This window comes from Erpetoichthys calabaricus, chromosome 18 (genome assembly GCF_900747795.2).
Source record: "Erpetoichthys calabaricus chromosome 18, fErpCal1.3, whole genome shotgun sequence".
Taxonomy (NCBI): domain Eukaryota; kingdom Metazoa; phylum Chordata; class Cladistia; order Polypteriformes; family Polypteridae; genus Erpetoichthys; species Erpetoichthys calabaricus.
This window is the reverse complement of record NC_041411.2, coordinates 36,472,868-36,544,956: the sequence shown is the minus strand read 5'-3', so window position 1 is coordinate 36,544,956 and position 72,089 is coordinate 36,472,868. Positions and strand designations below refer to the sequence as shown.

Genomic DNA, 72,089 nt, shown 5'->3' with positions numbered 1-72,089 from the left:
TCCTTACTTGCTGATTTTTGTTGGTAAGTGACATACCACCAACAGGTGAAGAAAGGGACAGGGCAAACAACAGTATAAAATTCACTTTTACCCAAATATGTTAGTGCTTGCAAAAAAAAAAAATCTTTCATGGCTTAAATTGGAATCTATGCAGGCTTTAAATGCTTGACCTCTGGGTTTGATGCTGGTGAGGATCTTTGCACGCTTCTTATTCTTGTCCTGGCGATATGGCAATGGCTCCTGAATGGTTTCCCTCATGGTTCGTAGTTAAATCATATGGATAGATGTATTGGTACGTCTCCTGTGAATATGGCGAATTTCACAGCAATTAATGCAATGTTTTCATTTTGCTTCATGAGACAGTTTACTGTGAGGGTACATTTGCCGCATTTGGTTGTACTTGCATCATCTCAGCTTCAGGTCCATCCTGATAGGGCAAATATGTTTTAATGGGGCTTAGTTACAAGAGAGGATGGCCTTCAAATTCAATTTGACAGTAGAACAGAGGGATTATGTGATAGAGGGTTCAAACCTGGAAAGGCAGTTGAGCCTGTGTTGGGACAGACAAGATGGTACTGGTGAGCGGCAAGATGAATGAGTTTGTGTAAGCTGCATATTGAAATATTTAATAAGATATCAAAGCAAAGTTGCGTTTAGTTTTCCACGTGTATCACCATTTCTTGTTTTGTATTATTTCATCATCAGTTCAGAAGGTGTGATTGCTTTTCCATTCAATACTCATTTTTACTTTGGTCAGCTCACAAAAAATGAAAAAGCAAAAGAAGGTTTACAGTTGTTCATATGGAAAAAGACATGCAGATCATGATTATTAAAATAACTTTATAAACTCAAAAGAGTGGCACGGCACATTTACGTACCATCTCATAAATACTTAAATTGGTGGCCTTCATTTTTTATACATTCTTATAGTCTACTTGCTACACTCAAACACACTTTGGCACAGAGTTCTTTATTGTGATCATTTTTTTGACGTGCTTCTCTTACTATGTGTAGCGAATCATATCATCCACAGTACGTGGTTTTCGAGAAAAGACTTCATTTTTGTGAAAAACCACTAAAGAAGTAGTCCTTTGGGATGAGGTCTGGTGATCATGGTGGCCATTCCAGTGGCCCTCATCGACCTTTCCACCTATTGGGTAATTGTACATGAAGAAAGTCATGCACTGTTCTGGAACAATGTGGAGGAGTTCCATCTTGTTGAAAGAAGAAGACTTCATTATCATGCTGTCTCTGTAATTGTGGTAAAAGTGTCCCTCAGTATGTTAACATACAGGTTTTGCATAAAAGTTGTATAAAAAAATAGGTCCAAGTACCCCTTTACACAGAAGACCCACCCAAACTGTAATCCCCAGCTGATTCAACTGTTCTTCTATCGTTACATGGGAATTTTCTGTTGACGAGCACAGACAGAGTTGTGCCGACTTAGCAGCACCTGAAATTTTGAATTGAGCTTTGTTGGTCCTCATTTTATCAGTGAGGCCATTGCCTTGTCAGTCTTCATTCATAATCACTTTGCCGAATTGTAATCGGTGATCCAGACCATCCTCTAACAACCCATGAAGCAATCTTGACCAATGCAGTGTTTAGGTTTGAAAATGTATTAGACTAATCAAAGATCTATGCGAAACGCGTAACTCAATAGAAGCTCTTTGTTTTGATTTTTTGGAGCTCTTAGTAAATGCCTGACTCACTAACATTTCATTTTCAAATTTACCGCGTGTTCCGTAAATTGTTTATCTTCTTGGTGGAGGTGTATCATATTCTTCAGTCCATTTCTGTGTAACCTTTTCGGCATTCTCTGTCTTCCAGTATTGCTTAAGTATCCACTTTCGTTTGTTAAATTACCAGCCATCATTATCTTAAGGATAAATTACAAATAAAGATATGAAATAATAAGAAGAAGAAGACATCATTACCTTAAGGATGAATTATAAATAAGAATACAAAATAATAAGAAGACGACACATAATACATTAACTAATAAGTAAATAATAATACAAGAATAACCTTTGTGTTTTTGCATATTCACGACTGTAAACCTACATTTGCCAACCCCTGTATTTATACATTTTCTTTGGTATCATCACTGTGACTGATGTTTAGATTAAGAAACAAAGCGCTGTTCACAAATTGAGTGTATCCAGGGGAAAAAAATATAAAATTATAAAGAGCATTTTGATGTCTTATATTTTACATTTTCATATTTAGTTTTTTAAGGTCATTTTTGGAAACAAAATACGGCAAATGCATCTCCCTGCATGCATAGTGACATCTAATAAACTTTAATTGCAGTGTGTTGTCTTGTGCTGCACTGTGCCATCCTCTGGTCCCACGTTTACATTTTGTTTTTGTCTCCCACCTGTGCTCCTCTGTGCAGTTGTGCTTAGCTCTCTTGTGGTCACTCTTCAAACCTGCTTCTTGAGAGTTGTTCCCGGACGCAAGGATGGATCTTACACAAAGTAGGATGTTGGTCCATTATAGAGAACAGTTTTACTTTATTCTGCACTCCTTGTGTGCAAAGACTGGCACCGGCAGGATGGCAGTAGTCACTTGTTATTTGGATGTATCATTCTGGCCCTTACTGTCACTTCACAACATTCTGGTGACTAAGAAACCATTGTGAATGTCATCTGTTCATGCTGCGTCATGTCTCTGTGTTTGGTTTTTTGTTGGGGTCATCTCTGCGTGGCACACTTAATTTGTCGTGACACGTTGTCTTAAAAGTGAGAAGCAAAAGGTAGAAGCTTCTCAAAACTTGCAAATGATGTGATTGTGTACTGCAAAGGTTTTAGGTTCAATTCCGGATCAGGAGAGCTGTCATGGCTGCCATTTTATACCCTTTTCCACTCTTGTAGAACTCCAAGATAAGTTAACTTGTTGTCTGTGCACTTCTAGGTTAGCAGAGAATAGTTTGTATCCGGGTGAGCCAAAGTGGCTGTAGGTTTTCAATCTTTGAAATGGTGACTGGAGCTAAGTTGCTGCTGTCTTGGATTTGCGCATGTGTAAGTGCAGAATTAATCACATTTAACTTTTTTTTTGTCACTTTAACAGGGACTAAAATTTAAATTTTTTTTAAAGCAGTGTGATAAGTAGCCCGGACACAGACAGACGGACTCCATGTTTAAATCCACCACACGTTTATTGTGCATAAACACAGTCCAATAAAGTGCACAACCCAGTGCCTCAAGCACCAAACTCCCCCAAAGTCCAGGCCTCTCTCAGTCTCTCATCAGGCCGCCTCCACTCTCCTGCACACAAACCTTGTCCACTCCTCACCCAACTCCAGTCCTTCTTTGCAGGGAGGAGGCCCCTTTTATAAGTGCCCGGATGGGCTCCAGGTGCTCCCCGGCACTCCCTAGACACTCCCCTGTGTGGCGGAAGTGCCGGCTGTGTTCCCGGAAGCCCTCCGGGTGTTCCCAGTCTTCGTCCCCCCAGCACTTCCTGGTGTGGCAGAAGTGTTGGGTTTCCGGGTTCTTCAGGCATGGGGGCGTCCCCTGGCGGAGACCACGGGCCCCTACAGGGTGGGGCTTCCAAGCCCTGCACCCGTGGCCCCTAATGGAACCAGGGCGGTCGCCCTCTCGTGTTCTGGAGGAGGCATGAACCCTCCTCCTGTCTTCCTGGGCGTCCCGGCTGGGGGTGGCACTCAGCCGTCTGCCACAGCAGGTAAGTCAAACATACATGTGATCTGTAACTCATGTCGCTCCTCCATATTATTAGAAGACACTTATTTCACAGAACCAGTATTAGTCTTTATTAGCCCACTTTTTATAAAATCTTTAAATGGAATGAGAAGCCTCAAAGTTTTGTTAGAATCTTGGCCTGAAGTCATTTTGTACTCTGGGAAAGCCAGATACCTGCAGTGGGGGCATTTAAATCAGTGAAGAGGTATATAAACTATGTAAAATAATAATGAAATCCAGAGTTCAGTTAAATAGACAAACTAACACCAGAATCAGAGACTGATTGAAGTGTAAATCAGTGGTGAGGATTAGCACTTTAGGACAGTTGTATTGTCCTGTGGTTAAGGATGTGGACTGTAAGCTGCAAGTTTCAGCCCAAAGTGAGTGGTGCACCAGTGTATGACCAGTCCAGCTGCACTTTACCTGTAACATGCTTTGGCAGAGGGATGATGTTCACTGTATCAAATTATTTTAGAGATGAGACAACAATTTACTGGATTGTTTGTGAGCTGGACACGAGGGCATGTTGTAAAACATCCTGAGACCCCAAATCATAGAACGGAAACTCTCGGGCCAGCCATCCTTGAACTCCACTGCTTTCTCTCACTGCTTCTCAGTGACTTCACAATTTCGCTGACATTGTGGTCTTTGCAATGTTTGTATTGCTTGGCTAATCATGGTTTACTTCATTGAGTAGCCTCTCCTCTATGAGAACTTTTCTTTAGGCATAACTAAAATCAGTCGCTGAGCTTTTTTCTTTATCTAATGTCATATTTAGGGATTTCAGCACTTAGCGAGGTAATGTGCAGAAACATGGACAGGGTTTTTGCTTTCCTCAATGTTCTTTAATAATAATAAAAAAGAATTATTATTTAAATTCTTCTGCCTAAATAGTCTTTGAAATAATTGGAAGCTTTTCTTCAAATAGTGTGTTTGTCCAAAAGCTTTTTGCACGGTATTGTATGGAAAATTGCAGATTAAGAATTTTAAAAAGGTGAATATTTTGTTCTTTATAAATAAAAATTGTACAGAGGTTTATGTAATATGAGTACTATTTTTAAAAAAAGGTGCAAAGAAATAAAACATCCTAATAAAATAACAGGCATTTGTTTCTTTTAAGCAAAATGCAGCATTTTTCCAATGACAACTCCTGGCCCATGAAAATCAGCAGCTTCTAATGTGTCTGACGCGCAGCACATTCTGGATCTGGCAAGAATACACAATGGCATGTCGCACGTAAGTAGACACGTGTTTAAGATGGCACAAAACTAAGGGCAGGTCTTGTGTAACCCACACTTGTTAACGGAAGTTTTAAAGAGCCATTATGTTAGCAGGCTTTGGAGGTCTGATGGTCCCAGATGACCTACAGGTAAAGCAACAGGAGATGTACGGTTCCAAATTGAATGTCCACAAGTCCTTTCAAAATGTTAAACTGATTGCTGACTCTGCTGAGAAGACCACACATCTGTCTGATGAGTAAAGACATCCTCAAGGTACAAATAGAAACTGCAGTTTCCTTTGGGAGCAATAAAGAATCTAACTGTCTAAAAAGGCTAATTATACAAATGCACATTTAATGTCAGCATATCAGAATTAAACACCCTACAAGGCCTTTAAAATGACTTGTGCATGTGTTTTTTTTTTGATTTGACAGAAAATCTGTCATTATGTCAGGATTAACCAGACTTGCTGATGTAAAAAGTGTTCCTAAAAATCGTAAATAAGGCCTTCCTCTCCGATCCTTTCCAGAGCGCCGGACACAGATACTCCCACCATGCTTGTCAGTAAACAGACAAACAGAATTTTGTTTTTAGCACCCAACCAGAGTGGCCATTTGTATTAAATGATGGCGAGTTGCATGAAGCACTGTCTAATGGCTACTGCCATCTGTTCACTTCTTCTAGCCTGTTTTTCACATATTTAACATAAAGACTGATACAATACAATACAATACAGTTTATTTTTGTATAGCCCAAAATCACACAGGACGTGCCACAATGGGCTTTAACAAGCCCTGCCTCTTGACAGCCCCCCAGCCTTGACTCTCTATGAAGACAAGGAAAAACTCCCAAAAAAAACCTTGTAGGGAAAAAATGAAAGAAACCTTGGGAAAGGCAGTTCAAAGAGAGACCCCTTTCCAGGTAGGTTGGGCGTGCAGTGGGTGTCAAAAGAAGGGGGTCAATACAATACAATGCAGTTCACAGAACAGCAATTCCTCAATATAGTAAGAAATAAAAAATATAAATTTTAGAAGTACAGAGCAGAATTTAACAGTAGATGATATATCCCATGATAAGATTTGGATATATTTAGAGTCCTGGAGACCTCATCCTTCAAGCTGCCTCCCCCATTTGGCCATTCCACGGCTGAAACAGTGCTGGGCCAGCCAATCCGATGAAAGGACCCCTCTTTCCCACGATTCCTGCGATCCTCCATCTGGGATGACTTTTCCTTAGGCAGGCAAAACAACTTGGCAGGTGGGCCATGGCACCAAGTGCCACATTTGAGTACCGAGAAGAAAAACAGAATAAGTGAGGGTTAGTATACAATTATAACTGTCATGTTACTTATGTTTAAGTGCTAATGACTAACAACAGAGATGCAGTCTGTACAGTTAATCAGCAGCTCTAGTCAGGATATGCTAAACTGAAGTAGTGAGTCTTCAGCCGGGAGCTGAGACCGAAGGGGCATCTCTTATAGTAGCAGGCAGACCATTCCACAGTTTAGGGGCCCTGTAACTAAAAGCTCGACCTCCCACTGTTATTTTATTAATCCTTGGGATCATAAGCAGACCAGCATCTTGAGATCTTAATGTGTTAATGTACAACTCGGCCCAATATATCTCTGTGAAAATATGAAGAAAAAAAAATGTATGCCAGAGGACCTGTGTTGACAAAGCGATTTTTATTTAATTTCTCAGGGTGATGAAGAAGTGTGAAAAGCTGCCCACAGTTTCCAACTCTTCACCACCGGCAAAGTTTGAAGCAGCCCTGGAGTGGACATCTATGTAATATTAGAGCTTCACTAGCTGACTTTCAGAAGCATCATGTTGAATGATGACGTTGGAAAAAAGCACACTTGAGGTTGAGAACTCAAACCCCATGATCATTCAGAAACAGCATTAGATGCTAAATGGCAGATGAAGCAAAAAAAGTTATAGTGTGTATAAAAATTTCTCACCCCCTTGGAAGTTTATTTTTTTTTTATTTTATTTGGCTTTTTGACACTGATCAACAGAAAAGGGATATTTTTAATGTCAAACAGAAAATAGATCTCTGCAAACTGGTCTGAATTAATTAGAAATATAAAACTCAAAATTTTAAGTATTCGCCCCTTTCAAGTCTATATTTAGGAGATGCGCCTTTGTTAGCCAGACAGTAGGACTTTGGGGTCCTTCAAAACTAGACTTGATGTTATTTTGGAAGAGTTAAGTGGATCATACTGGCGAGCTTTGGTGGGCTGAATGGCCTGTTCTCGTCTTGAGTGTTGAGTCTGCGTGGACAGGTCTCTCTGTCTTAGTTTTGCACATCTGGACACTGACATTTTTTTCTTTATTCTCCTTTATAAACTGCTTGGGCTTTGGCAGGTTGCTTGGAGTTCATGAATGAACAGGCTTTGTCAAGACACTCTCAAATTCTCAATCTGAACTCTGACTCTGCCACTCCAGAACGTTAGTGTTGTTGTTTGGAAGCCATACCTGCGTAGCTCTGATTTCATGTTTGGGGTTGATTTCTTGTTAGAAACCAGAACTCCTCCTAAGGTTCAGGTTCTCACAGATTGCATCAGGCATTCCTCCCTGTACTTTGCTGCATTAATTTTACCCTCACAAGACATCTGGACCCTTCTGCAGAGAAACATCCCCACAGAATGCAGCTGTCACCACCACCATGTTTTTGATAATGTGCAGTGTTCAAACAAGCAGAGCCAATGAATCCATTAGGCAACACAGGCAACTCCCAAGGGTGCCACCACCTGCGAGTTTGCCATTCATGATGGTTGAGTTGTGCACGTTCCAGACACCGAGGGAGACACGGTCCTTGAAGTCTTATTATAGTGATTGTGCACTAGGGACGCTGAGCAGCACCTTAAGTGACGTGCACTCCAGACCTACAAGAAACCCCCATTTTGCACTCTGGGCACTGAGAATCTCCGTTTTATGAAGTCAAATCGGTGTGAGATTTGTATACCGAAGGGACCATCCCCGGATTTAGAGCTCCATTTGGGCTTTGACCAGCACTACAAACCAGGCATTTAGTTTATTTGCCTAAAAGCTTAGTTTTGGTCTAATTGGATCATAGAACCTTCTTCTAGCTGACTTCAGAGTTTCCCCATGTGCCCTCTACAAAGAACCCACTTGTGTTTGTTCTCTTTGCCAGTCCCCCCAAAAAGCTGCAACTGGTGAAGCACCTGGGCAACAGTTGTCTGCACAGTCTCTCCAGTCTCATCTGTAGATTGAACTCCTTCATAGATGTCTTAGTGGCCTCCCTCTCTAGTCTTTGTCTTGCATGACCACTCAGTTGTTGTGGACGGCCTGCTTTCAGTCGATTTCCAGCAGTGCCATACTCTTTCTGTTTCTTAATGACTAATTTAACTGGACTCCAGGGGATGTTCTTGTCTACGTCCCCTAACTTGTGCTTTTCAGTCCTCTTTTCACAGAGTTCCTTGGAGTTTTCTTGTGTTTTCATTGTGTAGGTTAGGCCACCAAGGTGACTTGCCACAAGCTGGCCCTTCCAGATCAGGTGCATTTAGATGACAAACTGAACGCCTGCACTGGTGCTCTCCATTGAACTAATATGTGAGTTCTAAAACCAGCGGGCTGCACCAGTGAGGATTTACTTGTGTCATTAACACCACTTTGCAGAGATTTGTTTCACTTTGACATTAAAGAATCTTTTTCTCTTGATTAGTGTCAAAATGAAAAAAATAAATATACTGAAAACCTCATAGGGGGTGAATACTTTTTATAGGCACTGTAATTGTAATTCAGTTCATTTTGCAAAGCATGCTTCCACTTAAAAAGTCCAGTTCACCATACACTATAGAGAATGTCAGGTTGCTATGTTTCTGTCATTCCAACAGATGGCACGTCACAATCATTAGCACTGCTTTTACAAATCCCATACTAAATGGCATGTAAAAGAGATTTATGCATTGCATTTGTCATTACAACAGATGGTGCATCACAAACATTAGCACAGCTTTTACATATACCATACTAAATGGCATATTCCAGTAGCAAATGCAATGCAGATGACAGATCAAAAACATTTGAAGTAAAAAATGCATTGCATTTGTCATTCCAGCACAAGGCACATCACAAACATTAATACTGCTTTTACAAATCCAATACCAAATGGTGTACAACAGGGGTATATGCATTGCATGGTACACAGCAAACATGGATGTTGAAGTTTTGAAAGAAGCCTGGATCACAGACAGACACCAAGGACACACAATGTCCAAAAGCACACGTGTGTTTATTCTACACTTCTTTCTTGCACACAACACAGTGCCCAAAATAGTCACAACAACTCAGTCCTTAACTATACTTTACTTTGTTTCTTTGTTCCGCCGCCTCTACTCCCCTCCTTGCAAGATTCGTCTTCCTCCTCCCGACTCTGGCTCCCTGAATGGAGTGAGGCGGCCCCTTTTATAATGTACCCGGTTGTGCTCCAGGTGCTCCCTGATGACCTTCCTGCAGCACTTCCTGGTTTGGTGGAAGTACTGCATACCATGGCTTCTGATCCATCCAGGCACCCCCTGGCGGAGGCCATAGGTGTACATCAGGTCTGAAGACAACCATTTGGCCTGCTTAAGCTGAGCTAGTAAGTCTCTTTTCTAGAAGCAGCTGTACACATGAAGGTAAGGCTGTAGACATTGGGTGCTATCAAGCAGGTAAACCTAAAACTCGTACAAATGACATAGTTAACAAGAACTATAACACAGGTAAACCAAAATAATGAAGACAGGAACTTCCATGATAATATACTCAAGATATAATGCTAAGAGTACCTAGTTGGGGTGGTTGCCATATTCCCATAAGAGTTAGCAGTTGAGGTGAGTTACCATCAACAGGCAGCAGCACGGCAAGTGGGCACCTGCTTTTTTGATGGGCACAGGTGTAGCTCAGGTCTGAAGACAAGTGTTTGGCCTAATAAGTCTCTTTGCTTAAAGTGGATGTCCATATGCAGGTAAAGCTGTACACGTGGGGCACTATAAATCAGCTATTTTAAAGAACAGGTAAGTTTTCACGATAGAACGATGACCGAGCTAAAATACAAGCCCAGGATGTTGGAGTTTACAACTGCACCAACTTACCAAGAAAATCCTGTAGATTTCTTTGATATATACAGTACACTTTAGGGTGTGAATTCAATATGGAGTTGGAATTAAATTAATTGGAGGCAAAATCTCTTGTACTTCCATTAGTTTTGTGAATCACTTTGTTGTCAGAGGCAGAAGTAAAAAAAAAATCGGCTCCTTACCACTAGCCTGGCATCAAGAAGAATGGAAATAAGGAAGCCTGGTTACCCAAAATCTACAGACGCCTTAGCGAGGCATGGACTGAGAGAATTGGGGAGTGTATCAGATGGGCTGTTGTGCCATTCTGTCGGTCACCCGTATTTACAGTTCATGCTCTCAATGTAATTGTACTTGTCTTTCATTTTGCATCATGAGATGAGGGTTCAACTCAACACTAATGGACTGTGCAAGAGACATATTTTAGAGTCCAAAAACATACGGGCAAATACACAAGTTGCATCTGCCCATCGCGGCCAAATAGTGAGACGGTTTACCATACAGTAAAGTTGCATGTTCTGCTTCTGGTAATTCTTTGTGCCAACTATGTGGAGAAGGACTGCTGAAAAGTTGTTAAACTAATTTAATTTTATATTGCGTGGATTAGGTATAATGTGCAGTGAGAAATAACTGTTACAACCACTCAATACATTTTATTGTATTTGAGGTTGGTGTGTGGATCCCAATGCCCCAGTGCAGTGATGGGGATGCTGTGCTGTAAAAGTTGTATTGTCCTTCAGATGAGATTTAAAACTGAGGTCCTGGTCATAAAATATCCCTGCACATCTTTCATAAAGAGTAGGGTGTACAGGCTAAATTAGCCACCTTTGCCTGGTCATTCCGGTCCCCAAGTACCCCCTACCATCCCTAACTGGTTAACTTCCTCTCTCATCACTTCACCACCTAATAGATGATGTGTGATGAGCAGGGCCAGTGCTTGGTTATTTTGCACCCTAGGCCAAGCTTATTAGTGCACCAACCGACTGTTTGGTAGCTAACCCATGCTGCTGGGTTTTTCCTCCCTTATGATCTACACCCTAGGCGAATGCCTAATTCACCTTAATGGTGGCACCGGCCCTGGTGGTGAGCATACAGGTGCAAAAATGGCTGTTGTTGCATAATTCAGGTGGATGCTACAGATTTATAGTGGTTGACGTGGCTATGTAAAGTGCTTGAAAAGCACTATATAAATGCAACAACTTCATTTTTAATTCTCCAATTCTCAAATTCCACACATAGTTACACTTTAAACGGGGTGGCCAGATTTGACAGGAACTATACGGCCCAATCACAGTAAAAATCCCATCCAATTCTATACAATCTAGCCCAGTATTGGAGCCATTTCAAGTAAGTAAATTGACACCCAATTACACCTTTCTACCCCCAACCTGCAAACATCAGTGAATGTCAGTCCTCTGATTGACCAATTGGCCCCTAATCTACATGTGTAGGGGGGGCCAGATAGTTCAAATATGAGAGAATTTTTCCCAAATGACGGAGGTCCGGTGATCCATCTCACAGAGTGAAACCTTCAAATGGATTTCTTTAAATAAATATGATGAACCGTAGAAAAGATTTGACAAGAACTCATTTGTCTGTGTGTGTTGCATTTTTTTTTTCTTTCTGGTGAAACAACATAACAGACACTAAAGGAAAAAAAAACTTTAAAGATTGTTTCCACATTGAAGAGGAAAAGATGTTAAGAGACTGAATATTTTGGTGGTATGGCGGTAAGTGTTGTGATTTTAAAGGTTTGCTGTGCCTGTTGGAAGGACGTCACCTCTGTTTGTGGGATCCCATCTGGGGTAAGCAAAGGGGACATCGGTTTTTAGAAGGAAGTGATGTGGCTCATTGGTTTTTAGAAGATTTCTGCCTTTTCGGACATTTGTTTTACAGGATTATTTATTGTTTAATGGATTTTATACTCCATGAGCACCTGTTTTTATTGGGATTTATTATTTAATAATTTACTGATTTTGTCTTTCCACTACATCTTGTCTGTATGTGTCCTCATTGCCCATCACGTTATCGAGAGCTTCAGGTTCAATCTGACAGGGACTGTGGAGCTAACCCGGAACTGTCACACACTTAAATACTATGATTTTGAACAATGGCTAGGAACAAAGTGTTTTTGGGTTGATGGCTATGACACATCAGAAATATGAACTTTTGACAGGGCATTCTTTTCATTTCTCTTAATTTATCATACCATATGATTAAACTAGTGTTTGCTTGTTTGTTATCAGCACACTGGTTGGACATAACCACTGTTCATCAGTCCAATAGGAATGTGCCATTTTGTTCCCACTGAATCTAATTGAAGGTTGAATAGCTTTGTTATTAGAGATTTAATGAGTGATAAAAATGATCTTTCAATGGATTTATAACAATCTGACTCAGCTCAGAGGGATTAAATGTGTATATCCTATATACATATATAATATACACTGTGTGTATATGTATGTATGTATGTGTATATATATATATATATATATATAATATAAAAAATATGTGTGTATATATAAACTGGGATATCCTGCAGGGATCTTATAGTGAGAACATTGAGGAGGTTGTTGACTGCACTACTGACTGCATCAACTTCTGTATGGTCATTGTAGTTCCAGTAAGAACTGTACGCTGCTATGCTAACAACAAGCCATGGATTACAAGTGACATCAAGGGCCTTTTGAACCAGAAGGAAAGGGCTTTTAAAGACGGTGATCAGCATGAGCTCAAGCGCGTGCAGAAGGAACTCCGAGTCCAGCACAGGGTGGCGAAGGAGCAGTACAGGAGAAAGCTGGAGCAGAAATTGCAGAATAACAGCATGAAGGAAGTGTGGGATGGGATGAAGGTCATCACTGGCTGCAGCTCGAAGCGGGGTGCCACCATCGAGAGAGATGTGGAGAGAGCAAACCAGATGAACAACTTTTTTAATAGGTTTGACCACCCTAACCCACTCTCACCTTGGAGTACTGCACCCTCCACCCATCCTTATGCTGATACCAGCATAGGAGTTTACCCCAACCCACAATTACAGCAGCCCAGGTAAGCAGAGAGCTGAGGAGACTTTGTGCTAGCAAAGCAGCGGGTCAAGATGGAGTATCGCCACGACTGCTGAATGCCTGTGCATTGGAGCTGGGGAGTCCTCTCCCCTGTTCCAGGCTCAGGTTGAACATGTACTGTAGAGTCCCGAGGCTTTGGAAAACATCTTGCATCACCCCAGTCCCAAAGGTATCACATCCTAGTGAGCTGAATGACTTCCAGCCTGTCGCTCTGACGTTGCATGTGATGAAGACCATGGAGCGGCTGCTGCTTCACCACATGAGGCCACAGGTCCGTCACGCCCTCGACCCTCTGCAGTTCGCATACCAGGAGAAGTTGGGAGCGGAGGATGTCATCATCTACATGCTACACCAATCCCTCTCCCACTTGGACAGAGGCAGTGGTGCTGTAAGAATTATGTTTCTAGACTTCTCTAGTGCCTTCAACACCATCCAACCTCTGCTCCTTAGGGACAAGCTGACAGAGATGGGAGTAGATTCATACCTAGTGGCATGGATCGTGGACTATCTTAAAGACAGACCTCAGTATGTGCGTCTCGGGAACTGCAGGTCTGACATTGTGGTCAGCAACACAGGAGTGCCGCAGGGGACTGTACTTTCTCCGGTCCTGTTCAGACTATATACATCAGACTTCCAATACAACTCGGAGTCCTGCCACGTGCAAAAGTTCGCTGACGACACTGCTATCGTGGGCTGCATCAGGAGTGGGCAGAGGAGGAATATAGGGACCTAATCAAGGACTTTGTTAAATGGTGCGACTCAAACCACCTACACCTGAACACCAGCAAAACCAAGGAGCTGGTGGTGGATTTTAGGAGGCCCAGGCCCCTCCTGGACCCTGTGATCATCAGAGGTGACTGTGTGCAGAGAGTGCAGACCTATAAATACCTGGGAGTGCAGTTGGATGATAAATTGGACTGGACTGCCAATACTGATGCTCTGTGTAAGAAAGGACAGAGCCGGCTATACTTTCTTAGAAGGCTGGCGTCCTTCAACATCTGCAATAAGATGCTGCAGATGTTCTATCAGACGGTTGTGGCGAACGCCCTCTTCTATGCGGAGGTGTGCTGGGGAGGCAGCATTAAGAAGAAAGACGCCTCACGCCTGGACAAACTGGTGAGGAAGGCAGGCTCTATTGTAGGCACGGAGCTGGACAGTTTGACATCTGTGGCAGAGCGACGGGCACTGAGCAGGCTCCTATCAATTATGGAGAATCCACTGCATCCACTAAACAGTGTCATCTCCAGACAGAAGAGCAGCTTCAGCGACAGACTGCTGTCACTGTCCTGCTCCACTGACAGTGAGGAGATCGTTCCTCCTCCACACTATGCGATTCTTCAATTCCACCCTTTGGGGGGAGTTTGGCGGTAAACGTTAACATTATTCAAAGTTATTGACTGTCTGTATACCTGCATTGTTATCAATCTTTAATTTAATATTTTCTTTATTAATCCCAAGGGGAAATTCACATACTCCAGCAGCAGCATACCGATAAAGTATCTATCTATCTATGTATGTAAATGATGTTAATCTCTGACTAAAACAGAAATATTTTATAGTTACCTGTATATAATAAGCATACTGTCCCTTGATAATAATAAATCCATATTTAAACCCTTTTTTTAAAATTTGTAATACATCATTCTTGCATTTGTTATAAAAATCCATATATACAGTATTTCCATATATATATATATATATATATATACTGTATATATATATATATATATATATATATATATATATATATACTGTATATAAATCCATATTTTAAACTTTTATTTTTTTAATTTGGAATACACTGTCATTCTTGCATTTATTATCATTTTCAAATATTTGTTAAAACATTTAATCATCAAATAAAACGTAAACATGATTATTGCAATCACAGAATAGGCAATGCATCATTAAAAAGATAATACAACCTAACAGTTAATTACTCTACATTTTCAAAAATATGCCAACAAAACTTTAATAGCAGATGCTTAGGAAATGCCCTCACCTCTGGGCTGTCTGAACCTGACTTTCAAATGTTTCATGTGTTCATTTGAGTGCTTTGATTTCGCACGGAAGACCTGATGTAAACATCATTTCCCATAATTCTCTCCAAGAGGAAAACTTAATTTCCCACAATCCATCCACAGCGAGGGCCTCGGAGCTCTCTTGTGGACTACATTTTCCAGCGTACAGCAAAGAATGTTTTCAGGCCGAAAGAAGGAAGTATTTTGAACTTCTTTTCCCAGAAGCCAATGTGTACCTTGCTGACGACATTTATTTGCATAAACAACTGTGGAAAGGGTTGACGTTCTGAGAGCTTTTGGATTTACATTTGTGTCCTCTTATGAAAAATAGTGATGGAAACTTGAAAACAAAGAGAAGTGTTTTTGAGCTGCGAAATAAGGCGGCCTGCCTGAGGACTGAATCACTATGCGGTAGCGCTTTGTGCGCTCTTCCCGGTGATGGGAGGGGAGTTTGGCCGGGTTGGGCATCGGATTCTGCGAGCCTACACCAGCCCCGCCATGCTCCGAGGCAACCTGACCACCGGCTTCGGCCCGACGAGCCGGCCGCCCTCCCGGGGATGCGAAAATGGTGCACTTATGGACGACTTTGGCATCTTCCTACAGGGGCTGCTGGGGGTGGTGGCCTTCAGCACACTAATGTGTGAGTATGGGGTTTATTCCGTTGGGGAACCAAGACAGCCCAGATTTGGCTAAGGAGGACTAGGGTACCTCTATAAGATTCAGTTCTAAAGTTTTATAGCCAGAGTAACGCCCCGCATTTTGGGCACGGATGTGCCGGCACAGCATAGTGCTGCTAGTTGTCTTTTTCGTTGGGGCACCCAGTCGATAAATTCGAATTATGAGGTACATGAAGCTAATTTTTAGGGACTTCCAATTCTGCCAGTGTCCATGAAGAATAAAAGAATTTAGATATCAGATATATTTGTAAGTTAAAAAGCATTATGTTTTTTATTAAACTGCACAACTTGACATGTATGTCTGTTGGTGGTTGACGTGGCTTTGGTGTATGCTGTGTTAAGATGTCATCATTTCAATTACAGGTCTTGCTGTATTTATGCTCATTTAGCATATGGTTAACAGTGTAACAAGCAGCCTGAACCAAGACTACCTTTGTAGAAGTGGATTTAATGATGTTGTGTTCCTGCAGATTCTTCTTTTTAGTTATCGGTTGCCTTTATCAGCTGGAACACCACATTATTCAAAATTTTACTCAGTTTTAATTTTCTTATATTTTTTTTTGCCCAATTGAACTCTTTTGACAGGTGTTTTTATTGTGTGTGTCATTCCCAAATTTTCTGAATTTTTCCAGTTCATGGTTAGGGGTACAAGGCCAGAACAATCTATGGATGGGACAATTTACTATTTTTAGTAAACCTAATAAATCGAAATCAAATCAAATTATTATTAACATATAATTATAGACACAGTAATATGCAATGAAATGTTTAGTTGCTGTACACCATGACTGCATTAAAGTAAAATGTAAAAGAACAATAAATTTATGATTTACTTTATAGATATCGATTAAAGTCTGCATATTGAATGACAGTATGGGAGTTGGTCCCAAGCCTGTGGAGGGTTGGAGTAAGGGAAGGCATCCGGCCATAAAAATCGTGCTGAAACCTATAAAACATTAACCCCACATAGAAGTGGGAAAGAGGAAGAAGGATTATATTAAATTAATGTTTATGTTTGATCACTCAGTAAATAATGAATATATTAGAAACTTAAGACACTTAATTTAAGAGAATTAACAGAAAGGCATTGTGTACCTCTAAGCTGCATAGTTTCAAGATTCAGGCAGAGACTCGTGTACAGCGTTGTCCTGTTTCGCATTATTTGATTACTTTGTCATCTGTGCTTGCAGCAAGGGAAAGTCACCTCTGCTTAGACTTTACATTGCTAAAAAAAGGACCTCTGTGACTATGCCTTTGTGCCAGGATGTTAGGGCTTTTCCACCCCTGTTTTCAATATCTCCCTCCACCTGACTGTTTGAAGCCTGATTTATTTTGTCATTTGTGGTCTATATTGTGAATATACTGCCTTATAGTCAAAGGTAAGCTCTCACAATCTTTCATTGAAACCTGCAGTTTGCTTCCATCATGATGTCCTTCTTTTCACATCTGTTAAACCAGACTAGTTTGCTGCTTCATTTCTCATTTAGTGAAGTATGCACCTTGTTATGACGTTCTACGAATATCTCAGAATTCTGGTTTAATAAGGTCATGGGTTTGATTCAAGTGTTCAGTAGCCAAATTTATCTCTAAGTTTGTGATCTTGATGAAGGTGGCCAAAATCCTGCCCCCAAATTTTTTTTCTTCCTCCTTTAAGGTCCATCAAAAACTATTGCAGCTTGTTTTGTCCCTGCCAAGATTTAGTGATCTTTCCAGGGTTCAAGGCTCCTTGAGGGCCCTTCTGCCTGGTCTGTATGTCTTGGCATATTGCTGCAGGAATTGTTCCGAGGTGGTTTGTGATCATTTTTATGTTACTTCTTTTCTCCCCTTTCAGTTATAACCTTTTTGAACAAGATTTGATCTCCGAGACGGATGAGGTATGATTATAATACTGAATTCTGGACCTCTCTCTTGGAGTCTGGGTTCTAGTTTCCTTAATCATCTGGACATTATTGCACAGGCCTAGTTTTAGTTCACAAGCATCCTTACATTTAAAACACACATGAGGTAAAGTGACTGCTCATTATGCAGAAGTTTACTTACCATTTTGAAACATTGCAAAAATGTAGAGCCTGGGTTTTCATTCAATCACATCTTATTTAAAAACTTGGGTTAAAATCAGTTGAGACAAAAAAAAAAAGATTTACATTTAACTTGCTGTTACAGAGGAGAAAAACATAATAGTCAGATAGGTACTGCGGTGGTTGGTGTCAGATGCAGCAGCACAAGTTGCTTGGAAATCAACTTCAGGCCAGCAAAGGGCTGAGCTTTTCATTGTGAATGGTGTAGCACATTTTTTCTGCTAATGTCATCTCTTAAAAGTTTAATGACTGGTGGCCTTGGGGAGTCACTTGCTGAGCAGTTAACAGCCGTTTAGCTCCATTACGGACCACTCAGAAGTCTGTCTCATGGAGCTTAGGGGATTGTGTTCTTTGAACAGGGATATTTTCTGCAGAAATTATTAGGTGGAAAAGTGAAAAAATTTGTAGCGGACATAAGTCCAGATGCAAAAATACATTTTTGATCTTGATTCTTTCTGTTCAGGCTCACTAGCTTTTCCTGATGCTCTGTGTAAGAAACCAATTATTTAGTCCTATTTTGTATATTTTGATAAAAGCAGCCCCAAGGGTCTTTACATTTAATGATCCAACAGAACTGTTGTTCCTACAATGTCTGCCTACCTGAAGGTTTAACTGTCTTGACTTTTGCCAAGGCATACGTAGTTTTGCACTGCCTTCCCATGAAGAGACTGCTATCTGTAAACTTCAAGCTTTAATTTGACTGGTCTCCTGCTGTATCCATATAATCGCATTGCCTGTCCTTTATTCTGAGGATGTAGTGCAGTTCATGATGGCACATTCTGCTTTCAGTTTTCATACATTACAGTGTAAACATTCACTTCATCCTATGAAACATTAGAAAACTGGATACTATGGAGTGAAGATTTCTGTTGTAATTTTGTCTCTTTTTTCCACATATCTTACCTGTCCAGCCCATCTTTCTCAAGTGACCTTTGCTGCCATTATTTAATATCCATAGCATCACGTTGCACTCCAGCCTCACAAGCCCTTGATTTGCCTTTTATTGTGGTTGGTATGGTTGATCCACCCCACAGTGGGGGAAGTAAGATCATTTGGGAAAGTAAGCCCCAGATTTCTGTAAAGCAATTAAGTGGTGGTCTCAGTCTCTTGCCCTGGGCAGTGTCTTGCCTGTTCGTTGTTTTTTTTTTAAGCCACAGAGTTTGATTTGGCTTCCTGACCCAAAGTGTCATCAGTGGCCAAGAGGTGAATTTTTTGCATTACATGGAACAAGCTGAGACAGCACATAATGCTGCATCGAGTGAGTGGATAATGCAAACCGCAAGATGGTTCTGCTGTCCCCAGTATTTGTAGTCAAATAATCCTCTTTGTTGTGCTGGTGAAGCAGGGGAGTGATGTGGGTTGGCCCACCTGTTTTGAGTCCTATTTTGTTACCATGCAATTTGTGCATTCCTCTTTCCATTGCTGACTGCAGCCTTGCACCTGGCCTCCTGGATAGTCTTTTGTTTTCTGTAGTTGACCTCTTCAGTTAGATCTGCAGTATTCTCACCATGTTTTAGATTTTTTTTATATTTTAGACATGAATGGAAATATTCTCACTTGGCATTCTGTTTTATTGTTGCATCTCCAGAACCTCTGTCTTTCCAACCCCTTCAAATGCTGTTATCATTTCTTTAACAGATCTCTGTTAATTTGCTAGTTCACTCTTTATTTCTGCTGTACTTCATTCCTTTGTCTTCTTCACCTCCTCTTTTCTGCATATTCACAATACAAACAACCTGTAGATTTTGTGACAGATAGTAATTTTGCAATTGTGTTTGGATTAGATCAGATAAGGATAACTAAGCATATGAAATCAGTAGGCTATCAACTTATTTTAAAGCCATGTCCTCACAGGTGGCGCAGTGGTATTGCTGACGAGACTGTAGAAGATTGTGGGTTCGCTTCCCGGTTCCTCCCTGTGTGGATAGCGCTTTGAGTACTGAGAAAAGCGCTATATAAATGTAATGAATTATTATTATGTTAATGGAGGGTACTGACTACAGCAAATTATTATACAGAGTGTGAAAAGCAGGACACTTGTTAGATGGAAAATATTCTGCATGCATGTTTTGTGTAGATGCAGTATGCGTTGATATAAATTTGGCTGATGTATACGTAAATAATACACTCTGTATGGTATTTGTGTCCTCCATTTTTATACAGTTTGTATGTTTTCCTCCTGTTTTCATTGGCTTTCTTTAAGCACTCTAAAGAAGTGCTGTTAAGCTATTTTTGTGACCTTAGGTTTGCCCTTGTTTGCATGTGTTCGTGGGTGGGAATGTACTTTATGACTGTTGTCCCATCAAGGAAAACCTCCCGTCTTGGACTTGTGTCCCCAGGATAGACCTTCTGCACTTTCTCAAAACAAATGTGCGATTCAGTAAGATTGTATTGACACAGAGTATCTAAAGTTAAGAACTAGAAAATCCCTAATTGGAGATGTGATTACTTGGCTGACTGATGAGCATAACCCTTAAAGATTCCATGACAACTACACACAAGGCTGTTTTCTGCAAAGCCATTTCCACATTTCACTGTGCAGTGTATTTTAAATACAGCAACTGAAAATTAAGTTAGAAACCACACAGCATAGCAGCAGGGAAAACAGACATTTGAGAAATTGTCAGAGTTGGAGTGGGAATGGAGTCCTGTGAATATGATGAATTGTACCCATAATTTTTTTTATTTTAGATTTACAGGATCTGAGAGAAGGTGTTGTTTTCCATGGGGATCTCGCTGACTATTCATCTGTATTTATTTTCCTTTTGAATTTTGTTCATCAAACGCTCTACATCATTAATAAGGTTTTCTAACGCTAATCATTGCTCTGTTGACATTGCCACTGAGTATCTGTCCAGGCAATTGACCCCACTGTCTCTATCAAGTGTTTATTTCTGTTTTGGCAGATGTTTTGTCGGTGTCCTCTTTCAAGTAGAAAAAAAGTAATTGTATGTGTCAGCTTATAAGCCTGAGTGCTTCTGATGAATAGTGACTTTTTTTTTTTTCTCGTTCTTGTGTTGCCTTATTAAATTGTTTCTTCATCTGTGAAGCAAATATCGTTGGTGATTTATTAAGAGGATCCTTTCATTAAAGCGAGTATAGTATCCACCCAAGCATTCTTCAGATTCCTTGTTTTGAGGTGGGACACTGGTCGTCTGAAGCATAACTGAAAATGAAATAATCCGAATGATAGATGTGTTAGAGTAACTGATGACACCCGTCTACTTGGTCTGGGATTGCTTCCTACCTTGTGCCTAGTGCTATCAGAATAGGCTGTAGCTTCCCATGAGCCTCAGTTAGATTAAGCTTTTTAAAGAAAAATGGATAAATGTCAAAGTGAAAACAAAATTACTTTGCAGAAGTTATAATCATGAGTGTTTTATCCTATGCGTCATGTTAATAAAAAGTGAAGTTTTTGTCCATAAACTTGATAACTGCAGACCGAGCAATCAGTTTTTAGAGGAAATACTCCTGGATCACAACCTATCACCTCTTGTGCATACAAGATGAACATAATATTCTCAAACCCTGGTAATCAAATTCAGGTTTGTGTGGGGCGCAATAGCCTATTCTAGCAGGACTTGGTGTAAGGCAGAAAACAGCCCTGAACAAGGTGCCACTCCATTGCATGGCATACACATGCATACTCACACATGGTTAATGTGGAATTGCCACTTCCACAAAAATGTTCCAATTAGTCTAACTATGTGGAAAACCCATGCACACACTGGGCGAATATGCAAACTCCATATATAAAGTGACACAAGATTCAAACCAGGATACTTAATATGTTAGTCCTACCCACACCTTCCTGTCCCATGCCAAAATTGTACATTGATAATCATCTGTGAGACCCAGAGCTGTAATTGCTATAAGAATTAGGCTTTTACACTTAAATGCAGCTTTTGACTGGAAAGTTCAGTTTTATCATGAGGTACTTTTCTTGCACAATTTGCACTGTTTAGAGAAGTCTAAAGACGGCGCTCTGTCATTTCTGTCTGCATTTAGATATGGTATTTGTTTTGCTCATTTCAAGAAACAATCTTTTGTTTTTCTTTATATATTGATGTTTGACTTTAGGTTATGCGAATAGCGCACACAAGCAAATGACACAGCTTTATTTTTTAAATTCTGTTACTTCAATCAAATCATTGATTTTTCTGTTTTAGTGAGGAGAAATGGAGGATGAGCGAAAGTTATTTCTTTATCCGTTTGTAAGTTTTCTGTAAATGTATCATAATTCTACAGAGACCATGACAATTTTAACAACCCTCAATTCGGTGGTTTAAATTTATATGTGCTTCAGTATATGTTCAATCTAGTTGTTATCTATGATACAGGTTTACTAGCCTGTAATTTTCAGATCTACATACTATCCAAAAGTACACTTCGGTTATTTCTATTTACCCGAATTGAATACTGTAGTACTTTATTCTTAAAGTATTCCATCACTATTCTAAAACCAATTCAGAATACAGCTGCAAGGATTCTAAATCAAATTAGGAGAAAAAATATGACTACACACGAATATACTCAACCTTGGCTGCCAGTGCACTTTAGGACTTATTTTAAGATCCTACTTTTGACATATGAAGTCATAAATGGTATAATTTTCTTTACCTTACACTCTGCAGAGAAGGTATACTCCTGTATGTTGGGATTATTTGGATGACTAAAGCTACTGCATAAGGTCAAGTGTTCAGTTATATGGTCCTGAATACCTTAATAATCTATGTAACAATGTAAGAAGCATTTCTTTGGCATTTATATTTAAATTAAAACTGAGAACACATTTTTCCATAGTGTGCGATAGGGCTGTTGTTAGAACTATCTGTCTTTCTTTATTTTTGTAATTATTTCAATCGTAACTTGGACTGTTACTGTGTCTTTCCTATACTTTATTTTCCCTTCTTCTTGGCCTGTGGTTCACATGGTGTTACAGCCGTTATGATCAAGTTCTCCCATCTGGCACTGGACTGTGGTTTTGTATACTTCTAGTGTTGTCAGTGTCTTCCTGAGATATGATGCCTTATGGAGTACCTTGGTAGATACTGGACAACTGGTTAGAAAATTTAGGCTCACAGAGAACCAGAGGTGTCCAATAGAATGCAGGAAGCAACTCAGTCCATCTCCGGGCACAATCACACACACTCCCACGCAGTAATTCTAGCTTTGTCCATGTTTGAGATGAGAGAAAAAAGCCGGATGATAACAGTGTGTAAATGCTATATAAGCTACCTGTATATTAAAATCAGTTTTCCTTTAGCTGTTCGGCAGTAGCACAAACCAGTGTACCACAGTATACTTGCACTATTTAACAACCTAATTTATCGATTTCCATGTCTTTATGATAGTTTGGTCATATTGTTCCTTTTATGGCCAGTATGTTTTAGCTGTTTTCCACTTGCCCTGGCTAAAGGTATAATTGGTAGTTTTCTATTACAGGTGAAGTGACTGAAAACTTAATAAAATGAACCTTAGTGTCAGCAGTGGTTAGTAACAATTACCACTCTGTAAATATCAATAACTCTGTAAATAAACTGCCTGTAATAGTTCATCATTTATAATAAATGACACATTTTGCTTTGATATCTTTAATTACATATAATTTACACATCATCTATACTCTTTCTGTAGTTTTACAAGCTTTCTGTCGCTCTGTTTCTAAAATAGGTTTCATGTATAGCATAAGCTGATAATCTGACATTATTTTTTCCCGTCTGTTTGTGTAGATTTTCTTTTGATTATTACTTAATTTTTTTTTGTGTGTTGCCTCCCCATACAGAGTCTCAATTCAGATTTATCAGCAAAAAATGATTGTGTTGACCATAATGGATCCTTTAAAACCACCTTTTTTTTTTTCCTTTTCCAGTAAAACGCTTCAGGGAGCCTAAGCACGAAAGACGTCCTTGGAGAATTTGGTAAGTATATTCTTTGTTTCTTCACAGTGCAAACCTGCATTGTAATATAGCAGCTATTGAGCTTTTAATATTGACTAAAAACAGACTTTCTAAATTTATATAAATCTTTCTATACAGTTATGCCGATAAATATTTGGACAAAGACAACTTTTTTCTAATTTTGGTTCTGTACATTACCACAATGAATTTTAAATGAAACAACTCAGATGCAGCTGAAGTGCAGACTTTCAGCTTTAATTCAGTGGGGTGAACAAAACGATTGCATAAAAATGTGAGGCAACTAAAGCAGTTTTTTAACACAATCCCTTCATTTTAGGGGCTCAAAAGTAATTGGACAAATTAAATGACTGGAAATAAAATGTTCATTTCTAATACTTGGTTGAAAACCCTTTGCTGGCAATGACAGCCTGAAGTCTTGAACTCATGGACATCACCAGATGTTGGGTTTCCTCCTTTTTAATGCTCTGCCAGGCCTTTACTGCAGCGGCTTTCAGTTGCTGTTTGTTTGTGGGCCTTTCTGTCTGAAGTTTAGTCTTCAACAAGTGAAATGCATGCTCAAATGGGTTAAGATCAGGTGACTGACTTGGCCATTCAAGAATTTTCCACTTCTTTGCTTTAATAAACTCCTGGGTTGTTTTGGCTGGTTTTTTTGGGTCATTGTCCATCTGTATCATGAAACGCCGCCCAATCAATTTGACTGCATTTAGCTGGATTTGAGCAGACAGTATGTCTCTGAACACCACAGAATTCATTCGGCTGCTTCTGTCCTGTGTCACATCATCAATAAACACTAGTGTCCCAGTGCCACTGGCAGCCATGCACGCCCAAGCCATCACACTGCCTCCACCGTGTTTTACAGATGATGTGGTAGGCTTTGGATAATGAGCTGTTCCACGCCTTCTCCATACTTTTTTCTTGCCATCATTCTGGTAGAGGTTGATCTTGGTTTCATCTGTCCAAAGAATGTTTTTCCAGAACTGTGCTGTCTTTTTTAGATGTTCTTTAGCAAAGTCCAATCTAGCCTTTCTATTCTTGAGGCTTATGAGTGGCTTGCACCTTGCAGTGCACACTCTGTATTTACTTTCATGTAGTCTTCTCTTTATGGTAGACTTGGATATCGATACACCTACCCCCTGGAGAGTGTTGTTCACTTGGTTGGCTGTTGTGAAGGTGTTTCTCTTCACCATGGAAATGATTCTGCGATCATCCACCACTGTTGTCTTCCGTGGACGTCCAGGTCTTTTTGCGTTTCTGAGTTCACCAGTGCTTGCTTTCTTTCTCAGGATGTACCAAACTGTAGATTTTGCCACTCATAAAATTTTAGCAATTTCTCGGATGAGTTCTTTCTGCTTTCGCAGATTAAGGATGGCTTCTTTCACCTGCATGGAGAGCTCCTTTGACTGCATGTTGTCTGTTCACAGCAAAATCTTCCACATGTAAGCACCACACCTCAAATCAACTCCAGGCCTTTTATTTGCTTAATTGATAATGACATAACGACGGACTTGCCCACACCTGCCCATGAAATAGCCTTTGAATCAATTGTCCAATTACTTTTGAGCCCCTGAAATGAAGGGATTGTGTTAAAAAAAACTGCTTTAGTTGCCTCACGTTTTTATGCAATCGTTTTGTTCACCCCACTGAATTAAAGCTGAAAGTCTGCACTTCAACTGCATCTGAGTTGTTTCATTTAAAATTCATTGTGGTAATGTACAGAACCAAAATTAGAAAAAAGTTGTCTCCAACTCCACATATTTACGGACCTAACTGTATTTATGCCTGTTCCCTAGAGATTACTCTTAAACACAGTACAATTACACCTGTGTAAAATATACTGCACAGGCTATATAAACTTGCCATTGTCCATTGAACTGAGTTTTATATTACTGATGGCCTGCATGTTTCAGAAATAAAGAACTGGCTAGACTATTTTTCTCATGTTTTTCCTAATTTTTTTTATATAGTTAATACACACAAAATCAATATGGGTGTTCTCCAGAATTTCCCTTCTACTTTTATGTTCTTCTTAATACATGGTGATAGCAGCTTCACAGTACAAAGTCAGTGGAATAGGTGTTGAATACTGCAGCCCAGTGTGTATTAGAGTACTACCTGGTGTGAATCTAGACACAAAGTAAATAGGACTGTGACAATAAATGTCGTAGGCTTTTAACTTCTTATATAGTCTTTTGGTTATTGTGGCCTTGTTTACCATGTTGTGCAGCAGAGTTGTGGACAAAATTAATATTGTATGGTAGTGTAGTTTTTTCATTGCTTAATATCATCAGTGCACTGATGACAAATACGGTCGGATCATCTGCTGGCTTGCTGCTGCTCCTGGCGAGCTGCGTGTTCTGCTTCTCGCTTGTCATTGTTTTAAGAGCAGGGAGCACATGAAGTGTGTCTGCCAAAAGCATTCCAACAACTGCTAGGTTAGATGTCCATGAACTTGTTTTAAATGTTGTCTCACTGCCTTGTCTCGCGGGACATCAAATTGTCTTCCGAGAAGATCACGTCTTGTCTCCCTCCTAAGATTTGTTTTTTTTTTTTAATATAGGGATAATCGCTTAAATCATAATTGTTATTTCACTTGCATCATTGTAAAGTAAAATGTATATTTTCATCCATTGATCCACTCCCTTGACCTGCTTAACCCAACTTCAAGCTGTGAGGAGTCAAAGGCAGAAACTATAATTGGACAGGTCACCAGTTTATTGTAGTGTAAGATGCAGGTTAACCTAAATGGAATGTGTTTGGAATGTGAAAGGAAAACTTGGGGGCCTGGTAAAAGGCCCATGAAAACATGTAAACTTCTGACAGTTGGTTTGGAGTTCACATCTAGTCTTTTGTCTCTGTAAAGCAGCAGCACTAAATATATTCCCTGTAGGGATGGTCCAGTCAAGTTTTTTTTCTAGGGTAGATACCAGCCATCGATTTCTTATTACTGAATTGGGTGATTCAGATACTGATGGGTTTTTTTTTTTCCTTCATCACTTTAAAAAACTTTGCACTAAGCTCCTGCACAACCAGACACATAGAAGCTTTAATAAAATATGTACAGAAAGCATTTAACAATAACACATATGGCATGAATGAAAATAAAATGCTTCTCATAATTATAAGCTTAATTGCTTCTGTAATTAAACAAAGCTTAATTAAAAAAATACGAGAGTTGCTGGCAAACATGCACCCCGGCAGATGGATCCCTGACATGTGTCCTGGCTGCTACAGTGTACTCTACGTGCTGTGTCTGCAAAACAGTGATTGCGGAGCTGCTTTTATGTTGGTTTCTCCGGGTAGTCCTGTCCTCTTCATACAGGTCTGAGGAGTGTGCTCTCTTGGGCGAGGACCCAGGGGCACTACACTATTATTTCTACAGCACACCAGTTGAAAAACACTTATGTAGAATATAATTATCAAATCAAGTCAAATCGATTTACTTTGATATGTCTGTGTTTTATATACTATGCCAATTTAAGAATTAACACAAGTTTTTTTTTTTGTTTTTTTTTTGTTATTTTTGTAGGTGCTTATAATACATTAGCCTCGTTGTCTTATTGCCTTCTTTGGATCTTGCCTTTTAGGAAGTAATTCAAGTTCAGGTTGTACTTGCTCAGTATTTTGTTAAAAGTTCAGGTTTAGTTCATTGTTTAAGTTTAAGCTATGCCATTAGATTTTTAAGTACTTTATTTTTGTGATTACATGTTTTAATGTTAGATACAGTTAATCCTGGTTAATTTCGTACAATTATGCAATTGATTAGTTCATTCTTTTAATCGATTCCCAGCCATAGTGGGTGGGCGTATATATATGTCTGTCTGTGTGTGTGTGTGTGTGTGTGTGTATGTATATATATATATATATATATGTATATATATATATATATGTATATATATATATATGCTGGACACGCTGATCACCAATCGAGTCTTTTGTAGTGGAAATCAACCCAATTTAGATTAGCAACTGATCGAACACAGAATCACTAATCTCCTTGCCTACTAAGATTTGCACAGTAGATTTATCAATGTAATTATGTGATACAGACTTTTTTGTATTTGTGTTTTTGAATGCTCTTTTCTGTGAAATTTATTCTCTTTAGGTTGTGTGTAAAGCTGCGTGATAATAGGGAAAGATTGTAATAAAAGATCAATCTTATGATGATGCGATAAATCAGAGATTAAGATTATGCAGTATCACTGATGGTGCATGCTGCCACTACAGACGATAAATAACTTGGCTTGTAATGTTTTAACACCTCTTAATTCCTTGTGACCTTTTCTTAAATTACATGTGTGTCGGAGGGAGTGACATAACAGTATTAAATCTAAAACAAATCACAGATTTTTGTTCATGAACACCATCCTGTTCACGTTGCATGGCTTTAAAGATGAATACTGGCATGTCACAACATTCCCTGATGCACCTATATTTGATACATTTACCTTGATGACTACATAGGCTTGCATAATGCCATAAATGTAAATGGGCAAACCTTTTTAATACCAAATTACGCTGTGTTACTAGCCAGTTAAATCTCAGAAATAAAATAAAAACTAACCGATGGCAAGGTGCATTCTGTGTCCAGAACAGTGAATCCTGTTCCAATCATATTACTTCAGTAGCTTTGATCATGTTCTTCACATTGTCAATGGTGAAATATTCCAGCTCATCTTTGCATAAACTCCAGCAATTCAAAGCCTCCCGTAATTCCAGAGCAATATTTTACCCACTGTGTTCTTTTCGAAAGTAGTATGTCTGTAAACACTGTGCCTTTAATTCAAAGCCACTGTGATGAAGTGAATTGTCAGGCTTATTTAGGGCTCCATTATCCTTCTTGACCAAAGATTGTTCATGTGAAAATTTCATATCTTTCAGCTCTTCTAGCACCTATTTGCTGCACTGCTCATACATTTCTGGGACGGGAACTTGGGGTAAAATATGTATGGGATAGAATCTGATATCATTTATCAAGCTTGTTGTTAAGGTACACAAAACCTTTTTTGGACAGTATTTATTGGCACTGTGTCTTTATACAGATAGTGGGTAAATGCCAGTGTTATTTATGTTTGATGCCGGGACACAGACTCCTATGGTGACACGCTAACTCCTGCAAATTAATGCCTACTTTAGATTTGTGTCAGATTTTGTCAACAGTCTAATAGTGCTATTTGCACATTTTTGTGAACAACACCCTTGTATTGTTATTTATGATGTGTTTTGAACAGTGGAAACAGGTTTGTAGTTCTAGTCCTGAAGCGCGATTGCAGCGTCTGTGTAAGATTGTTTGTCCGTTGCTGGGGCAGGGCAATAGGAGGCTCACATTGCTGCAGTGAAGCACCACAGAAGCAAATCATAAAAGGTCACACTACAAGTCCCTGTCTTGCACCCCAAAACACAAGGCTTAGTCTCCGTACTTTAGCAAAACCAGCTTTATTCAGCTTGAAACAGGAACGGCACAGTTATTTATTGTAGCGTGATCTACCATTCTGCTATACACAGACATAGCAGTCAGGCATGATCGTGGCCAGGTCAGTGATCAAGTAATCCTGTTACAGTATCTGCATGTACAATTTATGTGCTCCTAATCTTGCATCACCCATCGAGATCTTTTCTGTTTACATTGGCGGAGAGACGCGACATATCTGTGAGCCTACTATTGCCCCGTACAGACGCGGAGATCACACTTCGGGACGCTCTTCGGCTTGCTGTCCCGTTGATGGAGGTCCCAAGAGAGTTTACAAACCTCACATTTTCTTGAATGAGTGCCGCTTTAATAGGAATGTTTCTTGAACGAGCATCACTGAACCACATAAAAATGGCTTTTTTGACTTCTTCAAATGCAGCAGTTCACATACGTTTGCAACCCGAGATTTTTCTACTTTTTTTGCTCTGTCTTTCAAGAAAGTTGATAGTGTTGATGGCAAAATTCTGAATTCACTGGCAACATCTTGTTTCTTTTTGCAGCAATCGAGAGCTGCAAAAAATTCAAGTTTTTTTTTTCTATTATGAACTGTTATTGTTTTTCCGTGTCTGCCGTTTCTACAGGAGGGTGACAATGAGTTAAATTCCAGTGGATGTTTTTCAAATGTTGACAAGCAATAAGTAAAAGGTATCACTGAAAACCACAGGAAACAAAAAAGGCAAAAAAAAAAAACCAGTATGAGTAAAGTTCGAAGAAAGAAAAAAAAATTACAGTGTTTCTGTTTGGGGATCGTTGTGCACAACTGAGCTGCGGCCACAGAACTAACTGCTCTGTGGATGATTCATTCAGGCATTTCCAGGTCTTTTGTGCACTTCGTTGTAATGAAAGTATCTGCTGAATGTACTTCGTAGTAGCGAGATTTCTATAGACTCGTGTCATATGGGGAAGCAGTCGGGACCATAAAATTACTTCGTTGTAATGAAAATTTTGTTGTAAAGATATTTGTTATAATGGAATTTTACCTGTGTACTGTACTTGTATGAAGTTACTCACCAGACTTCACTTTGCTGTTTGTTTATGATGTTGTCAGATACAATAGAGTTTCGAAATTTGCTTCATTATGAGTTTTTGTCTACCATATAGTTAACTGACATAACTTTTTATTAAAAAAGTGTTTATAACTAATTGTACCAGACAGAAAATTGCTGCCTCGAATTCTTAAAACTGCAGTAATCTTGATTCAGTGGGTATCATAAGTGTAGATGTATATTGTATTATTAGTATTGTCATATATACAAAACACATTGAAGTTCTTTTTCGTATGTCCAACCAACATGCAACATGTTGCCACTGTCTGATGCAGTGATTAGCAAAAATGCAATAAAATACATAGCTTAATTTTATCGAATAGAGAAAACAAATCACCATAGCTGGTTATTGTACTCCTTTACCCCACGTATTTATGCTCTCATTTATGCTCCTGAAACCTCATGGGAAAGAAAAACATGAGGAAAAACTATAGTGAAGTTGCAAAGAATGTATCCATGTAGTTACAGTTTAGAAACTTATTATTTGTGCAAAACACAGTGTCTCCTTATTCAATAATAAACATTTGTAATAGTCTTTGGTCTAATGTAGTTAAATACAGTCATATGAAAAAGTTTGGGAACCCCTCTTAATTCTTTGGATTTTTGTTTGTCATTGGCTGAGCTTTCTAAGTAGCAACTTTCTTTTAATACATGACATGCCTTATGGAAACAGTAGTATTTCAGTAGTGACATTAAGTTTATTGGATTAACAGAAAATATGCATCACAACAAAATTAGACAGGTGCATAAATTTAGGCACCCCAACAGAGATATTACATCAATACTTAATTGAGCCTCAATTTGCAAATATAACAGCCTCTAGACGCCTCCTACAGCCTTTGATGAGTTTCTGGATGGAGGTATTTTTGACCATTCTTCCATATAAAATCTCTCCAGTTCAGTTAAATTTGATGGCTGCCGAGTATGGACAGCCTGCGTCAAGTCATCCCATAGATTTTCAATGATATTCAAGTCCGGGGACTGTGACGGCCATTCCAGAACATTGTACTTCTCACTCTGCATGAATGCCTTTGTAGATTTCAATCTGTGTTTTGGGTCATTGTCTTGTTAGAATATCCGACCCCTGCGTAACTTCAACTTTGTGACTATTGCTTGAACATTATCCTGAAGAGTTTGTTGATATTGGGTTGAATTCATCCGTCCCTCGACTTTAACATGGGCCCCGGTCTCTGAACTAGCCACACAGCCTCACAGCATGATGGAACCTCCACCAAATTTGACAGTAGGTAGCAGGTGTTTTTCTTGGAATGCGCTATTCTTCTTCCGCCATGCAAAGCGCTTTTTGTTATGACCAAATAACTTTTTTTTTTGTCTCATCAGTCCAAAGCACTTTGTTCCAAAATGAATCTGGCTTGTCTAAATGAGCATTTGCATACAACAAGCGACTCTGTCTGTTGCATGAGTGCAGAAAGGGCTTCTTTCTCTTCACCCTGCCATACAGATATTCTTTGTGCAAATTGCACTGAATTGTAGAACGATGTACAGATACACCATCTGCAGCAAGATGTTCTTGCAGGTCTTTGGAGGTGATCTGTGGGTTGCCTGTAACCATTCTCACAATCTTGCTCATATGCCGCTCCTGTATTTTTCTTGGCCTGCCAGACCTGCTGGGTTTAACAGCAACTGTGCCTGTGGCCTTCCATTTCCTGATTATATTCCTTACAGTTGAAACTGACAGTTTAAACCTCTGAGATAGCTTTTTGTAGCCTTCCCCTAAACCATGATACTGAACAATCTTTGTTCTCAGATCTTTTGAGAGTTGCTTTGACGATTCCATGCTGTCACTCTTCAGAGGAGAGTCAAACGGAAGCACAACTTGCAATTGACCACCTTAAATACCTTTTCTCATGATTGGACACACCTGTCTATGAAGTTCAAGGCTTAACGAGCTAATCCAACCAGTTTGGTGTCGCAAGTAATCAGCATTGAACAGTGACATGCATTCAAATCAGCAAAATGACAAGGGGAACCAAATTTTTTCACATTTGATTTAATTTCATACAACTGAATACTGCTTCACAAAAAATCTTTGTTCGGAAAACATCCCAGTACTCGGATGTTCCTAGGAAATGAAAGACATACCACTGTTATCCTTTTTGTTGAGAGTAAATTATTATGCAAGCTGAGAGGGGTTCCCAAACTTTTTCATGTGACTGTAAGTGTGAGTAACATTTGTGATGATAATGGAATATCACATTAAGCAAAAATAGTAAAGATTACATGACTTTAAAATGTATTCCTCTTATTTAGTAAAAAGATTAATCTAGTAAACGTGGTGGTGGGATGATTTTTCTGTTGAATTCTGAAGTCTTTAGTAGAACACAACTGCAGTGAGCAAAGATTGTTAAAAATGCATGCCTCTCTTTTGCTTTACAGGTTTTTGGACACGTCGAAACAAGCAATTGGAATGCTTTTCATACATTTTGCCAATGTTTACTTGTCGGAGCTGACAGAGGTGGATCCCTGTTCACTGTAAGTGAGCCAGCAGAGTGAGGTCATAGTGTTCATACCTTCAAGTCGCGTATAGAGTTGATTTTATAAACTGACTCCATGCTGATATTTGTAGCGTGTTAAGATGAAAATGAACTTCATAATAAACTCTTGAGTTTGAATGTTTGAGCATATGTGTGCTACATCCTTAAGGGATCTCTCAGTTTGCAGGAAAGTTCCCAATTCATGTTTTACCCACAGGTACCTGATTAACTTCCTGCTAGATGCCACGCTGGGGATGCTGCTCATCTATATAGGTGTGCGCCTGGTCAGCAGTGTAGTCGAGTGGCAGCGATGGGAATCACTTCGGTTTGGAGAGTATGGTAAGGTGAAGTTTTAACCTCTCTGGATAGTTTGAAAGTATTATGTTAGCTGATGAATAAAACAGTAACACAGCAGGAGTTTTTCTTCAGTTTTGTTTTTGGTTTCGTCAGTTATATTAATAAAATTTAGTTGTGTGAAATCCTAAAGGGGAGTTATGCAAAGAATATTCATTTCATCTTTTCGCACCCTGTATAATTGCAGTAATGTCTGTATTCTTGGAAAGACATCAGCACCATTCTCAGTGGATATGGGACCGACATCAGAACTAATCTCAGTGAATATGGGTCTCCACCAGGGTGGTACTTTGTCTCCTATCCTGTTGGTGATTTTCATGGACATGTCAAGGCACAGCTAGGGTGTGCAAGGTGTGTAGTTCGGTGGCCTTAGAATTGTATGACTGCCTTTTTTAGACATTGTGGTTCTGTTGGGTTTAGTAGGCTATGAACTCCTGCATGCACTGGGACAGTTTACTACCAAGTATGAAGCGGGAGAGATGAGGATCAGCACCTCCAAATCTGAGGTTGTGGTCCTCAGTATGAAAATGGTGGGCTGTCCTCTTTGAGGTAGAGGTGAGTTACTGCCTCAAATAATGGAGTTTAAAATATTTTGGGGTCTTGTTCACATTTAAGCGGAAAAGGGATGGTGAAATCGACAGATTGGGGCAGCGAGCACAATGGTTAGTATGCATGTGAGTAGTGGTGAAAAAAGAGCAGAGCCAGAAGGCAAAGCTCTTGATTTACCAATCAATCTACATCCCTACCCTCACTTATGGTCATGAGCTTTGGGTAATGACTGAAAGGATGGCATTGTGGGTAAAAGCAGCCAAAATTAACTTTCTCTGCAGGGTGGCTGGGCTCCCACATAGAGATGGGGTGAGAAGCACAGACATCCAGGAGGAGCTATGATTATTACCACTGACCCTCTACATCAAGCAGAACCAATTGAGGTGGTTCAGGCATCTAATACAGATGTCTCTGGGACACCTCCCTGTGAAGGTTTTACGGGTTTGACCAGCTGGGAGGAGACTGAAGAAGACCCTGGGCTCGCTAGCAGGGTTATATCTCCCAGGTTGCCTGTGAAAGCCTTGGGATCACAAGGTGTTGAGTTGGCAAGTGTGGGTGGGTAATGGGACATATGGGCCTCACTGCTATGACTGCTACCTCCACAACCCCATCCCAGATAAGCAGTAAATGAATGAATGAATGTCCATTTCATTGTAAATATATAAGATAATGGTTTATGAGTAATACATATCAGCAGGTTTAACTTAGGTAAGCAGTCATACGTAAAAATATTACAAAACACTGTCTGTAATCCTGTTTTATACCCTGTTTGCAAGGAGAAATATAGTGAGGGGGAATTTTTCAAAGGTTTTCCTGTTTTTAATACCATTGCAGAGCCTTTCATATTTTTTTTATTTACTACCATCTGTTTTGGGTAGGGTAAATAATTAGAAGTTTAAAGTCTCCATTCAGAAGGGCATAGTATTTACTTCAGTTTGTGTTTATTCATGATTTTTCCACTAGATGTCATCAGAGACACTTATACTTAGCAGAAACTAAACCATAGTCCGCCAAGTCAGCTTGACCTGAGTGGTTTATGTATAATATGTGTGTATATATATATATATATATATATATATATATGTACGCGTGTATAATATGTGCTTTTATGAAAAAGAAAAAATGTGTATCATTATGAACACTATCTTAAAGCACATAAGTTAAACAATTCAGTACAACTTGCAGAGCTTTCTGCCCAAGGGTCTAAAAAGAGGTGGACTCCGACCCTGCTGTCATTAATCCAGCTAGGTAACCACAACTTCAGATTGCCTACAAGACAAGCTAAAGTAAGAACATGACAGAAAATATTGATGTGTCTTATAAACTAACGACATATATTAATAATGAATAAAAAATAACAATGTAGAAACTTCTAAAAACAAGTACCATTTTAAGTAAAATTTTTCTATCATATTCTATGCCATGTGGCAAGCGGCTGGGGGCGGTACCCAGCCAGGACACCCGGAAAGACCGAAGGAGGGATTACACCTCCTCTGGACCACGAGGGGGCAACCACCCTGGTGGCTATGGGGACCACGGGGGAAAAAAAGCATGAAAGCTCAACCCTATAGGGGCCCGTGGTCACCCCCAGGGGGCACCCAAATGCCTGGAGAGCCCTGGCCCTAAGCACTTCCGCCACACCTGGAAGTGCTGGGGGGACAAAGACCAAGGACACCCGGAGTGCTTCCAGGTGCACAGCAGGCACTTCCACCACACCAGGGAGTGCTGGCAGAAGCTCATTGGGAGGTACCTGGAACACGTCCGGGTGAATATAAAAGGGGCCGCCTCCCTCCATTCGATGGCTGGAGTCGGGTGGAAGAGGACGGAGCTTGGAGGAGAGGAGTGGAGGCGGTCACAAAGACGAGTAAAGGCATTTTGAGAGGCCAGGACTTGACGGGTGAATGGTGCAGGGGCACTGGGTTGCGTGCACTGTAAATATGAAATTGTATAATAAACGTGTGTTGGTTGTTGAACCTTCAGTGTCCGCCTGTCTGTGTCTGGACCAGTCACCACAGCCACAATTCACCAACTGTTGTAGACATTTTTGTCAGTTTAATTCTACCAACAGTTATCAAAAGCAATAATTAGCTTTATAAAGGTTTATGAATAGAAATACATGATGAATGACGGATACAGAAGAAAAAAAAATACAGACTTTCACTTTAACATAACATAAAAATTATTGATAGTACAATGCAGTATTTATTGTTTCTCCATGTGACTAAAAGGAAAAAGTTAAGCTCAATGAATACATATTTATTTACGACTAAAGACAAAATCAAACCTGTTTAAATTTTGTCAGGATGAGTAATGGAGTAATTTCAGTTGTGGTTCCTCTCCAAATTTCGAAGTGGTTATGACAGTGTTGCATGGGTGTTATAGCACCTAACTGATATCGCTGCTGAGCAAGCGTATTGTTGCATGTATTTAAATAACAGTTGCCTGCTTTTTTGTTTCTGGTGTTTGTTCTTACTGTGTGGCTGTTACAGTAATAATGTATAAAAAAAAATGTTCAATCCTGGATGTATATGGCCAAAACTGTTAACCTAAGTTTGTATACATTCAAATATTTACTTAGTTTTAATTGAAATATTCAAACCTTATTTTGGGCTAATTTTGCAGCCCTAGTGTACAGGAATCGAGCAGTGGCATACAACAGTTTACTTACTCATAAGTCTTAAAAATATAAATGTCCTTAATTCCTAAAATGTGCAAAAGCTCTAGAAAAGTTATTACATGTACAGTAAATGTGGCATTTATTCCAGTTAAAACCTGGATGGATAACCGTGCTTCTCATCAAAGGCTGGACACCCAATGTGCCTAGTGCTCAGGTTGAAGGTAATTTGCATTATTCAGCTTGTTAGTCCTTCTGACTGGACCTCTGGCTGCAATGACTGGACTGGAACAAAGACAGTCTATTTGCCCTGATATTTATCTCTTTTTTCACACGTCCCTGTGCCATTTCTGAGCCAATGGAGTATCAAACAGTAGGGGCTAATACCCTTCCTATGGTGGCCTCTTGGCCTTCAATCAAATCCACACATATCTCACCTGTCTTCTGTTAGTCAATATTTTACCCATGACAACAGTCTCATAGGATGAACTTCATACTTCTACACATTCTTCCCACACTGACCTCAAAAACTGCCTCTTGGTTCAAGCCAGTAATGTGGCAAGTCAAACAGCTCAGCACATCTTAAATTTGAGAAATTGCTAGACAAAGAACAATAAACCCTAAACTTTCCTATGGTTTTCTAGCACATGCTTTTATAACTGTTGTATTTATTATGTGTCTAAGTATCGTCTAATCAATATATGCACAAGATACAGGAACCAAAGAGCACATAATTGATAACAGCAAATTGTGCATCTTCTCACCTGGACAAACGTGTTTTACTAGTATTTAACTTATAGTGTGAGTAATTGTTAGCTTTAAAGTTCATGTTTGCAAAAAATGTTGCCTGTCTATTTAAGAAAAATTGTTTGTGGAGTAATGGCAAAATACAAGATGTTGTACTTTAAAGAAATACTTCCCCCCAAAATATTTTTTATATGTTAAAAGTTTTAATCTCATATTTTCATGGAGAACAGAGAAAACGAACTTTCTGATTGAATGGGCTTTAGAATTGTAGACAGGAGTCTCAACCAGTGAATAAGGGTTAAGAGGTTTGTCTTCAATTCAAAAACTTGATCATGTGAATGCATTTCCTGTGCGTGCACGGCTCAGGTTTTCCAGGAGTATTGATTTAACATCATTTTAGCAAGAAAATGCATTTACTTTGCACATTATGACCGTAAGACTAGATGACTTGACAGCACCAAAAAAATCCACCATTACATGAAAAGTTTAATTCCTATTGACAGCAAATCAAACTACATTCAAATTTCAATATTTAAATAAAAAGAAAGGAATAGTATATTGGTGAGCAGTAGTTGTATGCTGAGTTTTGTAATTTTTAATTTTGTACCGCATACTTGAATCTACTACTAATCATTATTTAGTATCAGTATGCTACTGCTGGAGTATGTGAATTTCCCCTTGGGGATTAATAAAGTATCTATCTGTCTATTGAACAAGTATCGTGGAATATGAAGCAGTAAATATACAAAGGTGTGTGTGGCTGGTTTTTTTTTTTTATGTCATAGATGTCTGTACTAAACTGAATTTGTAAGGGCCACATACCATGTTTTTCATTTGCAAAGAACAGACTATTAACTATTTGACAAAGTTAAAAAAAAAAAAGTTTAGATGGCAGAATAGAAGGAAATTTAAGGCTTTACTGAACATATATATTTGTCCTGTTTCTTTCATACCTGACCCTAAAATATGACCAAAATTGTTGGCACAATAAGTCAGTTCCTGTGTTCTGTCTTTCTTGGTTCACTTGTAATAAATAAGCTGAAATATTACACTAGACCTCTCACGTGAATGTAGTCCCCTTTTTCAGAAAGATTGTTATAAACATTGTTTCAGCATCCTGCTCTCTATACTTGACATCAGGAATGTCATATTTCCAGAAACTGTATGCTAACTGTTGCATAAGCGGAAGAGGAGGAAGCAAATTTACTTTGGGCCCTTTTTAAAAGAACTAAAAATAAACTGGAACCTTATTAATAGGTTTACATCATCCCTTCTGGCATTTTGCTTTTGACTTGAGTCTCCCTTTTATGAGAGAGATTCTGTTCTGTGTAGTAATCATACACTTCTGGAACATGAGAGTAGAATCTGTTTATGGTCAAAGACCATCATAATAGTAATACAAGTTCTATTAATGAATTTTCTAAATAGTCATTTATGCCTCCGGGAAGACATAGTCTGAACATAAATCAGTGACATAATTGAAAGCTGCACTCATACAAATTTGGCTGCCCAAAGGACGCATCCAACCATGATAAATGTCAGTTATTTGCAGAAAACTCTCCTTTAGTTAGGACTTAAGTTGTTCAAATGTGTTCTATGAAATAATTTATCTGCACGAAGGAGCAGGTCTTCATCATATCCTACTATATTGACTGTAGCCTATCTTAGCTGCAACAGGGACACATCAGATACCATCCAGGTTAGAAAGTCAGTACTACCTACTGATGCCACATTCACATGAGACCAATTAAGAGTTGCCAGTGTACATAAGCTGAACCTACTCGGATTGTATCTCAACCAGTCAGAAAAGCTAGATAAATAAATCTTACTAATTCAACAACAGCATTGTCTAGTATTGAGATTTTATTTTGAATTCTGCATTTGACACTGAGAACATGGCACAAAATTCACCAAGAATTAGCTTCCCCTTGAATCAATTGTTTTTCTTTTCTTCCCATTGTCCTTTTTATCGGTGCCATTTAATACCGACAACACTGCACAGCAATTTTTTTGAAAAGTCTTGCTTCCTGAAAAGTTTTTGCTGATTGTGACAGGTACCTACTAGGTATACACAAATATAGTTTTGGTTTTACTGCATCACGTAGGAACTCTGAGAAATAGATATTTATATGTTTACTAACAATAACATATTTAGTCACGTTTATGTTTAGCATAAGCTATTAAAGTCAACAGAATTAAAAGTGTTTTGCTCCTGATTTTCTTTTATATTCAATGTCTGGTGCATCATGTTTCAGTGTCCAACAGTAGTCCGCAAGCATTGACGGATTCCAGTTGCCCTGGTATCGTTTCTCCATCGTAGCAATGTCCTGGTGAAACCTTTCACCGTGTTCGTCACTGACAGCACCGAGATTTGCGGAGAAGAAGTCCAAATGTGAGTGGAGGAAATGAATCTTGAGTGACATGTTGCACTTCATTGTCTTGTATGCTTTGAGAAGTTTGTCTACCAGCTGAATGTAGTTTGGGGCTCTGTAATTCCCCAGGAAATTGTCAACAACGTCTTTGAAGGCTTTCCAGGCAATTTTTTCCGGCACAACTAACAGATCTTCAAACCTCTTGTCACTCATAACATGTCTGATCTGGGGGCCAACAAAAATGCCCTCTTTGATCTTGGCGTCAGTTATTCTTGAGAACGTCTGTCTTAAATAACGAAAACCTTCGCCTTCCTTGTTCAGTGCTTTCACGAAATTCTTCATGAGTCCCAGTTTTATGTGAAGAGGAGGCAAAAAAATCTTAGCCAGGTCGACAAGCGATTCATGTGCCACATGTTTCCGTCCTGGAACTAAACTTTTTACGGAGTGACCAGTTCTGTCAAGAATAGTGCGACTCTTTGGCAAGGCTGACCCATTCACAGATGAAACAACAGTACTTTGCATAGCCAAGCTGCAGTCCTAGTAACAGAGCAATGTCTTTAAGATCTCCACAGATATTCCAGTTGTACCTGCAATACTGGACGTGCTTCAGCATATTCTCATACATGTCTTTCATGTGTGCTGCATAGCCAACAGGTACTGAAGGATAAACGTTTGCCATTGTGTAGCAGAACAGATTTCAGGCTTAACATTGATGAATCAATGAATGGGCGCCACTATTCCGGGTTGTGATCACAACCCAAGGCTGAGAACAATCCTTCAGTGTCACAACAGAAACAGAGACTGTCGACTTGTGCAAAAAATTTGGTTATATCATGATGTCAGCCTCGAAGCACAGAAATTTTCGTACCTGGTGACATCTAAACACCATTCCTGCAGTCTCAAACCCAGCAGCTCAACTTTTGCTTTTGACAGACCCAAATCTCTGACCAAATCGTTCAATTCGGACTGTGTTATCAGATGTGGATCGCCTGATGAACACAGTTCAAAATCCGGGTCAATGTCACTGTCCGTACCCTGCATTGCAGTTTCTTCATCTGGTTCGTCTAAGGTCCAATCATCTGGTGGTTTCGGGATTGGAAGACTGTCGTCATGTGGCACGGGTCTCATTGCTGAAGGCAGATTAAGATATTCAGTTGACTTCTTGTTTTTGGCAGAGAAACCAGACATATTAATCAAACAGAAGTAACAGTCCATCACATGGTCTTTGTGTTCTCGCCATATCATCGGAACAGCAAACGGCATCGTCTTTCGAGTGCCTCTGAGCCAGGCTCTCAAGACTGACAGCACATGTCACACATCAAATGTGAGGTGCCCATTCCTTGTCTTGATCATCAATTTTGCAGCCGAAATACAGATGATATGCTTTCTTCACAAGAGCAGTCATCCAACTTCTCTGAAGCGCAAGTGTATATTCACCACAGATATATTGCAGATTGTATCGTGGCTGTTACGACATTGACGAGACATATCGCCCGACACCAAAACGTCTATAGCATTAAGCTTACTTACTGTTATATTCCTACAGATACAATACTTTACTATACTGATACTCTACATACACACTGACTATCTATATGAACCAAATGAGCAGGATCGGTGTATGTAAGCCACCTTTATAGCATGCTGAGACAGCGTCAAGCTCGTTCAGACCTGCCCAGGCATGCTCAGGATGTCAGCTTCCACAGATCAGCTTCCAACCTGGCCTGATTCCATGCCTGGACATGCCCAGGCCCAGGCTGTTGATAAGTCACTTACGGGAGTGAAAATGTTTGGGTACAAATATAAGAAAAAATCATGACAAAACTGAAGATTTCTCTGAAACGGTAAATTATATGTAAATTTTGATGTGATATTTGTGATCAGCACTTAAAAATCTGTAAGAAATACCCAGCAGTGTTCAAGAAGCAATAACTTTGCTGTGCAGTGTGACTGGTCTTTCTTCTATCTGAAAACCAGTAAAGTACAAAGAATGAACTGAATTAGTATTGAGGTTTGCGGAAGGTGGCAAATACCTATCCCAAAATCTTTTCCAGCAGCCCTAGCACCAGCAATTTAGAACTGGTAATCCACGTGAACCTTAAGCATGTTTGGTCCTTGCCAGTAATTGTATGGGAGACCATCTAGGAAAGGTTTAGGTTGCTGCTAGAAGATGTGTTTGGAAAGCCAGCAGGAAGCCTTATCCTGTGAACTGTGTGTGGCTCCCAATGCCTCAGTACAGTGACAAGGACACTGTGCTGTAAAATTAAAAAAAAAAAATACAAAAAAATTATTAGTGCTGTCCTTCAGATGAGATGTAAAATTGACATCCTGACTCTCTGCGATTGTAAAAGATACCCAGGCAAGAGTAGGATATATACTTCTAAATTGTGCCCTTTCCCTAATTGGCTATCTATCTCTCTCACCCCTTCACCACCTAATAGCTAGTGCATGGTGAACATACTGTTGCAAAAATGATTGTCGTCACATCATCCAGGTGGATGCTGCACATTGGTGGGGGTTGAAGTGGCTCCCCTGCTGTCTATGTAAAGTTCTTTGAGTGTCTACAAAAGTGTTTTCTAAATGTAAATATCTTTCATTGAGCACAAGGCCATATGCAACCTAGATTGGGCTTGAGACCATCATAGTTCACACTTTAGCATATGCCTGATATCATTTATACTGGGTCAGTTTAGAGTCTTCAGTTAATCTAACACATGTTCATTGAAGTGGGAACTTTACAATTTTTAAAAGGTGTCTAGATGAGATATTAGGGATGTGTAGTATTTGAATAACCAATTTACTGTTTGGATTATAAAAAGAGTGAATAAACTTTAATTGAGCAAGTTAGCATTATATTATAAATATAATCCAAGCATGTTTACATTGATTTTTGTTAATATATTTCCATTTTCTTTGTTGTTTTTTATTTTTACTTCTTTTCCCTTATGTAGTATCTGAAACACTGTTAAAACCGTTTGCCACAATGATTAGAGTTTACTGTGGAAATGCAGTACATGTGTCATTTTGCTAGAAATACATAGATGAATAAAGATTCGCTTTGTTCATAACACTCATAAAAAGCAGTAATTAAACAATGCCATTTTAACAGGTTTCTGCTTAGAATATTTTTTAATAAGGGAAAACACCTGTAAATGGTGGTAGCACCCTACTTTTTGCTACAGTTTAAATGATTTGTAGAGTTTAATAAACTGAAGCTCTCAGCTATAGCAATTTCTCTACTCTGTAAATGAGCAACATGAAATTTTTTAGAATTTATAAGAAAAAATCCTGTAATGGAATATAAATATTAGCTGTTAAAAGAAATCATACAGTAGAAAAGAGAAGCTTGGGGAGCAAGGGGATACAGCACAGCTGACTAGAAGAACTCTCTATCCCTTTTGCTGACACACTATTCCCAATGCCCTTAGATACCTTTCAGTTGTGGTTGTGATTTCTGTTTTCTTTAGGTGACCCATTGCAGTGCAGTGCCTGGGTGGGACAGTGTTCTCTTTATATCCTGATTATGATGTTTGAGAAAGTGATGATCATCCTTGTTCTCCTCATTCCTCAGTGGAAGAAGGTGAGTGTTTGGATTGCACAAAGCTACTCCCAATAGTGCTTCACTTACCAGTACATTTGTAGTTCATGCTGTTTGCCTTGAGAAAGTAAGGAGATGGCCACCTTTAATTTGCTAATTGTTTTTCATTGTTATGTCACTCCAGCCCACATGCTTTTCTGTTTCACAGTGCAGAGCTCATTTGTCTTTTCAACCCTAGCAATTGGGAAGAGTATTTGCTTCTTGGGGGTGAGCAGTTGTAGGTGGGCGCTGGACCTGGACTTGAACTTCCTACTGCTTAGTAATTTCTGTTTGTATCTGCAGCTGGCACTCCTTAATCCCATTGAAAACCCACAGTTGGAGCTCGCCATTGTCATGCTCATTGTCCCCTTCTTTGTCAATGTAAGTTCACAGGATTTCAAAAGCTTTCCTTAGCCCTGCACTGAAAGCTTGGATGTTTGCTTGCCATTTACCCAGCAGCTTTGTGTATTCTCATCGCAGGCCTTGATGTTCTGGGTGGTAGACAACTTTCTAATGAAGAAGGGCAAAACAAAAGCTAAACTTGAAGAAAAGGTGGGTGCAGATGACTCTCGAAATGGAAGTAAAGTCCGCTACCGCCGGGCACATTCCCATGAGGAGTCAGAGTCTGAGGTAAGTCTGCAGCTAGCTTATTATATATCAATACCTAAACACCCATTTTTAGGTGCGTAAACAAATAATGCACAAAGCACCCATTGCGCTAGCAATGTCTGTCCGCATGATACAATTAGGTCCTATGAACCAATTTTGTTGAAATGTGGCTCCCTTATTCTTCAATGAAATTTGTCAAGACACTTCAATTTTCATTGAGATTTCTTGAGCAGATTAAACTGTAAAGTTTTAAAATGTCAAAATCTTCCACTGAAAACTATTGGCAAATATTGTGTACTCTCTTAAGGCCGAGAAATGTTCTATGTGACTTCAACTATGAATTTGTTTACTGTTTCAGTTTTACTTTTTCAAGGGTTCACAAAATTTACAACTTGTATATTTTGTACATTTCCCAATTTTTTTACCTCCGATAGCAGCTGTTAATGACAAACAAATCCCCAGTACAAGTTAAAGAAATGCTAGTAGACTTTGTGTGTAGGTGAGGGACTCACTGTCACTGACTCTTTCGCTTAGGCTGGCGTGCTGGCTTATGGACTCTTCTATCGGCAAAACCACCTAAGTGCACATGGAAACCTCTGCATGCGTCTCACTCCTCCTGATGCTTTAGGTTGTAACAGGTTAAATGATCTTACTACTGTGAAAGTATGAAATGCAACCCAGGAAAACAATGTGTCATCTACAAATGAAGTACCCTGCAGCATGTAAGCCATTGTGTGAAGACTCCTCTTCTTTCGGCTGCTTCTATTAGGGGTTGCCACAGCAAAACATCTTTTTCCATCTCTTTTTGTTCTCTGTATCTTGCTTTGTTACACCCATCACCTGCATGCCATCTCTCACCACATCCATACACCTTCTCTTAGGCCTTCCTCTTACCTGGCAGCTCTGTCCTCAGCATCTTTTTCCCAATATACTCAGCATCTTTCATCTGCACATGTCCAAACCAATGCAATCTCACCTCTCTAGCTTTGTCTCCAAACCATTCAACTTGAGCTGACCCTCTAATGTACTCATTTCTAATCCTGTCCATCCTCGTCACACCCAATGCAAATCTTAACATATTTAACTCTGCCACTTCCAGCTCTGTCTCATGTTTTTTGGTCAGTGCCACCGCCTCACTACCATCCTGTAGACCTGCCCTTTCACTCTTGCTGATATCTGTCTGTCACAAATTACTCCTGACACTCTTCTCCACCCATTCCACCCTGCCTGCACTTTTTCACCTCTCTTCCACAATCCCTGTTACTCTGTAAATTTGACCCCAAGTATTTAAACTCCTCCACCTTCGCCTACTCTACTCCCTGCATCCTCACCATTCTACTGACTTCCCTCTCATTTACACACATGTATTCTGTCTTGTTCCTACTGATCTTCATACCTCTCATCTCTAGAGCAATGTGTCCACCTCTCCAAGGTCTTCTCAACGTGCTCCCTGCCCTCGCTACACATCACAATGTCATCAGCAAACATCATAATCCACGGGGAATCCTGTTTAATCTAGTCTGTTAACCTGTCCATCACCATTGCAAATAAGAAAGGGCTCAGAGCCGATCCCTGATGTAATCTCGCCTCCACACTGAATGCATCCATCACTCCTACCGCAGACCTCATCACTGTCACACTTCCCTTGTACATATCCTGTACATCTCTTACATACTTCTCTGCCACTCCCGACTTCCTCATACAATACCACAACTCCTCTCGAGGCACCCTGTCATATGCTTTCTTCAGGTCCACAAAGACTTCTCCATCAACACCTTCAGAGCAAACATCGCATCTGTGGTATTCTTTCCTGGCATGAAATCAAACTGCTGCTCACTAATCATCACCTAGCTTCCACTACTCTTTCCCATAACTTCATGCTGTGACTCATCAATTTTATCCCCCTGTAGTTACTGCAGCTCTGCACATCCCCCTTATTTGTAAAAATCGGTACCAGTACACTTCTTCTGCACTCCTCAGGCATCTTCTCACCTTCCAAGATTGCATTAAACAATCTGGTTAAAAACTCCACTGCCATCTCTCCTAAACACCTCCATGCTCCCACAGGTATGTCATTCTTTACCAACGGCCTTGCTATTCTTCATCCTCTTCATTGCTGTTCTTCCTTCCTCCTTGCTATCCGTTGCACGTCCTGATTCACTATCTCCACATCATCCAACCTTCCCTCTCTCTCATTCATCAACCTCTCAAAGTACTGTTTTCATCTGCTCAACACACTCTCCTCGCTTGTGAGTATGTTTTCATCTTTATCCTTTATCACCCTAACCTGCTGCCATCTTTCCCAGCTCAGTCCCTTTGTCTAGCCAGTCGGTACAGATCCTTTTCTCCCTCCTTAGTGTCCAACCTCTCATACAACTCATCATATGCCTTTTCTTTAGCCTTCACCACCTCTCTCTTCACCTTACACCTTATCTCTATGTATTCTTGTCTACTTTCTGCATCTCTCTGACTATCCCACTTCTTCTTCGCTAACCTCTTCCTCTGTATACTCTCCAGTACTTCCCCATTCCACCACTAGGTTTCCTTTTCCTCCTACCTCTTTCCAGATGTCACACCAAGCACCCTTCTTGCTGTCACTCTTACTACATCTGCTGTAGTTTCCCAGCTGTCTGGTAACTCTTCACTGCCACCCATTGCCTGTTTTACCTCCTCCTTGAACTCAACATTGCAGTCTTCCATTTTAAACTCCCACCAGTTGATCCTTGGCTCTGCCCTCACTCTCCTCTTCTTCCTGATCTCTAACGTCATCCTACAGACCACCATCCTATTCTGCCTTACTACACTTTCCACTGCCACCATTTTGCTGTCTCCAATCTCCTTCAGATTGACCCTCCTGCATAGGATATAATCTACCTGTGTGCATCTTCCTTCACTCTTGTATGTCACCCTATGTTCCTCCCTCTTCGTAAAATATGTATTCACCACAGCCATGTCCATCCTTTTGGCAAAATCCACTATCATCTGACCTTCTTCATTTCTCTCCTTGACACCATACCTACCCATCACCTACTCATCCCCTCTGTTCTTTTCACCAGCATGTCCTTTGAAATCTGCTCCAATCACCACTTTCTGTCTTCCTTGGGTACACTGTCCATTACTTCATCCAACTTGCTCCAGATATTTCTCAGAATTCTTATCCATCGCACACCCAACGTGTGGGGCATATGCACTAACAACATTCACCATCACACCTTCAATTTTCATCATCATAATCATCACTCTGTCTGACCCTCTTTTCACCTCCAAAACACTCTTGAGATACTGTTCCTTTAGAATAACCCCTACCCCTCCTCTCATCCACACCATGATAAAACAATTTGAATCCACCTCTCATCCACCTGGCATTATTCCCCTACCATTTAGTCTCTTGCACGTACAATATATCAACCTTCCTTCTCTCTATCACATCAGTTCTCTCCCCTTACCAGTCATACTGCCAGCATTCAAAGTTGCTACCCTCAGTTCCATTCTCTTTACCTTTCTCCTCTCCTGCTGCATCTGGATGCATCTCCTCCTTCTCCTTCTTCGGTTAACAGTAGCCCAGTTTCCGCCAGCATCCTGTTGGCTAACTACTGGGGGGCGGCCGTTGTTAACCCAGGCCCCAACCAATCCGGTATGGAAATTGGTATTGTTGACTGCATATTGATCTGGCAAAATTTTACACTGGATGCCTTTCCTGACATAACCCTCCCCATTTATCCGGGCTTGGGACCAGCACAAAGAAACACACAGGTTTGTGCATCCCCTGTGGCTGTGTTGAGACTGTGTGCATACTAAATTAACATTTACTCCTTGTTGATCTTACACTAAAACAACCACACAGCTCTATTATTTACAGATTATAATGATTAGCTATTTCACTGTCGCCATTATTTAGTTGGGTGACTACATGTACCAGTGATAAGGACAATCCAGATTTCTGGCAGTGCATTCTGATAAATAACTGAAGAATATCAAAATGTTTTTTTGTTTTAACAGACTGCCCATCTAGTTAAACATTGCCCTGCCAAAACAATTATCCCCACAATATATTTAGGACAGCGTTTTTACGAAACCAGCCCCCTTTCGATTTAATGTATATGTATTGGCATTGTTAAAACTCCAACGAGGAAAGCTTGATTAACAACTCATATTAAATTTAAACAGCAGTGCAATGGTGACCAAGAAGCACACAAAACCAGACAGTACTGTTATTTGTTTGTTTTTACATCAAACACTGTGTGGAATCATATATGTTCATTTGTGAATTTTAATTATTTATTTTTTTCCTGTGCTGTGATGATGATGAGATAAAGCAGGCATTAAACAAATGAGGATGGGCTTTATATGTTGGCATACATGCTACACAGGTGTCACAGTTTGTGACTTTGAAAAATCTGGTCACGCTATAATTTACCATCGGTGTACCACATTCACTTGATATCGATGATGGTCATTTGCTGTGTTAAAGTTTGCCTTTGACTTCTGTTATTCATTAATAGTTGTCATAACAGAATAGCTTTCCAAGTCCCATTGGATGAAAATTGAGCATGTCTGGCCATGGTAAACAAAGAAGGAATTAATTACGAAGTTTGTTCTGTCATGTCATGTTATGTTAAATGGCAATTGCAGATATTATCATTGTGTGTGAATATGGGAGTGGGTGTGGCTGTTTGTGTGTAAGAATAGTCTGTGTGATGGACTAAAGTCTTATCCATGTCTCTCTTCACCTTTTTGCTTTGTCCAGATGAAATAATCTTTAGCCTCCTCAACCATAAAATAGGTGGAGAAGATTCTAGAACCTAGCTTCTGAACTCAGTCCTTTGAAGTCTACAGAGCCTGCTCAGTCCTTGAATGCACCTGAATGTTACGCCATATGTACATTTTCTAATTTGTTTAATTTTTGTATCTTAAAATTGCGTGCAGCTGAAGAGAAGTGCTCTAACAGTTTCTCTTATGAGACTCTGGTTGAGCCCTTCTTGATAATATTGGGGTTATGTTTTATACCACATTTTTTGCTGAAGTTTTCAGGTGATGGAATAGACTGCCACAAGTGTTTGCTGCTAAGTGGGGATACCACTAATGGTACATGTTTATACCTAATAAAGGAGGATTTGAGACTGATGTAAACTAGCTCGTAACATGAAGGGCATAAAGCTTTAAATATTAGTTGTATAAAGCAGGCAGTCTGGTTTAGTGATTAAGGCTTTGGACTTCAAACCCTGAGGTTGTGGATTCAAATTCCACTACTGACACCACTGTGACCCTGAGCAAGTCACTTCACACTGCCTGTGCTCCAATGGGAAACCCAAAAAGAATTGTAACCAATTGTATCATAAATGTTGTAAGCCGCCTTGGACGAAGGCATCAGACAAATAAATAAATGTAAATGTATAAAGCTGGAAAAGAAATCTATATTAATCATTCATTAATCATTTGTGCCTTTGCTAGATCCTGATTTCAGCAGATGATGAAATGGAGGACTCGGAAGGAGAAGAAGATAGAAGGCGGCTCACAAGTCTGAAGAGTGTGAAGAAGAAAAAACATCGACTTGGTTTGCCCGTATGATATGCCCCCTACAGGCAGCTGAGTTCTTGTTTGAAGTCCACATGCTGGCCTTCAGTGGGGGGGACATGGGGGAGTCTCTTATACCTCCCCTGCCCCCTCCGTCTGCATCCTTGTGAAAACTGGTCACTTCTTGTGTTGTGGCAGATCTTAAACGGAAGGTTTATGGCAATCCTGTTGGATTTTTTCAAGGCTGAAGAAGCAGAGTCCGCTCACAGGGAAGGCGAGGTGCTGTGGCAGTCATGTTAAGAGGTGTTCTTGTTTGGTTGGAATCAGTTTAAGAGTTTAATTTGTTCTCTGAACTACAAAGGTCAATGTTTAAGGACTTTTTTTTAATTTTTGTTATTATTATTATTATTTTTTTTTATGAATTAACAAAAATATCCTGCTAGGACTGTGCAATTCGCTGTGCGTGTTGCTCTGTGGTCTGTATCAGTCAGTGAATGTCTGTTTTGTTACTTGCTGCCACAGCTGTTCAGGGGTTTTTGTGGACTTGGGGTAATCATTGTTTTGAGACGGGTGTGAAGGAGGATGGCCACTACACGTGTTACCTTAACTTAAAGTGATCAACTACAGCTTTTATTTTTTTATTACCCTTTTAGTTAAATATTTAAGTTGTGTAATCTTTCAGGGAGTCTGTGGTCCAACAGAATTTTTTTTTTGACTTTTTACAAATATGGTTGAAACAACCTTTGTAAGAGGAATTCATGGCATTTTTAAGGAAGCTTCGCTGCAGCGTTTGCTCCCATGTTACATATATACATTGGTTCAGTTACAGTAAGGAGAGAGTTTGTTATATTTTTTCAGTTTTCTAACCTCTTGCAGAGTTTTAAAGCCTCATGGGAAACATATTGAGGTGTTACTTTAATCAGACTGCCTGTGCTCTCCCTGGTTTACATACAGTAGCATATCCTAGAAGGGTTAAATGATCAAAAAGACTACATGTCCAACGCTATGGAGCCTGCATACAGTCATACATTCCCCTGGTTAGTTTCTAGAATTCATGACAGTTGCATGACTGGATTATTTGGCTCCTGGGAAATGTGCAATGCTGTCATATGACTTGAAGTATGGTTTTGCTCTTCCAGACAAATGGTTATGGGAGGACTTTGCGCACAACAGTCTTGGAAATTTGAACATAAAATGGCCAATAAAGTCATTGAGCAAGCACCAGGTTTGGTCAACTTTAGGCCTATTTTGAGACTCTTTTTGTGTAAGTGTGACACTCTACAACATGCTGATGAAGAGATCATCAAGGAAAAATGCTGTATGTGGGGAAGGAAGAAGACAAGCCTTTTGTATAAGCTTATGGTTTTCTTTTCTGACAAAATCATGACTTGATGCATCTTTGTGTACTTTACACATACATTTGACAACTGTCTGACTATATTATTAATCAGTAGACTTAAGATGGAGTGGGGAAATAAGGTTATATTTTAAAAACCATTCTTTCTCATGTAGCATGGCATAAGGAAGCAGCAAAGTTTTTTTTGTTTTGATTTCTCTTAAAGAAAAGAAGAACAAAAATATATATTTTCAGGGTAGTAGTTTTACTGTGCTGGAGACAGAGTCAGGCAACCTTCTGAACTCCTTTTAAAGTGTTTGGAGCACTGTGAATACGAGTTGGTGGGATCAGTTATTTTCACTTTAATGGGTACTTCATAAACTGCCCACTGCTCGCTTGAATTTTCCAAAACTGTAACAGAAACATTTTTAAAGCTTTTGCACTTTTGGAAGCAGTTGATCACATAAAGAATAATGTGCTTATCAATTTGTTCTAAATAATGACTAATGTGGCTTAACGTTAAGCCAGAGCTTCTAACAATTACCAGTTGAGTGCTGCTTTCAGGATAATGGGACCATTTTGTATTTTAGAGACTGCTCTGAATTAGAGACAAAGCCTCTAAAGCTATCCACTGCTTTGTGGCCTTCTTATGAGTGCTCCTATTTATATGGTATACATGCATTGTGTATGCGTTTACAATAAATATATAAAACTCTGACCTTCTACTAGTTTTTTTTTTTTTTTCTTCCCTACACTCAAGGTTTGAGAGGGAAAAATATCACCAGTTTAATGCTGGTTAAGGAGGACATTATGGGTGTTGTGTTTTGCAGTGAAACTCTACTTAGTTGTTTGAAATCTACTTAATGATTATAGCAACACCCTCACATTAGCTGGAATTTGATCATTTTAGAAAGGGTAAATGTGGGGACAAATTTAAATAATGTGTCTCAAACTGTGGTCTGCATTTTTCAGTCTCTTATTTACTGGTTACTGGCTGTTGATAAGTGGTGACTAAACTACTGGGCTGGCTGTTAAGGCCTTTTTCCATGTTGTGATCCCATAATTTCCAATGTACATACCTCTTCTCGAGGCCATATTTGCCTCAGTCAACAAAATCAAAACTGAGCTTTGAGTTGAAGCGATTGGGCTTATGCTATACTAATGACTACACCAATGTTTATATATCCATTTTTCAGATCCACTTTTTTCTTTGCAATGTTGTGAGGTGCCAGAGCCTATCATGGCAGTATGTGGCATAAACAACAATCGAACTACAGCAGAGTATTTTCATTTGTTACCATTCACCAAGACAAACAGTACATCTGAGCTACAAGGCTTCCAAAATTGAGCCCTCTGTGTACTCATTGTGTTTGGGGGTCATACAGATAAAATGTGATCTTCCATATATATTGGACATTTGAAGCTAGATATTCACATGAAACTGAATTTATTGAAAGAAAAAATAAAATGTCCAAAGATTGATATTTATTCAGATGTTTTTTGGCTGATGTGTTCCAGAATCCTCATCTTTTAAAAACAACTTTACCAACCTGTTGACACATTTAACTACAAATATACTGTGGACATTAATGGGACATGACAAGATAAAGTGTTGGGCTCTCCTTTATGTTTGTTAGTGAAGTGCTAATAAAGAAAAGCAAACAAGAACAGAAATGTTGTGGAACTTTGCAATCATCCTTTGCGTTTATCATAAGTTGTCTTTCTGTGGGCTAGTGTGACGAACCCTGCAGTTAGTGTGTCCAGAATTATACGCTGACTTCTTGCTGTCACGTGCAAAATTGAGCACTGATTAATGGCCATTGCAGCATTTACATAGGGATGGCAGTGGAAGGAATGGGGCTTATGGAAATGAAGTCACTATTCCTCTAAGAGCTCCTCTTCCATACTCCAGAGGGAACAGGAAGAGATGTTAATACATGAGCCTCCGCATATCTCATCCCCGTTGTGGCCTTCTGGCTGGAGCCCCAGCACATTCTCTCATCGCGCGTTTGTGATACTACATGATGTTACACTAAACGATCATCTGGGGTACTCGCAATACTGTGTTAGTGTTTCACCATAGATATCATTAGAGCTACTCAACTCTTGAACCGTTCTAAAGAACTTGTTTATTTAATTTATTTCTTTTTTATGAGATATTTATACTTTTACTTTACTCATTTTGTTCAAATTTTAATTTGACCTAATCGCATTGTCCATTACAATTGTTGATAATACTGCAGCAGGTTATGGTATGGTTAATGAGGTTACTTTACTTCTCTTTCCTACTATTTATTTTTTGCAAATTCTCAATCTGTTCTGTTGTGATGCAAACATAACCTCTATAGTATGTACACTACTTCCAAATGCAGTTAAACAAAGAATTGCTTTGACCAGATAAATATGGAGCCCTGTATCTGGAAGCAGTGCTGTTCTTTTTGTGTCTTTTTTTTTGCTGGTCTGTAATCTTGATCACAGCCACCAGACCAGACTGTGAAGTGTTACAGCATAGTGTGCTCTACAGGCATGACAATATGCTTCCTTATAAGTCAGCAGCTTGGTCTCAGGAGATGAAAAGGGCTGCACAATCACAGCTGTCCCACCTCGTCACAGTGGAGAAGAGGGGCTGGCCCAAGCCCTGTGAACACAAGGCATCATCTCCAGGAATAAACTGCTTCACTACAACAAGACAGCACAGCGTCTGGATTAGGAGTATGAGGCCATCCTCTCCTCCCAAATAAACTCTATAAATATCCTTCAACAAACAGAATCAGGAGAGTCTTTGTGCTCGGACTGGGCTTAACGTCTTGGCTGTTTTACCATGTCTCAGGTAGGAAGTGGGGTTTTCTTGGGCTCTGCCTTGTTTTTCTATACTGTTTGATTGTTTTCATTTACTAACTTTTAAAAGAGCTACCATCTTCATAAAGCATGTCTCTAACTTGACCACATCCCAGTAGCTCAGGCTGGTCAATCTTACCTTGTTACCAGGTAAATACACTTTGAGAGAACATTTGGCAAAGAGTGATTCACGACTGTTTGGACACGATTAAGTGAAAAAAGGTGGCTGAAGGTGCAGAGGATACTTTTACTGCCTTCACAAGGACAAAAGGCCATGGCATTTTATTGGCATTTTTATGTATGCATTATAGCAGAACAATATTTTGAAAAAGTAATGTGCTATAAATGTAAGCATATAGACCTCTTAAATTTTAATTTAAAGAGAGGGACTTAAGGTAAAGTTTGAGCACACAAAGGTGGCCCTGCTGCCTCTTGGCTGACATTTGGTGTTATCAAAATGACAGCAATGAAGCACATTGATCCAGGATGAGACTGATGCGGTTTTGTTATCAGTGATCTGGAGTAGCATTTCTCAGCCTTTATGGAGTCCCAATCCACTTATTCCCTATGTAATTGGGTTTGTGACGCACCAAGAGGGGCGTAGTACCCCCTTCGTGAATCAAGCACAAACCAGAGCTTAGATTTGTCCCCGTTGGTAAATCGAGTGCAATCCTCGGGGGGATTTGGGGGGGAATGAGCACCATAGCCGTGACCCACTACCATTGTAAATAATGGCAATTTCTGACCCAGCAGTGCCGGCCTATGACCCTCATCTATATAGTGTGTGATTGCTAAACAGTATTATTCAGTACACGTGATTTGTAGGTATTCCATTGCTCATTTGTGGGGCAGTGGGTAACGTTACCACCTCATTGTGCTTGAATCCCAGTTAAATTCGCTACTCTGTAGTGCTGTATGTTTTTACATTTGTATTGCTTTTTCCTTCATACATGCCATTTTTCTCAAGCTGTCCAAAGGCCTGTGGTTACTGTAGACTGATTAACTGTTTGTATTGACTTAGCGTGAGAGTCTGCCCAGCCTGTGGGTATTGTTAATGCAGTGGGCTGAGGCGCGGAGAGTGTCTTTTCTAATAATTTGTTGAAGCCATGAATGCATTTAAGCAGCAGCTTAATAGAGTCGGGAGTCTCTGTTCACTCTGGAGCAGTAAAGCTGAGTTGCATCATCAGATACTAGACTTGCTAAAATGGCTGCTGATTAGAAACACATTTTTCTTTACAAGTAATTTAGTCCTTTCATTTAGCCCCTATATCGTATTCAGGACCAGGACCTGCACATTAGTTTAATGTTTTAAAAATATTTTTACTTTGTGATGGTGATGATCATTGAAGCCAATACACACTGTCGGGTGAGTACTCCATATTTAGAGGTTGGCTTTTTCAGTTCTGGTATTCAGTTTTTAGGTAATAAAATCCTATGGAGAAATGAAATGAAAATAGCTTATTTTATATATTGGTTTATCTTTAAAAATGATCTTTAAAATATCTTGTAGAGTTGCAATCTATGTGCGCATGATTCGTGTGCCAAGACAGATGTTTGTAATTACTACTGATGATGTGGAAAACTATGTCTACAGCATATGTGACATACAGTGCATCCGGAAAGTATTCACAGTGCATCACTTTTTCCACATTTTGTTATGTTACAGCCTTATTCCAAAATGGATTAAATTCATTTTTTTTCTCAGAATTCTAAGCACAACACCCCATAATGACAACGTGAAAAAAGTTTACTTGAGATTTTTGCAAATTTATTAAAAATAAAAAAAAAAAATGAGAAAGCACATCCATCCATCCATTTTCCAACCTGCTGAATCCAAACAAAGGGTCACGGGGGTCTGCTGGAGCCAATCCCAGCCAACACAAGGGCACAAGGCAGGAACCAATCCCGGGCAGGGTGCCAACCCACCACAGTGAGAAAGCACATGTACAGTAATAATATCACAAATGTTCATTCTTACGTACATACCCTTACTTAAGACATTTTCCTGCACCTCTCAGAGAAAGTGTCATCTGCACAGACACCACAACCTTGCGTGGAATTTATATCCAGGGTGTGGGTGGTGTGAGGAAGAAGCACTAAGCACTGCCCCACTATGCCATGACCCACTCAATCCGACAATTCAGACTGCTTAGTGCAGGGGTCCCCAGGGCTCCAGTGGCTGCAGGTTTTCATTCTAACCCTTTTCTTAATTAGTGACCTGTTTGTGCTGCTAATTAACTTATTTTGAATTCATTTTAATTGACTTGTTTCTTAAGATTTGTTCTCCTGAATTTCTTCATCGTTCCTCTGCATTGCTTCTTTTCTTTCCTTAAATGGCACCCAAACAGAAATGAAATGTGAAGTGAGTGAGCCAACAGAAGACCAACTAAGTCAGGGCCTCAAACTCCAACCAATTTCACTCCAACCAGTTGCTTAATCAGGCGCCGAGTCTTGTTGTTATTTAAACCTGTTCATTAATTCCATGGCTTGTTGCTGCTGTCACTGTGCAATAGCAGACATTTCTGTGATTGTTGATTTTGTCTTTTCTAAAGGCACTGTGAAACCACATCTGCCTTAACCCAGATACACACAGACAGGACACAGGTTCAAACTCAACACCTGGTTTATTTAAAGTGTGCACAAATTACCAATATTGCAACACACCAATACACAGTCCCTTTTTGCTGCCAGTCCATCCGCCTCCACTCCTCAGGTTTTGTCTTCTTCCTCCCGACTCTGGCCCCTTAATGGAGTGAGGCGGCTCCTCTTATTCAGGTCCTAGGAGTGTTCCAGGTGGCTCATCGGTATTACCTGGAATCACTCCCAGGTGTGCTGGAGGTCCTCTAGGGCTCTGCAGCTCCCCCTGGTGGCCCCCACGGAACCCAACAGGGCTTCACCAAACTCCAGCTGCCGACATGCCCTGCAGAAATCCGTGGTGTCACAGCCACCCAGGAGGGTTGCCCTCTAGTGTCCCAGGGGAGGTGTTGCCTCACCAATGCCCTCTCTGGTCCTTCTACTTTGTTGGACAGGTAGTGGCTGTGGCCGCCCATCACAGCACTGTTCAAATGTTTTGGGGACCTGAGCAGACTAACATTCCTGAGACCTTCATCTTTCTTTATTTTCAGATACTGTATGGTGGACACAGTTTGCTGGTTGTGTTTTGGCTCATTTTGTATCTCCAAATTGTTTGGCTGCTAATTAAGAAATAAAGAAACCGTTAAGGGGTCTGCGTCTTCAAGAGCGAGTCAAATAAAATGAATTAAAAAGAAGTTAAATTGGAGGAAGAACAGGGACACTAATTAAGAAAAAGGTTAGAATGAAAATCTGCAGCCACTGCTGACCTCCAGGACCAGAGCTGGGGACCCCTGGCTTACTGGTTCAGCACTCCATTTTTTTGGGAGACTCTTTGTTTTGTGCCCTTTCACCTTAACTGCATCCTGAGCCCAACATAAGTTTTTTCGTTAAACAAAAAAAAAAAACGCAGGCTTCATTTTAATTTTTAGGAGATGGGGGTTAAACAAAGTTCCCTGACTACATCAGTACTCCTTATCATATTGTCAGCTCTAAGGGGTATGGGGTTTTCTATCTCACCGCACCCAACGACAATTTGACTGTGACTGCATAACGATGAACGTAGATTGGTAAAAATGTAAACTCTGTCACTGTCTCATTCTGTCTCTGTGACAAGCAGCAAGGTGGAGTAAAGAAAAAGAAGAGGCCACCTATGAAAGAGGAGGACATTAAAGGTGCGAAGGATAAGCTGGGACTGAAGGGAGAAGTGAAGTCCAAGACCTATGAAGTCATGAAAGAATGTGGTAGGTGTACATCTAAATGTGCTGAGATACAATGGTCATTGTTTGTGATTGTCTGCATCTGGTTCAATGCTTGTTTTATGGGAAAAACTGTGATCTTGTATAGTTTCTTTTATTGAGAGCACATTGATGCGAACAGAAGCTCTCCACAGACATGAGGAGGACCCATCCTGTAGCTTTGGCTATTTCTCTCTGTTTGTGGGTTCAGAGACGTCACTGCCATGAACAGTGCTGCTGTGAGGTTATTTTGTGCCTTAGACCAAGCTTATTAGTGCGCAAACTGTGGTTGAAATGTAATTTCTTATTAAAGAAAGAAACATCGTCTAACAGGACAAATCAGTTATATGACTGTTTGGTAGCTAATTCGTGTGGCTGGGTCCCCCACCCCTTATGATCTGCACCCTAGGAGAATGCCTGTTTTGCCTTAATGGTGGCATCAGCCCTGGCCATGGATGTCATCAAATTGGAGAACACCGTATAACACCGTTCCAGAAAGATCTTTATTTAGATCTGCAGCAGGCTTCATACAGTAAATAGCTGTGACTAGATGATAACAGATTTGTGAAATACCAGTAAGTCCTAATTTTAAAATGACACATGCTAAGTCTCTTTTGTTTTAATCTGTTAGTGTCCTGCTAGGTAGCTTACCATCCATGAAAGATTTCATTTTTATTTTCTAAATATTAGGAAGTTTTATTTTCTAAATATTAGGAAGTTTTTCAAAGCACAAAGAACCAACTCGTCCAAAAACTCACCCACCACACGATGAAACCTGAGGAACCGAGTGCAGCCTTGAAACGAGTGACACCTCAGCACCACACTGGTTTGAATGGAATAGGACAGTTGTGGAGGACCTGCTTGCAGGGCTGGATGCAGGTTAACGTCAACCTTCCAATTGCTGGCACAGATCCCTTGCCTCAGAGCCACAAGTCCGCCTCACCATGTTTATACCCGTTTTTTTTTTTTTTGTTTTTTTTCATATGGTCTACTTCCATGTGATTGTGACAATTATTAATGCAGGTGTATATGGATGTACTTAGCTTTAGTTAAAAAATGTCCAGATTGCTGCTCTAACTTGTCTTTATGCGCTGATGTAATTTTTTCACTCCATGCTGATGTTGGTACAATGGCTGCTGGTAGCTTTCATTACCCTCTATAATGTCCAAGAAAGCTTAATAAAGAGAGAGAGAAGGGTCAGGAGCATGCACTAATACAGTGTGTTGCTGCACCCACCACGCGAACCACCTCAGGACCAGAGGACCCAAGTGCAGCCGTGCAACTGGCGACACCTCAGCATTAATGAACAGTGTGATAGAAATCAATAACTTAATTAAAGAAAGAAACTTATCCTCTAACAAGACAAGTCTGATAAACCCTTTTTGAAGTCAGTAGTCAGGCAGGAGAAAAGCTTGTCCGTCAAGCTTGTCGCTTATTGTACTGGCAGCACCCAGCTGAGGCAGGAGTGTGTTACAGCATGATGAGAATGGTCAAAATATTAAAGTTGTAGGTTTTATTTTATGAGCAACTGAACTTACATAACAGTGTCAATCAATGTATACATTTACTCTGGTTGGTTTGTTGATTTACACCCAAATTACTTACATAAAATAAAAGTATCATTTTATATTTTGCTGCTTCTTATACCTTTTGGGTTGAGCCTTCACCCTTGAAATTTCTGTGAAATAACAAATGGCCAATCTGGTTGTTCACAGGACACCTGCTGACATCTTAACCATCTCTTCGCCATCTTTCAGTACATTTTGGGTGTTACTTTTTTGCTTTGACGTTCACTTGATCATTACCTGGTTTCCTGATGCACTTGAACATGTTTCTGACATTTATTAACCCTTCATGCTATTTCTTTAAGATAGTGCTATATTACTCTAAAATTATTCTTTCACATCCCAAGAGGGATGACATTTTCATGAAGAATGCCAGGCAGAATATAAGTTTTATGAGGAGTTATGCAACGGTAGTTGCTTGTTTGATATATCCTTGGTCTGCAGTGGGTATATCAACTGTTACTTTTGTCCTTCAATAAAACGGAGATTTACATCCTTGCTCTAGAGTTTGCATTCAAGTGCCCATTGTGGATATGCAGGTTTATTCCGGGTGCCCCTTCCCATATTCCAAACCTGCATAATTGTTTATCGAGTGCTTCTGAATTGACCCAACATGAGTGAATGTTCCTTATCGTGAACAGGGTCGATTCCTGCCTTGCACCAGATGATGTCTTGATGGACGTGGCCTACGACAAATCCTATCATATTAAACAAGGGTGTAGGAAAAGGAAAGGCAGTTTAATGCAAATCCCATCTTGGCTGTACGTTACATGGAATGTAATTGGGTGGACTGAACAGTCCAACAGTGCACGTGCTTGTGTGAAAGTGTGGTAATGAATTCATAGGTTCCTTGGGGTGTACTCATCACTTTGACATGGCCAAGCTGCCTCACTGATGCCAAGGCACCCTTCGAGGCCTACCATTACGAGTCTGATGTCAGTGTCACCTCCTTGATATTTAGTGGAACAGAACTTGGCACACATCTAGGCTTCTAAGTTGTGCCAGCATTTCCTGAAGTCTCTCCCATTTCCATTCCATCTTTAGTAAAGCCCTTTGAAGATGGGTGACATCTAGTATGGAGCTGTCTGCGGCAGCAGCCTTTTGTTTTGGCATAATGCCCAGGGTATGAGAGTCGTTGTTTGGACCCCCAGATTAAACGGCAACACTTGTTCTTTTTCTTGGCAGAGCAAGCAGGAACTGTGGCCCCCTCCGTGTTCAGTGCCGCCAGGAAGGGGAGTGAGACGGTCTTTGATAAACCCAAGGACAAGCCTGCCAAGAGTGTATTTGGAAACTAGCTGACCTCCCCCTGGATGTCCAGAACTGACATCCAAAGTAAGAATGGCCAGCACAATCTCCGGCATTCTCACCCATAAACCGCGAGGATCTCAGGCAAAATGGATGGAGGACCTCCATGCACAACCTGCTTTAGTTGCTTATTTCTGGCTTTCTGAAGGACTCCCTACAAGGTTGGGTTAGGGATGGGGATGGGGGGCTTTGGTTTTATAGCTACACATGCTTTTACCTTGCTATCATAATGGAAGCATTTTTTATTTAAAGTAGAAAATCCTAAATGAATGGTCTTTGTTTTTTTGCCAAAGCCACAAGTCACTACTGGTATTCATGAGGTCTGCTAGTGACACGAGACCCCAGCGTCAGGTGCATTGATTTGGGGGGTTGGGGGCTGAGCAGTGTGACGTGGCACCTAGTGTGGCCTGGTGGTGCAGGTCACTGCTTCTGTCCATCACCTGCTGGAATGCTACCACTGGGCAGCTTCATATAAAGTGGGAAATACAAAAGGGGACATCTTTTATTCTTTGCATTGTTTAATAAATTTCTTTCTTGATTTTGGACTGTCCATTTTTATTTTTGTGCTGAGGTTATCACACCATACGGAACATTTGCACTTTGTCTGGCCTCTCTCTGATTTAATAACTTGTTCTTTTAAGTCTTTGTTTTTGACATTTTTAAGTAGCCTACTTCTCCCTGAGAATGAAGATTTCAGTAGAAATTTAGAAATGAAGTAGGAATCACTTCAAGAGGTATAAAATAAACTCAGAAAGCGCAGATCGCTGCCATTAGTTGAGACTTTTGTGATGTGCTTTGGTTTAAGCTCTGTCACGATATACAATTTTTCCAGCATATTCAATTGCAGGGTCCATTTACATAACCTTGGCGAGTCGGAAGCAGACGCAGTGCAGCGTGCCCCTGTGATCACCAGTTGCATAGTTTGACATGCCCAGCAATGCAGTCCAGCCAGCCAGCGATGTGTCCTGACCCAATCTCACAGGTTTAATTTTGTCTGAAGTTGTAGGGGTGGGCTTCGTGAGCTGACAACCATTGAGCACTCAGCCAGAAGTACAATGCATTTAATGCAACGTTGAGGAATAAGGAACAGAAAACGCCCCTCCATCTCATGTTGCGTGTTTAGTTATTATTTGTTCACATGTTGAATTTTTTCTTCAGTGAGTTTATTACTCCTGTTTGTTGATGGCTTTATTCTTTGATTTCTTGCTTTTTTTTATCTTTTCAATTTAATTTTATACTTTTGTCATGGGTTCATTTCTTTAAGAAACTACCTGTCCATCTAGTTTCCTGCACATACTACATTCCCACGTTCCTCCTTACCATCGAATCTGCCAACATCCTTTCTTTCCTAGATATTGTCCCAACATTCAGGGTCCTCGCTCTTACCTTCAACTAACCCTTTTCTTTCCCCTCCTCTGTTGTCTTTATCTTCTGCTTCTTCTGTACTAACTTCTTTAGCTGGTCCATCCCCTTTGGCCTGGTAGCCCTCACTCACTTTGCATGGGGGTCAGATGAGGTTCCTGCGATTCGCCTACAGGGTACGCCCTAGCATTTTCCGAAGCTGATTGGACTGATTCCATCGTTAAGGTTTTGGTTAAAATTTTGTAGTTGGATGCCCTTCCTGACACTCATCTGTTTATCTGTGCTTGAAACTGGCACCAGGTTTGGCTGGATTGGATAAAACACAAACACGATTCTACGTGAAGTTCAAAGCTTGGATTGGAAATTGATTTCAAGTTTTGGTTTTAAACTTAATTATCTCTTCAGGAGGGCCACATGATATTGGCTAAAATCTGTGATTGTCTCACTGATGTCGCAACCTACACGAATGAACACCATCTTCAGCTCAGCCTGGCAAAGATAGACCTTGTTCTCACTGCTCGCCTGTCGTTACAGCTAGGCTAATTATCGCTAACACATAGCGTTGTGATTGATGATCAGCTCTCCTTCACTGAGCACATTGCAACTCTCTCTTGTTCATACAGATTCACTCTATACAACATCTACAAGGTCAGAGCATATTTGACAGAGTATGTAGCCCAACTCCTGGTCAAAGCTTTAGTCACATCTGGACTACTGCAACTAGCATTAGTCAATAGGTTTTTGTAACTCGCTTGTGTTCTGTTCTGAGCTCTTCACTTCTGGTGATTAATTTTGTAACTTTGTACTATAACACTTTCCCCTGAACAGTCCCCCAGATTGATGGTTACTTGATTATGTTGATCTCTTTAGGAAATCCCTTAGTATAAAAGTGTCAGCTAAGCAAATAAATGTAAATGTAAAAAATGTCTTTGGCTTTGGTCTAACATATTGGTCTTGCTTATAATGGTGGTTGTACCTTTAATCTGGAAGTCCTTTCTTAAGGTTCAGCCTAAACGATACTGTAACAGATTTGCTAACAGTCCTCTCCATTCAAGTATAGCTACAAACCATTCACTACACCTTCTTCTTTTTTTTTCTTCTTTTTCTTTTACTACTTCTTCATTATCATCTTTAAGCTGGTCCCATTACAATACAATACAATACAATACAGTTTATTTTTGTGTAGCCCAAAATCACACAGGAAGTGCCGCAATGGGCTTTAACAGGCCCTGCCTCTTGACAGCCCCCCAGCCTTGACTCTCTAAGAAGACAAGGAAAAACTCCCAAAAAAAACCTAGTAGGGAAAAATGGAAGAAACCTTGGGAAAGGCAGTTCAAAGAGAGACCCCTTTCCAGGTAGATTGGGCGTGCAGTGGGTGTCAAAAGAAGGGGGTCAATACAATACAATACAGTACAGTACACAGAACAATTTCTCATAATATATAATAATAATATAATATTTATAGTAATAAATAAAAAAATATATAAATTTTAGAAGTACAGAGTAGAATTTAACAGTAGTTGATATATCCCATAATAAGATTTGTATTTGTATAGAGTCCTGGAGACCTCATCCTTCAAGCTGCCTCCCCCATTTGGCCATTCCACAGCTGAGACAGTGCTGGGCCAGCCAATCCGATGAAAGGACCCCTCTCTCCCACGATTCCTGCGATCCTCCATCTGGGATGACTTTTCCTTAGGCAGGCAAAACAACTTGGCAGGTGGGCCATGGCACCAAGTGCCACATTTGAGTACCGAGAAGAAAAACAGAGTAAGTGAGGGTTAGTATACAATTATAACTGTCATGTTACTTATGTTTAAGTGCTAATGACTAACAACAGAGATGCAGTCTGTACAGTTAATCAGCAGCTCTAGTCAGGATATGCTAAACTGAAGTAGTGAGTCTTCAGCCGGGATTTAAAAGCTGTGACCGAAGGGGCATCTCTTATAGTAGCAGGCAGACCATTCCACAGTTTAGGGGCCCTGTAACTAAAAGCTCGACCCCCCACTGTTATTTTATTAATCCTTGGAATCATAAGCAGACCGGCATCTTGAGATCTTAATGTGCGCTCTGGTTTGTAAGTCATGATAAGTTCAGACAAGTAAGCCGGACCTCAACCATTTAATGATTTATATGTTAAAAGAAGGATTTTGAAATCTGCCCTAAACTTAACCGGGAGCCAGTGTAAGGATTTAAGAACTGGAGTTATGTGTTCATATTTTCTTGTTCTTGTAATAATTCTCACAGCCGCATTTTGGATTAACTGGAGGCTGTATAAAGAACAGTTTGAACATCCAGTGAACACCGCATTGCAGTAGTCAATCCTACTAGAGATAAATGCATGAATTAGTTTCATCCCATTAGGGATGGCCACAGCAGGTCCTCTTTTTCTATATCTTCCTGTCCTCTGCATCTTGCTCTGTCACACCTACCACCTGCATGTCTTCTCTCACCACCAGAGGCCTTCCTCTTTTCAAGAATCCTTCTCCCAATATACTTAGCATCTCTCCACTCCACATGTCCAAACCAACGCAAACTTGCCTCTCTGACTTTGCCTCCTAACCGTTCAACTTGAGCTGACCCTCTAATGTATTCATTTCTAATTCCTCTCCATCCTCATCACACCCAATGCAAATCATAGCATCTTTAACTCTGCTACCTCCAGCTCTGACTCTTGTTTTTTGGTCAGTGCCACCATCTCCAACCCATATAACATAGCTGGTCTCACTACCGTCCTGTAGACCTTCCCTTTCAGTCTTGCTGATATCCGTCTGTCACAAATTACTCCTGACACTCTTCTCCACCCATTCCACCCTGCCTGCACTCTCTTTTTCGCCTCTCTTCCACAATCCCCATTACTCTGTACTGTTGATCCCAAGTATTTAAACTCATCCACCTTCCCCAGCTCTACTCCCTGCATCCTCACCATTCTACTGACCTCCCTCTCATTTACACACATGTATTCTGTCTTGTTCTTACTGACCTTCATTGCTCTCCTCTCTATAGCATATCTCCACCTCTCCAGGGTCGTCTCAACCTGCTCCCTACTGTCACTACAGATCACAATGTCATCAGCAAACATCTTAGTCCACAGGGACTCCTGTCTAATCTCATCTGTCAACCTGTCCATCACCACTGCAAATAAGAAAGGGCTCAGAGCCGATTCCTGATGTAATCCCACCTCCATGTTGAATGTATCTGTCACTCCTACCGCAGACCTCACCACTGTCACACTACCCTCGTGCATATCCTGTACAACTCTTATGTATTTCACTGCCACTCCCGACTTCCTCATACAATACCACAACTCTTCTCTAGGCACCCTGTCATATGCTTTCTCCAGGTCCACCAAGACGCATTGCAACTCCTTTTGGCCTTCTGTATACTTCTCCATCAACACCCTCAGAGCAAACATCGCATCTGTGGTGCTCTTTCCCAGTATGATACCATACTGCTGCTCACTAAGCATCACCTCCTTATTCACTACACCTAACACACATTAAAAAACAAAATGGTTCTTGACCCACATCAACCAGCCTTAATCCTCCTTCAATCTGTTACTTAAACACAACCAAACCAGATTCAGAATTTTTGTGAATGTATTGTTAATTATTATCAGTGCACTACAAAACGCTGCAACACTATTCTCTTATATAAATTATGAGACACACATATACACATAACTTAGAATTCTAAATAATAGCACAGCTCAACATTACAGTAAATGTTTTCTGCAGCTAATTTCAGATGGAAATGCTGCCCATTTTAAAAAGAAGCCCAGGTAGGCTTCAGTGCATGTCACACTCCAATAAACTATGGAAGTATACCTACCAGGTGTAGTTGTCATTCTCCAATGGTTCAAATAAAACCAAAATGCTGGAAGTGTCTTTTTTATGTGATGTATCTCCTCAGTTATTGAGGTCTTCCAGCACAGGATGCAACTGCAGGTGAATAGCTTTAACTGATAAATGTTGTGTACAATCCCTGCCATGGGGGCGACACGTAACCCTTTTAAATGAGGTGGCTGTCCAAAACCAAGCTCCTCCCCTTCCTGTCCCACAAGACATTTTCTTCCTTCATATTTTAATTATATTGAGCTTCTTAAGTCATTTGGATCGTTATTGGAGTTGCATATATTTTTAAAGGTCCAGGAAGCTAAGAAATACATCCTTACTATTCCATCATTAAAGTAAACCTTAAAAAAGTACATCTGGATTAAAAATGTTTGCCTGTAACCACCGCTACATCCTTTCTTATGATTACAGTCTTGCAATTCACGTCAGAACATACTTTTGCCTTAACCTTATAATCACCTTCTTTTAATCTTTTTTTTTTTTTTTTTGATCCGTTGTCACTTTTCCAACTGGCCATAATAGCTCGTGTTCTGTGTTCAAGTCTGGACAGTTTTCTGTGACTTAGCAGTAAAAGATGAAGACTATACTTTGGATCACCTTGCATGCCCTTAGAAGCCTCTTAAATTCAGGGCATTTTTTGAGTGTTTATCAGTACATCCTCAGTGCCCAAACCAGGCAGTGGGCATTTGGAATCTGAAATTGCTGGTCACAGTTCTGAATGGGATGTGGCCCTCTCTATGTCTGCTGACGTCCCCGCTGACACCTTAAGTGCGACTTTCAGGATTCAGGTTGTTTTCATGACATGATTTTTGGTACATCTGCCACCTTATTTCTTTATTCGCATTGTTGATGATCAGCCTAGTTACTGTGTAATGTCATCTTGGTGGCTATTTTTGTCTGTACAGCAATGAGAGAAATACAAGAAGAGTCTTGGACTAAGGCCATAACCTTGAGGTGATCTGATGGGACACATCTGAGTTAGACAACGGGTCTGTTGCACCAATGGAGACAAATAATCCTGGATGTAGAACATAGTTCAGGGGAACTCAAAGCCCAAACCCATATAGTTTAAATAAACATTTAACTAACAACACAAAATACTGGCTCTGTGAATCTTCTCCTTTCAGACCTAAAGTACATTTTGTTAAATATTTTAATTAGCTCTTCTAACATTTCCTTACTTTTAATTTAGTCCCTCCAGACTGTCCACCCTGGGAGGCAGGTCCTTCAGTGTTATGGCCCTTTAACTCTGGAGCTCTCTTCCTCAGTCTCTCCGAGATTACTCCTCTTTTATCACCTTTAAATCTCAACTCAAAACTTTCCTCTTCAATGAACTTTTGTCTTCTGTGTGATTTTTTTTTTTCCTCTGTATATAAAGTCAACTTAGGTCTGTGAAAGGCGCTCTATAAATGCAACTTTATTATTACTATTATTATTGTTATTATTATTAATTTAAGGAGGCATCTTCAGGGGATTAACTCCATTCTGGTTATCTAAAACAATTGTTTCTGTAGTGTCCCTCTGTGTTCAAACAAAACCAACCTGACCTGATTTGTCACAGCTTATTGATGAATGAAACATTGAGAAGAAAATGGATCAAACCATCAAAACAGATGAAGAACCAAATGTGTTATACACTGTGGTAACATGAAAGTTTGGGGCCAGAGAAGTAAACTGATTTATTGTCTTTAGCTTGAAAACTGGTTTACATTGTAACTGCAGGTTGTATTTTTCCCAGTTAACCTAAAATGCATGTATGTGGGATAGGGGAGAAAAGACCATAATAAACACAGAGACAACATGTCGGCTCCACACAGACGACAACTGTTACTGCAAAGGGAGGTAAGTGACATCAACCTGATTAATGCTTATAAACACAGAAATAGAAATGATTCACTCTGTATCAACTCTTTCAGGGCTGATGTTGACTTTTGTCAAAAGGAGGAGTTGACGATGGTAATCGACTGTAAACGGTGACAAAATCAACTGTTATGTTTTAGTTGGACTCTCATTGCTAGAAGAAAGTTAGATTCATTGGTTTGACTGAGATTTCCTGTGCTTGTGTGAGTAGCAAGGCGCAAACAACAGCAAAAATGTGACTGACATCTGGCGAGAGATCAAAGCAAATGCATAAAGCAAAATACTCCACGGATGACGTTTTGCCTATTATTATCTCTGAACTGGACTATGACTTGTTGGATTCCGATTTTGATACAAGTGATCGAAAACAAATGTGAGGTTCCAGCTTCTACTGATTGGTCCCCAGCTAATCGTGGTACTGACAATGTTCGCCAGGTAGGACTGCCACTTAACAATAAAAAGAAGTAGAAACCAGATTGCAATGCACTGCGACCGTGACCGCCACATGAAGACAGCCTGGCAGCAAGCCTGCGGCACATTCTTGGCAAACTTGCAGCCACAGCATGCAGCAACAGACGTTTTATGTTGATTTCTGTGTGAAACCATTGCTTTTCAGAAACTGTCTTTGGGAAAAAATATTCAGCCCTCAAAGAGTTAATATTCTAATGAATGAATCATTCAAACCAAAAATGCTGTTGACTTAACAAGGGGGACATCGGAACAAACAAATTTCAAATAGCATTTTGGATCTGCAAACACAACAAGCTGGACCTGTGCCATTACGTGCCATTAAATGCAATACAACTGAGCAGATCTGACCATGTGGGATCGACAGCAGTAGCTCTCTTATTGAAACCAGAAGCTCTTAAAGTATGTGTGTTTGGAGGAGGCACTGTTTGTTTGTTTAATATATATCTATATATATATATGTTGTATACAGTATGTTATATATATGTTTGTTTATATTTATATATATACTGTATATATAAATATGTAATGTATATATTTCTTAAACTTCTATAAAGTTTTAATTTCCTCTGGGAAAAATATAAAGTATGTCTGTCTTGTAGCAGCAGTTTCAGATTTGCATGGGGGTTGCAGGGAAGAAACATGATAAGGCATTACCTTTAAAAAAAGTAGCCGAAAGACACCGGAAAGAAATTGCGATTATCCGTGTCTGTATCATTCTACGCTTCACACTCATTTGGATTACAAATTCATCCATCTGTTTATTACTGTTTTTCTGAATTTATGTTCTTGTCTCGTGCCTGCTTGTTCATGTGGCTTCTTCTTGGTTGGACACATCTTTGTCTAAGAAGTGCACCCAATCACTTCAAATTTTCATGCAACAACTGGAACCTGGTAAGGCAAGACTTTACATTTCTTTCAGAAGTTCTGTTCGCAGGTGGTTTCATTTCACTCACCATCCTCATCTGTATTTATTGTACTGGACCGTGCTTTGACTTTTGTGTTTATCATTGATTGTTTTGTATTCACTCTATTGTTGGGTTTTGTTAGTATTTATGTTAGTTAAATAATTATCATCATTAGGGTAAATTGGGTAGGGTTTGTATGCATGTTGGTTTTTAATTGTTATTCTTTATTAACAATTCATTTGTGTCACTGTTTTATGTGTCTCTGTTTGTCAGTATGCAAGCTGGGTCAAGGCTGGGCGTGTTCCTGGGCTCCCCAAAATAAAATAAACAAGTCACCTTGTTAATGACGGTGTGAATATGAGCGTGCAACCAATACAACCACTGAACTAACTGTCTTCAACACCTAATAGGTAATGTGTGGTGAGCATACTGGTGCAAGAATGGCTGCCATCACATCCATCAGGTGAATGCTACACACTGGCAGTGGTTGAAGTGGCTTCCTAATTTCTATGTAAACAACTTTGAGTAGGTTAGAGAAGCGCTATATAACCCTATCTACCTATCTAAATTAATTATTTTCAGTTTTTTATGTTGTAGTTAGTGTTATTTATTTAATGGTATCTATCTATCTATCTATCTATCTATCTATCTATCTATCTATCTATCTATCTATCTATCTATCTATCTATCTATCTATCTATCTATCTATCTATCTATCTATCTATCTATCTATCTATCTATCTATCTATCTATCTATCTGTCTATCTATCTATCAATGAGTGGGTGCAGGATTTAACTGAATCCAGGATGTTAGTGCCACCCCTTCAGAATTATAGCATAAATAAACATTTTTATGATTTTTGCTGTGGTCACACATACAACTGTTCCTAGGCTGACACATAAACATGTTTGTTCTTATTTTTTTCTTTAGGTCAGAATTTCTCTTTTATTGGAATCTCCAAGAACGTTTCTTTCTGAGTAGGTTGAAGTTAGAGAAAGAGTCCTGTCACTGATTAGCTCTGGAGTCCCCAGTTTAAGAGCTGTGTTTGTGTTGGCACCTTTGCTCTTGGTTGATATTAACACTGCTCTTTTCTTCCCAATATGCCAGTTTATTTTCTCTTGGCAATTAAAAAAAAAAAAAAAAACTTAATTTCCTGTTACAAGAGTTGGCTATGAATGTATCTTTTCTGGCCTGGGAGCAGATTCTGCTGTTTAAAAGCCTACACCAACTGATGCCATTTATGTTTTTGCAGTTTAAGGTGTAGTTTATCAATTCAGTTTCTTTATATCTGTCTATGACAGTCATTAACTGAGATTAGCAGGGCAAATGAGGACACACACAGTCAGCAAGGATTTAATGCCAAGTGTTCAGTGCTTTTGTTAAAACCAGTCCAAAATGTTCAAAAACCAGTGCAGTGAAAATAATCAATAAAATCCAAATGTGTTGAGTGGAGGTTAAATAGCAATGAATATATTCGATAAAAACGCAGTTAAAATCCAAGGCACATACTCCTTCTAAGAGCAGACACGAGCCCCAGTGCCTCTTTCCAAAATGTGGCGTTTCCTCAGCTTATCTCATCACAATGACTTTGCAGTATGAGGAGACATCCATTAAATCCCAGGTTTGGGGTCCGTAGATATCCCTGTTGAACTCCACTCATGTCACCCTATTCACGTGAACGTGCGATCAGCGTACCCGCCACCCATTTGGAACTGGCACACTCCGAGACCCGATTATTTATTTAAAAATCACGCTTTGCTAACGGTGGCACAGTGGTAGTATTGCTGCCTCACAGTAAGGAGACCTGGGTTCACATCCCAGGTCCTCCCAGTGTGGAGTTTGCATGTTCCTCCTGTTTCTGCGTGGGTTACCTCAGGGTGCTCCAGTTTCTTCCCACAGCCCAAACACATGCAGGTTAGGTGGACTGGTGATGCTAAATTGGCATCAGTGAGTGTGTGTGTGTATTTGCCCTGCAATATACTGTACTAGCACCCTGTCCAGAGTTTGTTCCTGCCTTGTGCCCTTCACTAGCTGGGAAAGGCTCCCGTGACTGTGGTAGGCTGTATCACAGGACTTTGGGGGACTAATAACTAGCTAGAGCAGTCTGATCTTTGTATAGGTTATTTGATTTTTAGAGCACTTACCTGCAGGGAAGTTGAGAAGGCTGTGGGAGCAAATGGCTGTGGTGGTGGTGGTATTGAGGCACACCAAAAACATTGTTGGCGGTTTTGACGTGGGTGAGGAGGCCTGTCATTCATGTTAATACGTGAGTGCCGGCACACCGACATCCTGGCATTACTTTATGCCATACTGGGGAAGGCTGTCCGTGTGGCCACAGGAGTTGCAGCAGGGTAACCAGCTAAAAATGGAGGCACGTAAGCAGAGCAGCCTTATGATTAAAAAGAACTCCCCAGGGAAGATTTTAAAAAATCCAATAGCAATGTCAGGAAGCTGCCTGAAGTTGGAGGTGTGTGCACATGAGAGTGTGTGTGTGCCGGCAGCCCAAAATATAGGGTGACTTCTGCCTAGAACGAGGCTATAGTGAGCGGAAGGCCACCAATCCATGGGGTAAGTGTAAGAGTTGAATTTGAACCCTGGTCCAGTGTGCACCTGGCATGTGTCTGAGTCTCCTATCCTTCTGAAAGAATGCTTAAAAGCTGACGCTGTTATTTTATTATTCACTATGATAAATGTTATTTTGTTATTTTATATAAACCCTTAAGAGAATAATGTTATATTTATGGCATAACCTGTCTTCTATAATACTAAGTTTCCTGTTTTTGTACCCAGCTGGATCATAATATATATAGGCCATTGTTCTTTATTTTAAACCATGAAAAACAGGGTATACATGGTGAAATTCACACATCTCCTAAAATAATACATTTAAAATGTCATGTACATCCTAAGCAAACAGGACTGACTATCAATGAAATTGTGGTCATCTAAGGTATCAACATCTGCCATGTCCCGTTAGCAACTAGGTGTAACCAATAATGTTAAAAGTTTTCTGATTATGTAATTAAATTTCTTTTAAAGAATTTCCCCTTGGGATTAATAAAGTATCTATCTATCTATCTATCTATCTATCTATCTATCTATCTATCTATCTATCTATCTATCTATCTATCTATCTATCTATCTATCTATCTATCTATCTATCTATCTATCTATCTATCTATCTATCTATCTATCTATCTATCGAATAGTGACCTAATCAATGGACTGTGTATAGAGGACACTTTTTCTTTGCAAAAACTCTGATATGATGCTTTTTGCCTCTTCGGAGATTTAGATAAAGAATAACAATTGAGGCTTTCTCCTGCCTGTGTTTTATTGCACAGGGGGTGTCTGTATTCATCATTTTCTTCCACATAAATAAAGTGTCTTTTTATTATACTAAGTACTTTTCACAGGCTCTTCCCCCAAACCAGTACTCTCAATAACCGATCTCCTCTCCTCTTCCTCCAGGCAAGCCTTGACCTCCACATCCCGACTCCAACTCACCTGGCTGAGGTCAAATTACTTCTTTTAAGTTGAGCCAGTAACATAGCACTGGGTGCCAGAAGCACTTCCAGGTGATGTGGAAGCCCCATGAAACAGGGAGCTCATCTCTCTGTGGCACCCAATGACACAGACAGGGCTGTCCTTCAGGACTACAAATCCCATGAATCCCTCT

The 72,089-nt window shown here is 40.0% G+C and overlaps 2 protein-coding genes across 6 annotated transcripts in view; both read left to right on the top strand.

Moving 5' to 3' along the window:
• The window catches only part of sfmbt1 (Scm like with four mbt domains 1), a 107,967-nt gene extending 104,880 nt beyond the window's left edge, over window positions 1-3,087 (top strand). For all 4 annotated transcript variants that reach the window (XM_051921296.1, XM_028824695.2, XM_028824694.2 and 1 more), the window contains exon 21: window positions 1-3,087. This exon is cut by the window's left edge and continues 1,512 nt beyond it. The gene's annotated coding sequence lies outside the window, so the exon portion shown is untranslated.
• Window positions 3,088-15,344: 12,257 nt separating this feature from the next.
• On the top strand, window positions 15,345-60,500 carry LOC114668767 (store-operated calcium entry regulator STIMATE-like). 2 transcript variants are annotated; one of them, XM_028824697.2, is made up of 10 exons: window positions 15,345-15,724; window positions 23,712-23,760; window positions 32,671-32,766; window positions 32,986-33,107; window positions 42,872-42,984; window positions 43,285-43,362; window positions 43,462-43,611; window positions 49,042-49,152; window positions 56,970-57,093; window positions 59,838-60,500. In XM_028824697.2, exons 1-10 carry the CDS (start codon window positions 15,523-15,525, stop codon window positions 59,945-59,947), a joined length of 1,155 nt encoding a protein of 384 aa, XP_028680530.1. In that variant the 5' UTR covers window positions 15,345-15,522; the 3' UTR covers window positions 59,948-60,500. The 2 variants fall into 2 exon arrangements, with proteins under 2 accessions (XP_028680530.1, XP_028680529.1); XM_028824696.2 differs by lacking the exons at window positions 15,345-15,724; window positions 23,712-23,760; window positions 32,671-32,766; ... (3 more) ...; window positions 43,462-43,611; window positions 49,042-49,152 and adding an exon at window positions 53,102-53,270.
• The last annotated feature ends 11,589 nt before the right edge of the window (window positions 60,501-72,089 follow it).

Excerpts from the sequence above, each read along its gene's own strand:
- LOC114668767 (XM_028824697.2), top strand. The coding sequence starts at position 15,523 with ATGGGAGGGGAGTTTGGCCGGGTTGGGCATCGGATTCTGCGAGCCTAC. Across the intron at positions 32,767-32,985 it reads GAGGTGGATCCCTGTTCACT|GTACCTGATTAACTTCCTGC; the intron begins GTAAGTGAGCCA and ends TTTTACCCACAG. Across the intron at positions 42,985-43,284 it reads TCATTCCTCAGTGGAAGAAG|CTGGCACTCCTTAATCCCAT; the intron begins GTGAGTGTTTGG and ends TTGTATCTGCAG.